The following is a 56,341-nucleotide window of genomic DNA, read 5'->3' as shown; positions in this document are numbered from 1 at the left end:
TCCAGCTACAGTGCCTGCCCCTCTGTTGGCAAACATAGCCTGGAAATTCTACATAAGTTCCATCCTTATCCTTTTTTTTTTTTTTTTTTTGGGAAAATTACAATTTACCCCCCAAAGTTGACGCGTTTTTCAATTCGAATACCAAAGTTTCAATTTTTGCAATTGACCCCCACAAAGTTTCAATTTTTTTCAATTCGACCAATATTATTCCAAAATTCCCATATTGCCCTTGATTTATTTTATTTTATTTTTTATGAAAAATAAATAAATTTGGGGGTGCAAAAATGGCCAGATAGCCAAAGGGGTGGCTAAAGCCACCCCCAATTTTTTTATAAAAAAATAAAAATTAAAAATTAGGGACAATATGGGAAGTTTTGGATACAATTGGTCAAATTGCAAAAATTTGGAACTTTGGGGGGGGGGGGGGGGGAAATTGTAAAATTGAAACTTTGGTATTCGAATTGAAAAACGCTGTCAACTTTGGGTGGGTAAACTGTAATTTTCCCTTTTTTTTATTTTGTTTTTGGTCCTGCAATTCATGTTCAACAGTAAATCTTAATTCCACCTATTTAATTAAATAAGTTAAATCCCTCCGCTATAACCCACTAATTACATGTTGGATTTGTGTTGGGTCCACTGTTGTATAAAAAATTGCTAGCCATAAATGTAGCATGTCGGATTCGGTGCGTGTTAAGACATGAATATAAGACTATACAGGTTAATTACAACCGAATTTATTTAATTAAGCGGGTTAGATCTTACAACCTTAACCAACTATAATTTATGTTAAGTTCATATCGAGTTTATGGGTCATATAAAAAATTGACAACCATAATAAGTACATCTTAGGAAATCATTGTTTGAAAAAACTCAAATTTCCTTGTATTGAAAAACTCAAAAGGATTGATCACATCTGTTACCTTAGATAAGGATTTCACTCTATTCCCCTCCATTTGGTCAGCAAGCACAACTCCATAAGACATTAGATTTATTCTCATTTTTCAAGTTGTCCACACACTTTTCTTTCTTAAATTTTTTAATAACAGTTGGGATTTTTCCCAGTGTAAAGAGCCCTTGAATCAACACTTGATTATTATTATTTTTTCATATATTTAAAGGTTCATCTAATTATAAGTACACATCAAAAGAAATTGGTTATGTATTATATATGATATGCAGATACAGAAAATTGAGCTTGAAATCAAAAAGAAATTGGTAGGTCCACTTTCCCAACTTCCATTTACAGATTAATGGCCCATGGTGTAGTGTTATTGGGACACATAACACATTGATTTTAATAACCTATTGAGACCCAAACCTATATTCTCGGGAGTGTACTCTATATGGCCCATCAAATTATTATTATTATTATTATTATCATTATTTGAAATGGTTCATCTAATTATTTAATCCTGTTAATTTATGGGCAAATTCAATTTTTTTTTTTTTTTTCTGTTTAATAATCCTACTAGAAAATGAACAAGTTTTAAGAAACAAAAGTAACGATTTATAGAGAAAATGAAAAATCAATCATATAAGTCTATAATAAAAACAATTGTCAATGGTCAATATTGAAAGTGTGAGAATTATTCTAATCTTTTTTGGCCTTTTGGGCAAGTCTTAAAAGTCCGTTTGGGATTGCGTTTGAGGGTTCTAAAAATGCTTTTAACACTTAAAAAACCCGTTTAAAGAAAAAAAAAAAAAAAAAAAAAGTATTCGTTTGGTAAACAAATTTAAAAGTGCTATTAAATCAATTTTCAATTAAGGAGTTAGATGGGCTACATTTAATTTTTATACAATCAAATCACTTTTGAATACTTTAAACTTGAAGTTTATGCACTCTTTTAGTCAACACAATTAATTCCAATATTTCCCAATACTAGCATTATGAATATATTAACTGTTTGGGTGACAAACATTTAATAGATTCAAGATTTATCCCTACCTTAGTACAATATAAATTTAATTTGTAGAGTCATTTTGAATTATTTGATTTCTTAGATCTTGAATTTTAGTAAAAAAATTTTGTAGAGAACATCATTAATTAAAAAATAAAAACCCCAAAAATATTTTTTAACAGATTTTGAAGGATTAGGGAACAATCGCCCCTTCAGTGATCCAATCTTATCCTTACATATAGAGTTTCTTATCGTTATATAATTTTTTTTTTAAAAAAAAAAAAATGTCTCATACCTCTTTTATTTATTTATTTTTTTCTTTGTGAGTTTATAATTTTGAAAATTAAAAATATGAGTTAAATCATGTAATAAATAAGTAATTTTATCCATTTTTTTGGGTCAAGTTTTTACTGTATTTGTTGTATATTAAGAAAGTCATGTTTGAAACATTAAGAAAGTCATGTTATTTACGGCACGTATGCCTGTAAATAAATAAAAATACAAAAAATAAAATAAAGGTTTAGAGTTTAGACTATCTTCACGTATATATTAATTAAATTATTATTCTGAAACCAAATTATTGGAATATGGAAAAATTAATTAATTAGCAGGTAATTAGCAAATGATTAGAAGAGAAAAGAAGAGGAGGAGGAGCGTACAGAGTTCTGTACAACTGGCCACGCGTTACAACCGCAATGGCACGCTACGCGGAGCACAGAATAAACAGAACCCCAACATCGTCTAGCTGGAGTTAAAAGCCAGGTGCCCAACCCTACCACCTACACTACACTCTCTCCGCTGTTAAAAACAAAAAGGGAAAATACTCCAAATCGCTCGCTCTTTCATTGCGCAGAGGCAGAGGTTCCCCACCCGTTGGATCTCACGACGCCCGGCTCTCTCTCTCTCTCTCTTTCTCTCTCTCTCTCTCTCTCTCTCTCTCTCTCTCTCTGTGGCTGTGTGTTTCTCTTTCTACTGAAGAGGCAATCAATTGAGCTACTGTTTCTTGGAGCATTGGATCGAGCTTGATTCATTTCTGTTTTGATTTTGTTTGGAGCATAAAATCATTCTTTTTGAAGAATGATTATGACGGCTCGGTGATCATGTAGTAGGGGAATGTTTTAATTTTCGTGTATGATTCGATAATGGCGTCGATCCGCCGGACTTTATCGCCGTATCACGACCGGCAGTACCAGAATGGCGGGGGTCCGTACTCGCCGAAGCTCTTCTCGAGCCCAAGGCACCCCTCGCAGTTGCCGGAGATTGCCGCCCGAGTCCGGGGATTCCTCGGATATCCGCCGCGGAAAGGTCAGCTCGGCCGGCGAAGAGCGTTCATCTGCAGGTGCTTGTTGTTCTTCTTCTTAGGGTTTCTGCTAGGTCTAGCGCCGTTCAACCACCACGTCAATGACGGCGACGACGAAGACATTCGCGGTCGCCGCGACAACTTCTCCTTCGAGATCAAGCCCCCTCTCGTCAACGCGCACCAGAAAACGACGCTGAACGACGTCGTCTCGGCCGACGAAAAGAGCGAAGCCCTAGTCGACGCGGTGAGCTTAGGCCTGAGGTTCGATTTGGTGCCGAGGAAGCAGCTGATCGTGGTGACGCCGACGTACGGCCGGCCGCTCCAGGCGTACTTCCTGAACCGGCTGGGTCACGTGCTGCGACTCGTGCCGCCGCCGCTGCTGTGGATCGTGGTGGAGACGAACCCGGCGTCGATGGAGACCGCAGAGATACTGAGGAAGACCGGAGTGATGTACAGGCACTTGGTGTGCGCTCGCAACTCCACCAATGTGAAGGACAGGGGCGTCCATCAGAGGAACACGGCGTTAGAGCACATTGAGCGCCACAGGCTCGACGGCGTCGTTTATTTTGCCGACGATGATAACATATATTCGCTTGAGTTGTTCCAGAGCTTGAGAGAAATCAGGTTGGTTTCGCTCCCATTTTTAGCTATGTTTTCCATTTCCACAATCTATCTTTGGGTACTCTTAATAATTTGATTATAATATGGCCGATTTTGTTCTTTTTATTGTTGGGAATTAGCTGGAGGATCACATATTTTCTTACCTTATTCAGAATTGCCTTGAAAGCTTGGACATATATAAATTTTGCTTGTGGATTAGAGCTGCTGCCTATTGTGTATGACAGAATGTGTTTGTGATGGGATTAGATATAGAGGAGTTAAGTGGTTGCTTTGAAGAAAAATCGTTATGGGCTTCATTTTTTATTGTTCTTTCGAGTAATTCAAACGTGTTGTGAGCTCCTTTTCTCACACAGGCCACAATATTTATCCAGACTCCCGCAAACACATCGTTAAAGTGGTTTAGGCTCTTGCGTACATGAATTAACAAAAAATGAAGGAAAATGATTTATTTGATTTGTTGTTTTCACATCACTCGTATTAATTATGACATAAATCTTTCAGCCTTAAAGTTGTGTGATTGTAATACTCTAATGGTGTAAACATTAATAAGGTTCAGTGTTTTCAATTGTATTTGACTTATTTGGGTACATTGAATGCTCCAAACACCATCTCCTTTCTTCTTTCCTTCTATTTCGGTACATTGAATGGTTTCCTCTACACAATCTCTCCGTTCTTATTTCCTGCTATTTGGTTGCATTGAATGTTTTCCCTCCACACCCTCTCTGTATCTAGTGATAGTAAATTTTCAGTAGACGAGGCAACAGACACCACCCCCCCCCCCCCACACACACACACACACAAACACACAAACACACACCAAAAGGGAAACCCAAAAAAAAAAGAATAAAAGAAATAAGAATCAAAAAGGGAAGAAGAAAGATTGAACATAATCACTTTTAACTACTATTTCTGAAGGAAAATGAGGATAACCATACTTATTGAGTTAATTCTGTCTCTTTGTGAAGCTGCTGATATTGGTTTCTATAAATTCATTGTGACTACGGTGTCAAAGAAATATATAAATGTTAAAACTGTGTCATTAAGAATGAATTGCATCATAACCTACTTCCCTTCTCTTGCAAAATCATGATATTGGTCTGCTTGCGTTGTAGCCGGTTTGGTACTTGGCCAATTGCTATGCTTGCACAAAGCAAAAACAAGGCCATATTGGAGGGTCCAGTCTGCAATGGGAGTCGAGTAATTGGATGGCACACAAATGAGAAAAGTAAGAGACTTCGGAGGTTTCATGTTGATATGTCAGGATTTGCGTTCAACAGTACAATCTTGTGGGATCCCAAGCGATGGAGACGTCCCACTTCGGTTCCAATTCGACAATTAGACATAGTGAAGGAGGGTTTCCAGGTATACATCAACAGCTGCTTCTTCCTGATATTCTTTGCAATATTGTTTTGAAGTTTCCAATTCTAGAAAATACTTGTGCAATATTATACTTTGTGGACTTACTTAACGTATTTTTACAGGAGACCACATTTATAGAGCAAGTGGTGGAAGATGAAAGTCAAATGGAAGGTATACCGCCTGGTTGTTCAAGGATAATGAACTGGCACCTTCATTTGGAAGCTCATCATTTTGTTTATCCCAGAGGCTGGCTGCTTCAGAAAAACCTCGATGTTGTCCTCCCAATTAAGTGAATCAAACTTCAATGCTGCAATTTCGATGCCTTGAGAGGTGAGATTTTAATTGTTTCCTTCTTCTTTCGACATTTTTTTTTTTTTAAAGTAATTGACCCCAAGAAAAGGGGGACTTGTTCTTTTGGATGAATAAGAAGTTTCATTCAAACAACTGAAAGTACATGAAAGCCTGCTTTAGCCGTACAGAACACAATCAGCTTAATGCTGCACACTAGCGGTTGGGGGGGCACTTCAACTAACTAGAACAAAACCTTTATAAGAAACATCAAATACAGAAAAGGGAATCCTCCAAATACTACAAAACACTCGTTTTGAATAAAGTTTTTGAAATTTTTGGTTATTAAGGCAATGACATTTGTAAGAGCTTCTTCATTTAATTTAACACTTGCTTTCTTTCATGACAGCATTTCCCTATTTCATGTTGGTGGTCCATTTTATCCCTGAATGGATCTTTGCTTCAATTTGCCACCATCAGCATTAAGCAGCACTTACTTTTGCTGTGCTGGGAAAAGCAAAGCAATAGAAGATTTTATAAATTTTGTTTTTGTAGAAATTTTCCTGCATGATATTCTTTAACAGAAACGAAAATTCCGTTTTTGTTGTAGAGTTTTGGTACATGGTTTTTTGAGGTTTCAGCCAAAACGGAAGATGTCGGTGCTGTGGGGGTAAGCCTTGTTATGGATCCCTACTTTGTATGTGATATAGGAATTGTATCAAAAATCAAGGGAGGCGAGGCCAACTTGATCATCATTGTACTTCTCTCATTTTTCCTTGAAAATTATCTGCATGTGCAATTGGTCTTGCAAAAGAGAGACTATTTCCTACGGCTGACATTGTCCACTTATCCATTCTTTGGTATGGTAAGAGATAACTATAATATTATGTTACAAGCATTTCACCATGTTGTGCAGAATTAACTCTTGAATCAATTATTAATTTTTTTTAAAAAAAAAAAAATTAAGGATTGGTTGGTGTCAGCATTAATATTGTGTGATGCTTTTAGGATAAAAATGTAGTTTTAAATAAATAAATAAAAAATCAAGGATTGGTGGTTGGTATTGCACGTCAGCATTGTTGGACACTTGAGATAGCATTACTCTATAACGAAGGCAGAAGAGTAATGCTAAATATTACATTTTTTATTTTCACTAAGTATTTCATTAAATATTAAATGGTAAATACTACCTGTTGGGTGGCAACAGGAGGATAGGCAAGAAGTAGAAAGACTAGAACTGGATTTGAACAGGTTATAAATTTTTAAATATGATAATTTAAAAAATTCTAAATAACCCTACAGATTTGGGCATTTATTAATAAGCTCCGTGAGTTTTTAACTATCAATTAAATCCCTGAGATTTGAAGTGCTATCAAGCAAGGGTTTTTTCGTCCACATTCCGTCAAATTTTAACAGCATATTTGTTAAATTCCAAGCTTTTGTCTCACTCTTTACGATTAATAAGTTACAGTGGGATGTGGTTAATTTCAAACAAAATTGTATAAGAATTAAAAGCCCCTAAGAAATGACATTTATAATCGTTTAAATAACTTAGAAATAATCTATAATATATTTTAAACAACATTATGCTTAAAATATAAATTAAGATTGTTTGAAAATCATATTCATTTAGGCTCTATTTTTTTAGCCCTAATATATTTTTCGTAAAACATGGAAAATATTTGAATATTAATAATCACTTTTCTAATGCGAACCAAGCATTGAAAAATGTTTTCAACAAAACATTTCAGGATACCAGTTTTTTTTTTTGAAAAAAAAAAAAAAATTCAGTAGTTTTTAAGGCGAATAAATGAAGCCTTAGTAGATGGTGGTGGTGCAACTGTTATGGTGGCTTATTTTCTCACCTCTACAATACTAGAAGCCTTCCAGAAACACAAAAGGGTGAGGCAGCAGGATATCTATTGAAACCTGCCCCAGATAGGGTAGAAGATGAAGATGAAGATGAAAATGAAAATATGAAAGATTGTACACAAGAAATGGAGGAAAATTATAAAAGATTACAACCTATATAACACAAAGGGGCCTGTGACAGCTTCAACTGTATTCGCTGCAGCTACTCAACAAAACATGGTACTTAAAATGCCGAGACGATGCAGAAAATCTTTTAAAAAAAATGAAAATTTGAAAGAATGAAACTACAAAAGAAATCGGAAGATGGAAACATATATGAAACAATGACAACTATGGTACATTCCTCAGGGCGGTCGCAGGAGGTAGGATTCTTTTGGCGATTGCGATCCCGATCCCACATTACCGGACCAGTCTAGTTTCATCTTGGTTCACGTCAGTAGTCAAATATCCAAGTGATCGGCCACTCTATGAGCAACAAATTTGTTTCCAAAACTGGAACCAGTGGTACCAATGTCTTGACTGGTCTAAACACATAGGGTCAATTTGCAAAACTTCAGGCTCTCTACTTGTTTCACGTTGGAGTTGCTCCTTGAACTGAAGAACTTGTGCTGTCAGCAGAGTGCAAAGATGATGAGACATGAGGTAGTTGCAAATTCGTTTCGTTTGCAAGACCAAGAACTGCTAGTGTCGATCTGCCGAAATGCAAACCCGGTAGGTTAACCAAAAATACAAAACTAAAATTCAAATAAATTATTTATTAAAGAAAATATATCAGACAAAGGTGAATACCTGATTTATTGACGTAGTAACATTACAGCTAAATAGGGAACCAAATAAATATTCTAGAAAGTATTATCGTTACAAGAAAACCATGGGTGCCATGACTATTTCTATTTAGTTTCCATATTCCAGAACTTCAGCAGCTGAAGAAAAGCTTGATGATATGTAGACAATCTGAGCAATTTAGTTTATGGATTTAATTTCCATGTCACACCAATTGACATGACGTATCTATAGTATCTAACACTTCAGTATTTTTTTAAATGGCTGACATGGGAGGCCACTTAAAACATAGAATGTCAGCCGGTGTGACGTGGGTGTGAAAAGAGTAGCCATTCCTCTTTGCTAGTATTATGCCCACCCTCAGAGAGCCCGTGATTTAAAAGCTTAATATTAGTATTAATGTTGCTGCCGGAAGAATTTTGAACCATATCTTCCATATGATTAATGCATTTAACGTTATGATCAATTTCGCACATATTCTGACAGCTCAAACATCAGGAGATCATTATCAGATGTGTACTAGATGGAAAAATCATGTACAAACAGAAACAATAATATAAGTGACTACTTTCGATCTATAAGAACATCTTTTCTGATTCAAAAGGTCGAACAAATTGTACGTGCAGGTAGACGTTTGAAAGCACTTCAGTTTAATTTATTTAGGCTTTCCCAAACGTACTAACTAATTACACTTCTAGACCAAATCTCAACCTAAGGTTGGAATTCTAGATTTTAACTTTCTGCAGTTGATTTGAGTGATGAACTTCATGAATATCCAAATGTCACCTAATAACCAAATTTCACTCTATGCCGAAGTTTGAAAGGTTGAATGAGTTTCAATTCAATTGAGAATGATTCAGAAAAATTCTTTCCAAAAATGTAAAGACAGTCCTTATGACACCTCAAATAAATTAAACAAAAAAAGAAACATGATAAATATCTAAAATTCATTTATATACTGTGAATATACAGCCTTGTCAAAGAACTAAAAGTTGCAGTAGTGCGTAGGAAAGGCATCCAAAAAGATCCAAGAAAATCGTACCTAGGTACTGAGGTTCTAACACTTGGCTGCCTTGCATAGGAAGCAAGGGGACCTCTAAGTTTAGAGTGTTTATTCAGAGAGCTTTCAAGTTGTGGTGCTGGCAACTGCAAGGAACACAGAGGGAAAAAAAAAAAAAACTTTAAAGTGAAAAGGTATTAAAGCCAAGAAGAACTCTTTACACTTTATAATATATATTATATGATACCTGTAACAGCACATCAAAAGAATGTGGCTGCGTCTGAGACACACATTTCAAAAATCCTACCCACAGCTTAGGCATTCTCCACACCTGCACTCAAAAAGTATGTATAAACATCAGCTGTAGCACAATTATGCTAATAATCAGTATGAGCTGATAAAACACAGAGCACACATGGTCAAATTTTTTTATTTCTATGCTTCAGAAAACCCTAATTCTATGTTGAGTAAGCATACCTGTCTGTTCACAAGTTTGGAAAGAATCTCCATCACGAAATCAACCTAAATAGAGCAAACATGATGGTTACAAATTATTCTTCGTTTAAGTTGTATCTACCAGAGACAAATAACACATTCACATTCAATGAGATACTTCATGTCGTCGAAAGTAACAAATTGTCAAATACCATAATTATTGAAAAAAGTAAAAACAAAAAGAGAAAGGGAAAATCCCATTTAGCAAAACCATCTAGATTTGCATACTGTATGTGACCAAGTAGAAACTTTTTTGATATGTAAAAGAAAGAAGCAGAAAATCATTCCTCACAAAAAAAATTTCAAAAAAATAACCAGACCATCCTCATTAGTCATTGCAATGAAGTGAAAATTTCACATATAGTCCATATTTGCACATTGTAAACAAAATATATATGATTTCAACATAGACATTACCATAGTTACAAAGATATGAACATAGCATATAGAAGGAAAAAATCTTACCAGTGTAGGAAAAGCATCAATTGCCTGAATCACTGTTCTCATGAAGAGTAGAGGTAGAGGAGTTTCATCAACCTGAAAAAACAACAATTACTACTAACAAAGAATTGGAGATGATAATATTCTAGATCATATATGATATTCACATACCATCTGGTTCAATGCCTTTGCCAAGACCTGCTGCGTGAAAACTGTCCGTTGCTCAAAACAGGCTGAACAAGCATCTGTTATCTGATAACATGAAACAGAAGCATAAAAAACAAAAACATTGATGCATTGCACAGCACATGAAAAGGACAACCACTTAATACCTGTAAAAAACAATCTACATGTGGCATGATCACTAGCATATGTGATACATAGTGCATCATGCAACTGGAATTTAATGATTAACATCAATCAGAAATCCTACGAGCTAATTCGAAACATTTTGCAGAGATCCACTCCAGAAGAGTTAAACCAGATATCCTGGATTGGGCTGCATTTTGAGCAGGGCAAAAGAGTGTCTGAACCTACCTTACCCAACCAATGGTGAGACTGGACCAGAGTTTTCAGGCACTCTCAAATTGACGTATAGTTGAAGTGTTGCGCACTTACAAAACAAAGGTCAATAAAACAACTTGGGGATATTCATCCAGATAATGCTAGTTAACAGAAAACATTTTTCAGGTCAAAGACTGATGAGTGGCCACAGTAAAAGAAAAAGATTAAACTAATAAGCACTAGTAGGAGATTAATTCGATTGAATTTGGTGGCACCAAAAGGACCAAAAGAAAAGTTGATACCAAAATATAGGTAGTGAGATAAGATTTGAGTGCAAACAGTATTCAGATATTCGGGTGGTATAACCCTAAAAGGACTAAACAGTAAAAAAAGGAATTACAAAGTCACCTTTAAGTGATGGGATTGGGGATTGTACAATTTAGTAAGTGTTAGTTCATGCCATTAATTTTCATTTACGATAAATTATGTAATCCAATAGACATTGCAAAGAAAGTAATTTTCAAACTAAACTTACATCCCAGACAAACCTCAACTTATGCTGAATTAGGGTTTCAGCTATTCTTGCTAGGGTAGTGAGGTTGGAATGTGAGTGACCCACTTAAACTCTAGGATCAAGCTAGGTGCCATACTCACCCTATTATGTCATCCCAAATTTATACTGCTTTCACATTTATATACAAGCGCAAACAACTTTACAATATTAAAAGACTACAACCACTCTATTGGGTGAAATTTGGGCAAAGAACTCCTATTTGTGAAAGAAGGGGCAGAAGGAAGAAGCATGCAGCAGGCAGGGTGAGCATAATATGAATATGCAGTTCATATGTTATCTTGATGAATAAAAACTAAGGCTTGCTTGATGAATAAAAACAATTACTAAAAAATATAGAAGACATGCCTTCTTAAGTGCAAGGCCATCTTTCTCAGGAACAATGTGATGGATGGCGACCAACACTTCCACAGGTGTTAAAGCTGGACCCATATGAGCTGAACCCTGGCATGAACAGATTTGAACTCTCAATGTTTGTTGACTTGAGGTACGGGAGGGTAAATTAACATTAATATTTTCTTTTAATAGCATTACAAATCAATATTTTTGCTAAAAGCAAACGCTAAGATACTTTCAAAATAGATAGAATGCAACTTTTTTCTTTCTTTCTTTCTTTTTTCCCTTTTTTTTTTTTTTTTTGTCAGAAGAAATGAGAAAGAAATGAAGCACAATCTAATAATTTCAATTCTTGACTGAACTTCTGCTTTAACAAGTGCATCAGAGCAGAAATTAGTAGCTTTAGAAGCATGACCGATCAACAAAAGCAAATTTTTTTTTTTTTTTGATAAGTAACGAAAGCAAATTATTCATAACATCTTGATATACATTTGGTAGTTCTTCAAGAACAATCTAAAGTTAAGGAGCCTTTACTTTAACCCAGCCACAACTAGAATCAACAGAACTCTTCTTTTTCCTCTCCTTCCCTACCTCCCTCTCTCTTCAAGAATAATCTAAGGTTAAAGAGCCTTGACATTAGCCCAGACACAACTAGAATCAACAGAAGTCTTATTCTCTATTAGAATGATAAAATAACGATGGAATGTGGAATCAATTCTTTTCCCTCTCTATTAAACTGATAAAATAACATAGGAATGTGGAAGGATAAAAGATTTCAAATGAGAAATGTAGGGGTACTAAATCTTTTACTAACAGATGCTTACAAAACTAATGTGCAACTTATTCATTGATACTCGTTACATTTCTATTAATTAATTGTTTTGTTTTTCTCCAATAAATGAGCTACATATCAGTTTAGTAAACCTCTAATAGTAAAAGATTTAGTACCTCTAACATTTCTCATTTCAAATATGTGAAGATCCCACTCCTACAAACAAACCTACATGGCGGGGAGTCCATTGATAAGTAGAAAATAAGAGTGCCCTCATTATGTTACAATTATGAATTATACTTAAAACATTTTTTTTTTTTTTAAATAAGATACAATAAGATATGGCAGAGTTTGTAAAATCACAGATAGAGCATTCACATTTACCTGTAGTATGTGAGCAAGCGCCATCTGGAACTTTTCTAATGGAAGGTCAACAAGCCGAGGGAAAATAGGTAACACCTGCTAGCACAGAATGATTAAAGTTCACACACACAAGAAAACATCTGTCAAGTAAAACAACACATCAGAGTTGATAATGCAACTACTTTTTTGCAATTGGGGAAATACTACTTCTGAGAAAATATTTAAGGAGTGGATGGAAACACTAAAATCACACAAACATGCCAAATTCTCAAGAATGAAAATCATCTTGAAGACGTATTTTTTCCCCACCATAAATGTAAGAATGAGCCTTATCTTCAATATGATCTCGATCTGAGTCTATTTTGAGGACGCCTTTAGGTTCATCTCAAAAGGCTAATGCAGTGTGGAATAATATCATTGAAAGAAAGGAGACGAAGTTACAGGATGAAGAAAGAATGAGCCTTGTATTCAACATGATCTTGATCTGAGTCTATTTTGAGGATGCCTTTAGTTCATCTCAACAGGCTAATGCAGTGTGGAATAATATCATTGAAAGAATGGAAAGAAAGTTACAGGATGAAGAAAAAAATACCTATCTAAGGAGGGAAGGCTCACTCTTATTAAAAGTACATTACCAAGTTAACCTATATATTTCCTCTCTGTGTTCAATACACCTACTCATTAAGCTAAAAATGGAAAGGTATAACATGATTTTGTGGGAGAAATTGCTGAACCATTTAACTTGCATTTGGAGTGTAGTGTGCTCTCCTATCAAATGCGGAGGCTTGAGAGTCAGAAAGTTGAGAACTTCCATTCATGCCTTGCTGGAAAGTGGTTGTGAAGATAGGTACGTGAAAGAGAGCACATATGACCACGCCTTATTGGGTTGAGATACGGAAAGTTTAATAGTCAATGGACATCAGCCTTGGTGAAAAGACCATATGGATGTATTCTATGCAAGAGCACTAGGAATGAGTGGAAGCGGTTTTATGGTTTCATTACGATTGTGGTGGGGGATGGCAAAAGGTAAGCTTTGGCATGATAATTTGTGCGAGGAACCCTTAAGGATTTACTTCCTGATTTGTTCTGTACTCCTGATGAAAAATAAGTGTTGGTAGAGTCTTATCCAGTTTTTTTCAGGGAAGAGGTGGATCAAACAAGGAGCCCTAGATTTATGCGTGCATTTCATGATAGGGAATCAGAATTGGATGCATTCTTTGTGTTTCTTTATGCTAAAATTCTGTAAGGTAGATGGTAAGATAAGATGGTGCAGAGACTGAATAGAAATGGTAATCTACACTTTGTTTTATGGAAGTCTAAGAGAATCTTCTGGTGTACCCCCCTTTGGAAAAGTGGTGTGCAAAGGCAGTACGAAAGATAGCTTTTTTCTTTTCATGGACTGCCTTCTATGGTACAACTCTGATAATCTTATCAAAAGAAACATTATTATTATGGATTGCTCCTGCATGTGTAAATCAAGTGGGAAGTCAGTAGATTATTTGTTACTTCACTGTCCTGTTGCGAAGGGTTTGTGGTTGATTGTCTTTTCTCTCTTTAGAGTTCATTGGATGATAAGCAAATAAAAGGGTGGTAGATATGCTTCATTGTTTGAGTGGAAAATGTGGCCGTCACAATGTCTGGAATGCTGTCATACTTTGTTGATGTGGATCAGTTATTGTGACAGAAAAGTGCAGATATCTTCAAACACGCTGAAACCATTATTTTATGATTGTTAATTAACTGGATGACTACTTTGAGTAGTCTTCTTTTTCTTTTTTCTCTTTTAAGGATTTTCTTGATTTGTTAGAACTTTAGATTATTCTAAAGCAAATTTCTATTATACAGCCTGTATACTTGAGGTTTCCCTTTTGTCTTAATAACATTTATTCACTTATATAAAAAGAAAAAGGATATAATTTCACTAGTCAATTTGGATTTGAGTTCAGCTTAAGTCTTTCGCATCCAACTAGGTCTGGTTTATTTTAAAGGTACTCCAAATTCTACACTTTTTGAAGAAGGAAAAAGGAAATTAATGAACTAGATAATGACACACCAAGAGTACAGCAAGACTTAGCAGTCATATAAAGAGTAAAGACAGCAAAAAGAAGAAAAATTGAAACAAACCTCATTTTTGGAAAGTGATGACAACATTGGAATAAGAATTGTGACATCCTGCAAAGAACAATAGGCTACATGAGAACCAAAATGGCAAAAATAATATTTTGTTAAGAAACAGAAAAAAATTTAGTCACAAGAAGAACCTTTAATTTAGTTTCATATAAATGTTTAACAGTGGCTAGCAGATCAGAAGAAGGCGTTGTATCTTGAGTCAATATTTCCAACACCTTGCCAGAAAACAAAACCACCATCAGCATCATTCATGTACAGGATATCTGAGAATAAAAAAGTTTCAACGTTGAAACAGATAACTGTGACAAAAAAATGGAGAAGAACCTACCAGTGTCAAAAGATTTTCACTTCCTTGGGGTGGATCAGATATTATATGGAGCAATTCAGAACAAGATGACCCTAGGGACCTTACAAGAATGGGGATATGACGATGAAAAGCCTGATCATCCAAATAGGTTACAGAGAAACAGTTAGACAGTGTATATATAGTAATCATGTATATCACATTTATGTTGTCAAACTTGTCAAACAATGCCTTGTTTAATGGTAATGACAAAAGAGCTTAGTTACATTACAGAGCATCTGGCCAATCAGGCAAGACTGCTCCAAATTTTCACAGCATATAGATGATCAAGTATAAATATTTCCATAAAAATGGTATTCATTAATCCGTCCCCCAACAAACAAATTATGTGAAAACAGATGGAAAGGACAAACTTGCAGAGATGCTATTCAGTTTAACAAGTTTACAACTAACATCAAGGAACTAATAGCATCCAACAGTTGGACAAACAAAAGGATTGGATTTAATATTCTTAGCACTTGGTTTTTTTGATAAGTAATATTCTTAGCACTTGGTATGATGACATAAACTAAATTGAAGGCCTAGAGCTTCACCCAAGACCATTTCCACACACATGCCCAGATACAAACATTTCAATCATGCAGAAATATAGCATTAATCTATAATTATCTGCTCATTTTGAGTTGGTTTACTTGGAGACCCAATTTAGACCAACCTGACTGGAAAAGGTCAGCCCAACAAAACTAGTCTGGAAGTTTTCCACAATTGGGTTAATTTTACTGGGTCATTAATTTGAACCAACTCAAGTTGCACCCAACCTATTTTCGATAGAGTTCTTTTTTTTTTCCTTTCTTTTCTTTCCCTTATTTTCCTGTTGATTGGCTCCCGCAACTTTTTTCGAGATAGTAGAGGCTATTACTGCAGAACTTTTCAGGAATAACATGTGAGGTTGCTACCCAGGCAACACATAATGCAGTACGTCAACTTTCATGGATTAGGTAGATGGCTCATATATGAAAGGACATGCTAACCTAACAACTACACAACGAAGAACATTGCAACCAACAAAAAATACCTGCTTTAGAGATTTTGGGGCTTGGCAGTAATTATTAAATACAAGTTGAAGAAGACTGGGTTTCTGCTTGGAAAGAAAACCCTTGTCAGTATTTCCCAAGAGATCAAGTGTTCAGAGCATATCTTCTAGTCATCAGTTATGGAGAAAACATAGGCAAACCTTTGTACATAAAGCAAAAAACAAAGAAATGAGTCGTTGAGCTTCAGCTAATGACATAGAAGTGTTCCGCACTAATGATTGTGCACTCCTACTGAACTCATTCTCAGAAGTCCTGGGCTCTGAAACCTGAGAACCACTAGTGGATGTTTCCTGGCTTTCAACCTGAAAAGAAATCCACATAGGATAAAAAATAAATAAAAAATCAATGGGTAAAACCATATGAAAGAATGCCCCTTTTTCTCATCCCCAGAATTTGTCGGAACCTCAAAAGGCAAACTGATTTTGGCTAAAGGTCAAATTTCTTTCTTGGGACCTAGAATTATATCAACCCCACAATCCACTCATTAGGTTCCAAGTACCTTAACAAGATTGATGGTGGAAATTTTCACATCAGTCAACCCTTCAGAGTTTAAACACATCATGTACCAGGAGGAAACAAGTAAAGTAAAAAATAATATATAATAAGGGGAAGGTATTGAAAGAATAACTGCTTGATACCTCCCCTTGGACTCTATGCTCGGTGGACAGAGACTGTGAAAGTTCTATATCTGGAATATGCTGATCTACAGCAGCCACCAACATATTTGTTGCATATTGCTCAATAGTTTCGGATATGTAGCTAAGCTGATAGAGTTTGTTTGCCACCTATCCAACACCAAAAAAAAAAAAAAAAGGAAAACCGACACATTATTAGCACATAGAAAACATCAAATAGGATTTTTGCATCTCCAAAGAAAGACAACTTCTTCATTTCAACTGACTCAAGGAGGTTATATGGTGCAAAGTTAAAATACCAGCCGGATTGCTCTGGCTCGGATCTCATCTTGAGGATGAACAGCACACTGCCAGATGAAAATAAATACCTTAGTAGAATGAATATATACACATAAAATCCATATTCACAAACAAAATACAAAATACAAAAAACAGATGCACACCCCAGCAATGGGACACTCTGTCGCATTTATTTTTCTTGGCCAAAATACCAGGACACTGGTAAAACTCTATATTTGTGATCCTCAAGAGCAACAGTATGGAAAAATTTTGATATCTTACCGTTTTGGGAAAAAGGGAAGGGTAAAAACACATTTTGTTTCTAATATTACAAAACAAGTCCATTATATGTGCATCATGTTGTTCAGCAAGACCATTGCACTGAATACATATTCAACACAATTCATGAGTAACATTTTTTATAAGTAAAAGCAATTTAGTAAAATGCATAAGAGGCGCAGCTCAAGTACACAGAAAGTACACAAGAGAAAACACCTAGCTAGCTAGCTAGCTAGCTAGCAGAAGAAAGAAGATCAAGAAAACATGAAAGTTAGAAATATTCAAGTCAAAAGCAGCTGCAAAGTTGAAAGCTTACACAAATAGGTTGGATGAATAGATTCTTCATAACCGGTGATAAACGGTCTTTAATATTTAACACAATCCACACGGAACATAAAAAGCAAAAATAAACATCATTTCCTTCACTTTCAATTTCTTTTAACTTTTGCCCCCCACAAAAAAAAAAAAGAGAAGGTAATGCTTAGAGAGAGAGAGAGAGATAGAGAGAGAGAAATCTAACCATATCTGAATACAAGTCAAAATTTTCTCTCTTTTTTTTTTTTGGCTATATAATGGCAAGGAACAATACAAAAGAATGAAACGAAGTGAGAGGCCGCAGTTTAAGGATAAGAGATGAGTCGACCACACTGGCTTGACAGGGAAAAGCAAAACAAATTAGGATTTAGCTGAAAAAGAAGCAACACTATGGATATCATCACCCTCAACCTCAATGAAGGCAGAAGTTAATCCATGCCTTTCGTACTATCCTCTCCAGACCTCACCAGCAGGCTAGGGGGCACATTCAAGTATTGTTGCATCTTCTATGCCAATACCAAGGAAAACTCATTTGACACACTATTTTCACCTGGTCAGTATTTCAGATGATAGATTCAGATCCATTACTTATTGATACTGGAAAGTGAACATCACAACATCCAACACTTTAAGCTGTGCATAGAATCTTAGATCAGTAATCATGGTATGATTTAAAAAGCTTGATTCATTAATCAGCTAAGGCAAAGTTCTAGAGCATTTTGGAGATGCTAATTAATTTGCAATTTGACAGTCTGGCCAAAAAAAAAAAAAATTGAATCTATCAAACAATCAAGATTGTCACATGGTCCTGAAGAATGGTTTTAAAACTAAATAATAACTTCTGCTATATATATCCTACACTTAAAAGAGAAAAATAAAATCTTTTTCCTGAAAGTCTCAGCATCCAAATAATATCTATATGTACAGGAGAACTCCTGACTGCAGACAAACATTATACACGGTACCATAACCGCAAATTAAATGCTTTGAGATGTTTACTCAGGAAAAAATAAAATGCTATGAGACGCTTATGTCAAGTTACCTTCAAAGCTATATCCAAGCAGGCTCGCCGATTAAGTGGGCGTCCCAAAATCAAAATCCAGACAGCACCAAGGCCCTGAGTAACACGCTCAACATCACGTACATCTTTCCCAAGGTGATCAGTAATATCAGCATAGCAGAGTTCATATAATAGTTTCAAGGCTGAGTCAGGCAAAAGTGGGACTTCACCAAAAAGTCTACTAAAAGACTTGTCTGAAGCTGGAAAAGAGTCCAGCAAAGATTTGGCCTTCATTAAAAAAGGATAAAATATATCTCATTGGCATGCAAATGGAAATGAACAACAGGATATTGAAAATTAGGTGATGAAAATAACGTTGAACCAGCTAAAAAGGTGCCTACCACTGCCAAGAGGAGCTTTTCATAAACAACAGCAGCAACCGAAGAGTTCTCCGCAGAATCCAAGATGATGAGAGTGTGCAGATGATACAAGACATGTAATACAAGCTCATGCCCCTGGAAACCAGTTCTCTAATATTAAATTTGTTTGAAAAATTAACCACTTAACAGACAAACATAAAGTTCAAACCATTAAAAATATACTCAGATTTTCCACTTAACCATTAAATTGACACCAAGAGCTCATGTGAACTAGAAAAACAAACTCAGCACTATACCCATAGGTCTGAACATTAAAAGTAGATGAAATGGAACAAAGCAACATGAATAGCACCAATAACTCTGGGTGCATCAAACACAAGCCATGCATTAGATAAGCAAACTTGAAAAGATGCAGTCAAGCCATGGATAATAGTACTTGCCAAGCACCTTGCAACAGAGCCATGGTAAGTACCTAATGGACCCACATATTATAAACCAAAGGTTGAGAACATATGAAGGCCCATGCAATCATCCAGCTAATATGAAGGCCTAGGTGGCAGAGAACCAAAACTACCAAATCGTTTCTTAGTCAGTCTACAAGTTTGGCTTCATCACCAGTAAACCACCTAACTTGTTAGGAATGTCAGCGAATTAATTGACCAGCAACTGCACCATATGCAAACTATTATGGAAATATATGCCACTGAATCACACGCTATAACATGCCCAATTTAAAAACATAAAGGGTCTGCAAAAGGCAGTCGTAAAAATTAGACCAGTCTAGAGATGATTTAGGGGAACAATTTGCAACACCAACTTTAAGGTATAATTGACCAACCAAACTAAATGCATTTTGTGGAATACCGAAAGGGGTAAGAGGGAAACATAAGGGAGCTGCTGCTCAGAGAGCAGTGCCATTATGTTTGATTTGGTGCATTGATCGAGCATGAGTGTAGCTTCAAGGGGTACGTATATTTAGAGATCCCTCTTCTCCCGGTTATTCATTAATCCAAAGTTTGACTCTTCACTTTATTTTCTCAAGTTCATTGATATCCTTAATCTGAGACGTTAATTTCTGTTTCTTTTTCTTTTGGGAGGGGTCTTGTATAATGCACATATGCTTGGGCGTTGGCATTTCTCTTTTTTCTTTTTCTTTTTTTCCCCATATACATGTTCATTGAAGCATTGCTATTAACTTTAGGAATAAGAAGAATTTCAAACAAAATGAACTGGATAGATAACATTTTTCTGGCCCATAAATAGCAGCAATCATACTAAACAACAATTACTCACAGACAAACCTCAGAGTCAGAACAGTCATCCAGGCAAAACAAAAAGAGAACCTGCAAGCTTAAAAATGGAGATACCTTTTGCCATTGATATTGCATGACAACATGATTTTTCAGCATTGTAACAACATCGTCATCGGTACCTATCTGTGAAAAAAAATATTACAGATTACAATTGTGTATTGAACATCAAATGAACGAAACATTAAACTATAATATAAAATAAAAAGCTTCATATATTGTTTACTCATTCAATAGAGTGTTTTACTACAATACTTATCAAAAAAAAAAAAAGGAGTGTTTTACTGCATGCTGAACAATGCTTTGACAGAGCATTTCAAGTGCAGTTGACTAAGCAAATGTCAGTTGGAACCAAAGAATCATAGAGGCATAAGACATGCTGGTTTAGCAAGCAATGTCCAGAACCACTTTTATCTTGATCAAACTTCCAATCAACACACAAAATTTACCAACTCAGCGAGCTAGTCTCTTCAACTGACATTTTCACCATTGATTACACTCTGGAATCCTGGACTTGAGTAACTTTCAATTTCATTAGTTCCCAATATTACTTGCTACAATAAGAAGGTTGTTTACAACTCAATGGAGCTTGTTTACAACTTATGTCTCCAGTAGATGATGGAACTTTTCAGTTTTTAGAAGGTTCTCAATGTCTAGTATACTCATTACCAAGAGAAAGTGCATAGAGCTACACCAAACACAAAGTATGTATGCCTGTGTTGTTAGTGTGTGTCCTGTGTATAGAGCACATTAATTTTAGACATAATTCTTCCAGATATTCAATGACATTCTCAGGTACCAATGATGAACACAAGCTGTGGCATTTATAGAGTACATCCCACTGCTTGATTGGTTTACAAATTTGGAACAAAAAAGTTAACTATTTGCATTAGAACAGTCAAAAAAGTTACCTACCTGAGCAACCAATCGAGCAAGTAATGCCATACACATGTGGCTACACTCAGTCCCACATGAATGCTTGTATGATTCAATAATTTGTTCAATCGCCAAATTTCTCACACTTCTTTCTTGTTCTTGGGTCAGCTCTACATATGATGGAAGCAGAGGTAAATCCTGACAGGTATCTTCAGATGCAGATGCGTTTGAAACAGTTGGAGAATTCTGATCAGATTCTAGAAAAGACAATTTATCAGCCCCATTTGCCACTACAACATCCGACAACTTCAATGCAACCGAGTCCTCATCAACTTTGTTAACAGGGGAAGGTGCAGGATCTGAAGGAGTATCCTCTGTGATTGGGTCAATTTCCTCGGTTTTATCCAGAACCTCCTTGTTGGGAGTTAGCTGATCAGTGCCAGAAACCAATGGACTTCCCAAAATCTTATCTTCACTTTTGATCTTGGGCATGAGAGATGTAGAAGGATTTTCAAGACTGGTTGTAACAGGAAGTGAAATAGGTTTACTCATAGAAATACTAGGGTCCAACTCAGATTGCACAGCTCCAATGTCCTCCACAACAGGAATAGAAGGTGCCCCAACTGGGGCTACTACACGCCGTGGATCCAGCCGACGGGGATCCTGGAAACGTTACAAGGAGTTCATTTTAAGGTATCTAAAAATTTTTAATTTGTAAGGGATTAAAACAAATTCAACAGTTGCAATAGACACAAACATGAATAACAACTAAAAGCTGGTGAAGTTTACCCTGCGCAGATCACGTTTAGAATCAGCAGGGAGATTATTGATCGGAGGTGTATCAGACAATGATGAACTAGTTGCATTAGTTGAAGAAAGAGGTGCTTGTGCACTGACATCCGGAGATTCCTCAAAATTGGTTGGAGCAGAGATTGAAACAACCTGGGCTGGGCTAGTTACAGAACCTATTTGCCGGGTTACTGGCGAGTTCCCAAGCCTTGTTAAAGGTGGAAGCGTCTTAGGCAAGTGCTTCATATTTGTTATGACAATATCAGCCAGCAGGTCAGGATGGATTTTTGAAATAAGGATTTCAAGTGATTCAGCACCTCTTTCACCTTCAGCAAGCAAAGCACCTATCATGGCAATCATTTGTTCCACAGGAGTCAATTGACCATGCAGTACGGGAGATACTCCATTAAGAAGAGAAGAATCCTGCCCAGCATCATTTACTTGAACTGGCAAAGCCAACTGGTCAGAACCATAACGGATCCGCTTGGAACCCACCTCATGACCATTAGCTAGCTCTTCATTATCGAAAGGCAAAGACCTTTTTTTTAACAGATCACTTGATACAGGCAGCTGGCTTGATAATTGATCATCCTAACGAGAAATATAAAAATCAGTCAGTAGATTGCCAATAAATAACAAATTGCTACAATGTTATATACAGTTGCTCTGTAATTACCTTGCCCAAGCGAGCATCACGTGAAGCACGCTCACTATTTTTAATTATTTTATCAACTTGCCTGATAACCTGATCAGCAGCATCCCCAGCATTCATAGCCCGGAGGGCCCTAAGCAATCTATCTCTCGACTGAAAATGAAATAGAAGACCAAACTTGTCAGGCAAGACCAGGTGAACAACAGCAAAATTTTGGGGCTTTTGCATTTAATCATATCAGAAATTATGGGCCTCACCATTTCTTTCCTTTACTAGCATGCCACGTCTACAAAGAGCACAAGAAACATAACTTTCTTTCTTTTTCCCATTTTTGATCTTCTTGCTACTAAACAAATACTTATTATCTATTAAGATGAAAATGAAAAGATCCACCCACTAAATAAAAGTCCAGACACACAAAAAAAGCCTAGGGAACTTTTGGAGTCAAATTTAAGTATGGTATATTCTGCTCTACTGTCCGCATATTGATAGGAAATGTTCTACTAGTAGAAATAGAAGGGCCAATCTAAAATTTCACATCACTACAAGATACATCATAAGTGTTCCAGTAGCTAAGAAAGAATTGAACTGAAAATTTGAAAGCCACATTTAGCAACAGAAGCTACTTCAATATTCCTACAAACAGTAACAAGAAATAAAGTTTATTTCTAAAAGCATCAGCGACTCCAAATTGTAAATTTACAATAACTCAGTTAATTTAAAGCTCAACCATCAACAATGAATAGGAACAGAAAATCCATAGTTAAAGAACTTGTGCAAAGGGAACTAAAAGAAGAATGAAAAATGTAAAAATTACTTACCTCTATGATGGCTGGATAAGTACACCTCAGGAATCCCAAAAATGCAGTTCTTAAGGAATACTGGATACTGGCAGCATGACATCCTTTGACCGTCTCAAAGTTTAGATCAAAATCAAGCAGAGCAGAAAAAACTGTACTATAGTGGACTGGCCTCTTCCTTGCTATGGCTGCAAGACTGGGAAAACAAACAGAGTTTCAGATTTATATACAAATTAAATAAAAGAAATAAAAATGCATCCAATACCAATAGTGGCAAGGAAGAAAAGTGCAACCAAGATTTCAAGCAAAACTAAGGCCAACGGCTAAATGATAACACAAACTACAGCAAGAGAAAAAAAACAACTATATATAGACACATTTTCAGATTCAAGCACCATGAGATGAAGCACGTGTGCACCAGTTGAACAACAAAAATAAGGGCCAAGTGGCAACACAAACAATAAAGGAATCAACAAAATATATTCAGATCCAAGCTCCCTGAGATGAAAAATCAATTTTCGATACACATAAAATCAATGTGTGTGCTCATGCACATTTGCAAACTGACACTTGACAATATGAAGTAACACAACCTGCAGGAATCCACCAAAGTAAAAATGAAGTGTCACCTCAATACTACAGAATGACTATCAAAAGATCAGCTACCTCAAGTTCACCTATCAGAGAGTTTTAAGAACCTCTAGAATGGTTTTAAATAGAATTTGATTCAAATACATAATTCACTTAATTTGTATGTCAGGTATTCTGCAAACTCTGGGCTTCTGACTTGTGACAGCCAAAAGTTCCACACATTACAACTTCTTCAAGCAAACATCTCATGGTACATTCAATTGTGTAAGCTATTCAGCAAGGCGACATGGATAAGAATGTCCAACAAGGCAACCTCAAGACGAGATGAACTGTGAGACGAGTTGCATAACATGTAAGGGTACCGGAAATGGGAAAATAAGCTATATTAAGAGTGCCCTTGTTACAACACCTAATAAGGCATCCCAATGACTTTAAAAGTCATTTAATGCTTTTTAGGATCAGATGCTAACTCCTATCTCACTGCCCAAGTTTTACGGAAAAAAATAATCAATGGCAATTGAAAAGGCCATGTATGCCGAAAATTGAAAAAGAGATAATGCACTAATGTCCATGTAAGAGGTATACATTTCATAGAGAAAAAATAGCAAACTAATTTCAACAGCAGCAAGGTTGCTCTAGTGAAGTCCAAATGGTAGATAATTGAGTTCTAATAGAATTTAAGGCTAGATAATGAACTAGAAATCATGAAACAAAACAAGCACCAATGGTGCACCTTCTTGCTTTTTACACCTCGAATCAGGAGTAGTACACTCAAACTACTTTCTAACTTTTCTTTATTGTAACTTGCGGGGGGGGAAAAAAAGCAAAAGAGGCCAAACACTTATTTTATGGTTTGATTATGCTTTCTAGCCAGCAAAATTATTATTCCTTTTACTTATCAAAAAAAAATTATGCTTTTCTCTTGTTTTGCCTTATTAGTAATGACTTTTTCTGTCCAGTCAACCTAGTATACACCTAAAATGTCTAAAAAGTGGTTATATTTTGTTTATTTTGTTCTCTTCTTCAATATCTTAAATTTTATAAAAACCCAAAGGCTCAAGTGTTATGACATGAGCTTCATGCATCACCTTGCACGAGTAAAATGCATTATACTAAAATCATACTTGAAATACACATACAAAATTGGGTCAACACAATTGTTTGTAAGACCCCAAAACCAAAACAAATGCAAACTGCAGATAATAAAAAAAAAAAAAAAAAAAAAAAGGTCGTCAAGAAAGTCACAATACTCAAGCAGGGTACAAACGAAATCACATAATTCCATGCAAACCAAAGTAAAAAACTTATTTCATTGGAAAAGAATACTTGAGTTAAAAAGTTGTACAGCCCTTCATGAACAAAGGCGAACTAAAAGAGTGACAACCCCACCACACAACCCTCAACAACCAATCTTTAGGTTCATTTCCAATCATAAGGAAGGAAATCATGGTATTGTATAATATGGATCTCCACAGACATTGGTGAGTTCCTTTACCACATTGCCATCTCAACCACTATCCTAAAAGCCATACTTTTCATCACAAAGAACAATGCAACTACACAGGAAATCTCCACAACAATTCACCAATCAAAGCTTTGTTCAACAAGGCCACACTTACCAACCAAAGATTAAGCACAATTTATGATAACACATGTAGGGTAGCTGTAATTTGATTTGTGATCAAAAGTTCTTTAAGTTACATGCCACAGAAGGCTTATTTCTCATCTAGAAGGCAACTCTTCATTAGGTACAATAAGAATTTAGCAATTTTATTTAATCTCTTCCTCCACCTTGGTGAAGGTCTCTTACAGACAAATTAAGTTATGTCAAAAAGCATACAAGATACTCATTTAAAGTTCCAATGCGTTATAAAACCATAGGCAAGCATCTCTATAAATAGAATAAGAAACCATTGAGAGACTGAAGTAATACACAGCAACTACGGATCACTTAATTAGTTCTTAAATTTTCAGGAAAAAAATTAAGAGCCATTAGGTATTGATTGAGTATAACAGATTATTTCACCAATATTTACAGAACAAGGGGAAAAAATGAAAGAAACGAGATGATTACTTCACATAGAGCTTGAAATGGCCATAAGTATATCGAATAAAATAATATTCGCAGTTTCAACTTAAAAAGATGAGCTTATCATCGCCATCATCATTCTCATAGTGACTCCCACCACCACCACCATCACCTTCGACTTGACACTATCATTGACACACATGGCCACCACCACCTCCACCGGTAACTTTGAATTCTCATCCCCAACACCACCAACTTTTCAACATGACTCCATATTCAATATCAATAATTCAAAAGGGAAAGAATTTCCATAATACAGCCAATTTCCAAAGTTTTAAACTAATAGATCCAGTTCTCCAAATAAGGCATCTATTAGAGCTTCAAAAGATCCATTCCGATTCCTGCACCGAACACAGTCTACCTTAAAAGGTCAAATCGCTGCTTAGTGCATTAGGTATTCTACACAAGTCATTAATTCATGTACAAGCCACCATGATCTCTATAGGACGTGGTTGGGAAGAATTTCCTCAATATTGGGCACAGAGAAACCGGGAAAATAGCAGTGGTTACATAGATGATTCTCAATCAACAAGGGAAAATGTAATATGTGTTTATGACCCTATAGGTCAAAAAGTATCTTGTGTGGCTACTTTACCACAAAGGGGAGTAATGGAATACATGATTGAGGAGCTAATCATACACTAAAATTATACCCTAAGTAGTCTCCAGCCACATGCTGAATGTATTCATAACCATAAATTGCTAACTATTCCAATGGCATCAACCAAGATATTATGTAAATTTGTATTTCTTGAGAGTTATTTAGAAGACATGATTGTGTCCTCATAGAGCCATGCCACCAATCACACATTTGTCGCCCAACAAGAACCAACAAACCACTCCAAGTAATATCTTCAAAACTAACTGAATCTTTTTTTTTTATTAGTAAAGTTAAGTAACTGAATCTCAAAGAGCTGAGAGTACAAATTTCAATTTGTTCCTACATGTGAGAACTGAATGAGCAATCTACAACTGTTCCCTCATCAAAATATGGCTACTCGGGAAGGCCCAGCCCTTAATGCTACAATGATTCAGTTACAAAGCACGCTTTTGGTGCAAGGTTAGTCTAGCCTACAACACATTTTTCCCCCACAAATATGGAAAATAGAAATGACCATTGCTAATCTAAACTAAGCAACATAATGTTTGAGTAAGCCTTCATAAAGTCACAACAAGCAAGATTAGTTAAGTTGCTGACATAGAAAAGACGGCATTGACCGATGAGTAAAGTAACCCCATATCCATGTAGTGCACCAAATAAGAACAAAATAAAATATGGTAACCAGTGCAGCGAATTCATTTATAATATTGACATGAAACTATGCCACAGCTAAGGGAACTGGCGTTGCATCATAACTATGGCAAGGACATAGTTATGCATCTAATTCATTGCAAGTTACCAGTGTTGCATCCATGAACAAGACCAACTCAACTTTGAATCCACTGTTTAGCTGACACATTCCTGAAGAATATCTCCCCTATTCTAGGGCTCACCGCAAGTTCACAACACCAGCAGTCTCCAATACTTCCTGGCTCTTCAACTTCTTGTAACTGCACAAAACTGTTGTTACGTTCCATTTCATCAAAATTAGGGATCCTTGATGAAGCACCACAGACTATACTTTAGCATAGAGTGCTCTATAAAATCTTTCCACATTGTCATCAGAAGGATTGATCACTTCTGAGTCTATGATCCTTTAACCATAACAACTTCAACACTATCTTCATTAAAATCACTACAAGGCTCACTCAAACTACTGAGATGAGTATGACCTTCCTATAAATTGGCCCATCTTCTACAACCATGTGAGTAGAAATGGAAATTAAAGATGAATCGACTATTGCTAATCTAGGCTAATCAACAGAATGTTTATCTGCAAATGGAAATAGGCCTATTGTTTATAAATTAAAAATGAGTTAGAGAAAATGTGTTTTCTGGATGATGTCAAGATGTGTCAGCAGATGTAGCTCATCTAGTGGGCAAAACTGACACTACTGCTACATAGAATATTATGAGGCCATGTATTATTACTAGCAAGAAAGAACAATATGAGTACCACAAATTGACAAGAATACATCTTTAATCAACTTAGATTTTTATCTTAATTTTATCTGAAAGCAACAAAAAAAAAAAAAAACAAAACAAAACAAATATGGAGAATAGACAATGAACAGGTGCACTGCACCCATATTCCAAACAGAATGCCCTCATTTTCAGTTAAAGAATAAAGTATTAACCAAATATGCTTCCATTTCCAAACAAGACTATCTCCCAGCAAGACTCCATTGCCAATGCCCATTCACTGTTATATATTTTTTTATAAGTAATTCAATCTCAATAAAAGCACAAAGAGGCACAACCCTATTATAAAAATAAGTATAGAAGAGAAATCCCTTATTATAGAGGAACCAGGAACAAAAATTCCAAGAACTCATAAGAACTGGCAATGGGCAAACTATTGAACGCTGCTATCCATGTGTAGAGTAATTGGAGCAACATATTTCTCAACTCTAACATTCAAGCCTCTCTTCAACGCTCCTTGCATTATGATCTCTCTAAATACACTACATTAGACACAAAGGACCCAACCTCTAAACTTCCAGAGCATTTCGATTTTCCATTTCCCTTCTAAACATAACCCAAACAACTAGAAAAGTGAATTCTATAATACTCTTGTAATTGCACAATGAAGATGAAGGTAATCAATAGACTCCCCACTTTTCTTGCACATACAGTACTAATCTACCACAATGACATTCCTCTTCCTCAAGTTAACAAAAGTCAAGATTTTTCCTAAAACCGCCGTCCACAAAGAATGCTACTCTCGACGGAGCCTTAACTTTTCAAATACTCTTCCAAGGAAAAGAAGAACTTACATGTATGATAACACATCATAGCAAGACTTCACATCAAACTTTTTCCTTTTACAAGGAATCCAGCAAATTTTGTCCTCATTTCCTAGCCTTACATGAGAATACAACCCCTCACAGAAATAAGAAACCACTTCTACCTCCCAATCATGCACGAGCCTAGTAAATAATACTAAATAAATCTGGATAAGAAATCTTCAAAGGTTGTTCCCTGCACCATAAATCATGCCAAAATGATCTTCCATCACCCCAGCCTATAGGAATTATCTTTGATTTAGACAAATTAATATTCAGCCCTGAATCCGCTTCAAAACATAAGAAGAGACTGCAAACGACGAAGATGATCACCAATAACCTCACAAAAGATCAAAGTATCATCTACAAACAATAAATACGACACTATAAACTCTTCATTATTCCTCAACCCCACCAAAAATCTCAATAAGAGTCTCATGTCTACTGTAGTAGACATCATACTACTCAATACCTCCATAACAACCACAAACAATAATGGAGACAATGGATCCCCATGTCTTAATCCACGTAAGATGCTAAAAACCCAAAAGGAGAACCATTAATGGGAATGGAACACCGCACCGTAAAAATACAATGTGCTATCCAATCTCGCCATCTCTCCCCAAAGCCACATCTCTTCAACAAATATAATAGAAACTCCCAATTAACATAATCATATGACTTCTCCAAAACCAATTTACACAACACTCCGGGTTCCCCAAATTTGATCTGACTATCCAAACATTCATTAGCCACCATAACAAAATCTAGAATTTGTCCACCTCTAATAAATGCATTATGTGAATTTAAAACAATCTTCCCCAGCACTGATTTTCAAACAGTTCGCCAAGACTTTAGAAAACATTTTGTACACACTACCCACTAAACTAATAGAACAGAAATCCTTAATCTCCACCCCAGCTTTCTTAGGGATGAGGGACACAAAAGTAGATTAAAGCTCTTCTCAAACTTCCCTTGGCAATGAAACTCCTTAAAAACCTCCATGATGTCTTATGTCAATATCTCCCAACACTTCTGGAAAAAAGCCATAGAAAATCTGTCAGGTCCCCGGGCCTTATCACCATTGAACTCTCGTACCACTCCCAACACTTCACTCTCCTCAAAGTCTCTTTCCAACCAAGTTCTCTCCTCTGCATCAATAGATAAGAATGATAGTCCGTCCAATTTTGGTCACCAAATACTGTTCAAAATACAATTTTTTGTAGAAATGCAAGAAAATTTCCCTTTATTTCTAAAGAATCAAAAGACATAGTCCCGTAAACAGCTAAGGAGTCCACCAAGTTGTTTCTACGCATGTTTGCCACTTGATGGAAGAATTTGGTACTTTTATCGCCCTCTCTCAACCAAAGTGCCCTTGACTTCTACATCCAACTTACTTCTTCAAGAAGGATCATGCTCTCCAACTCTCTAGAAATATCATCCTGCTTTAACCTTTCATCTTCAATTAAAGATCTTCCTTTTTCAATCATATCCAACTCACGAATACCATCCACCATCTCCTTCTTCCGCTAACCCTGAAAATGATAGGACACCCACCATGATTTCACCTGCTCCACAAAACCTTCTGACTTCAGCCACATAGTCTTAAACTTAAAATACCTACTACCCCTGCTCACACCATCATCCAACATCAAAGGAAAGTGATCCAACAGAAGTCTAGGAAAACGTCTTTGAAATACATTCAAAAAATGTTCTTCCCAATCCAGAGATAGAAAGAACCTATCAACTCTAGACCATGCCCAAAAATCACGATTATTAGAGCAAGTAAAATTTCCCCTTACCAGTGGAATGTCCAAGAGGCCCTGAACAAAAAATGAAATCCAAAAAATCCAACATCGGTTGGGATCGCCTGATCTTTCACAACAATACCGGACTACATTAAAATCACCTTTAATACACTACCATACCTCCCACCAACTCAATCCAAAGACATTTTCTTTCACGTCATCATTAGGACCATACACCTGCAAATGCCCATCCAAAATTCCCAATAATACTTTTAAAAGAACACACTACCACAAAACTTCTCACACACACTTCAACCTTCTCTACCACCTGCCTATTCCACATTAACAAAATACCTCTTGAGGCCCCTCTCGAACCCAAATATGAGCAGTCCACATGTTGACATCGCCACAAACTATGAATCACCTCCCTATAAATAAACTCCATTTTCGTCTCTTATAAACAAACGATATTTGCCTTCCAATCTTTGAAAAGACCTCTAATCCTCAACCTTTCTCCTTTTCATTCAGGCCCATGAGACAATCTTGGGAATAAACCCATCCCCTTCCCTTTCACTCTATTTGAGTGACCTCCCTTAATATCATAATTTTCTGAACACACCAATCTCGTAAATTCACGGTTACCTCTATTACCTGACTTCAAACTCAAATCCAAAACACTACCCACGCCATTTTGGTTTCAACTAGCTTCAATCGCAGCGAACAAAGCCAACAACTGATCCTCAAAACCTTCACATGAAAGCCCCACAACATGACAAAAACTTTTTAACCTCTCAAAGTGTAACTTAATAAGTATTATAAAGAAACTTTAGATGATGATAATAGCTAATGACCATGACACAACGACAGCAACAACAAAAATACAAACTGTGAATAAAAAAAAAACACACACACACACAACTATTGCTTGGCATGATAAACAAATAAACAGAGAAATTAGCCAACCAAATTTAATAAAAATGAGAAAGCTTAGAAGCACCAAGCAAGACCTGATTCGCAAAAGACATCTAAGTGAAAGAAGTACAGCTAAAAGGTAATCTACAAGTATATTTTCAATCCAACCACGATGAAATTATTTCTCACTGGTACATAACCAAACCAACCAGGCCTTCTAGCAATCTTATGATCTCTTTAGCAATTGAGAATTCAAATATCCATTCTATGCACATAGAACAACTCAAGACCATATTAACTCCAACCAAGACAAAGCATCACCACAAAAGTACAACCATTCACTTTCAAACTCATCATGGCTTTACAAATACTTCTAAAATGTAGTTTGGAAGTGAAGGGTTGTACCTTCAAACTTGCCATAGCTTTACCGGCACTTTTCAGCAGGTATATGTGGGCAGTGTTAAAGTTCCAAAATTTCAATCACATTTTTACCATTTCAAACATCCTCAAAAAAGACATTGATATCCATAATTAAACAATTCATATTTGTTCAAAATTTATAAGAACTTGATATTTTAAATGTTTAAAATGTTCTCACAGTCCTCAATCATTTCCGAAATTTTTTTTTTTTTTAGTGATAACAATCTATACCATTATTTAAAGCTGCAAATCAAGCACATGCACATGATCCATGCAAAACATCCATGATCCATCTATAGAAACTTATAAAAGAAAGGGTCAATAGCTGCAGATCATCAAACAAAACACACTAAATTCCATCTCATCTTATAAAACTTAGTGCATGATTCAAAACATGATTCAAAACATGATTCCAATCACGAATCCTGTGCATCACATTTTTTCTTGCTATTTTCAGTTTCTTATCTCTCTTTTTATGATTAAATATCAGTGGCTTCCATTCAAACAACAAGCATAGGCTGTGTATCAAAATGAATTTTTCTTAAAAAACAATATTGAGAATAAGGCTTGGTTAACGAGAAGATATCATTGAGAAACGGCTATGACAGTGATAATCATGATAATAAATTTTGATGTAAAAGAAAACAGAACAGTTATGTAACTACTTTTGTCAAAGAAGAAATTCCAACCTAAGTTATGATTTCATACAGATACCAATATTGAGCCTTCACACATCAGGCATTTGACTATGTGAAAGAACTAATGAGAGCCAATCCAAGTGAATGAACAACTTCTACAAATAATTCTGGAATCGCTTGCCTCTAAATTTGCTGAAATGCATAATCCTTATGGAAATGAATCTGGATCAAAACCATTGGATGAATAAGTCTTATTGTTACTTCAGTGTCTTTCATTCTGCAGATATCAACTGCTTGTTATATGGCCTTAAAAGGCTGCTATTTAAAATTGTTTCAGAGATGATGAGAAGATTCCATCAAGGCCAAGTTGACGGCATACACGATGCAATCTAATTCCAAGGAACCAGGATTGTATCACCTATCTGGCAAATAAATGAAATAGGAGATGACAACTCATTTTATTTTGACCTAATAACCAAACAGGTTAAGTGTCATTTTCTTTTTTTTTTTATTATTAGCAAGTTACAAACACACCAATGTGTCTTAGAAAAAAAAACCTCACGCTTCACCTCATTCTTAATAGGAAAAGTGCTATTTGAGCCTAGCTCATTGGCCAAACAGGTGTAGTGTCATTACTGCTTATTGTTTTAAAAAATGCATGTGTTATTTGTAAACCATATAATTAATCAAGTATTGTGATCAAAATAAAAGGTGAGATAGAAAATTGGGAAACATAACAAAGAAAAAGAGCTAAAATTGGGGTCATCCCCAAATAAAAAGAAATTTTGATTATTAGAGGTATTAAGTGTGCATCAAATGTAATAAGATAATCAATACATTTTCAAATAGCTCACACATTGTCAGCTGTATGCAAATACAGCGTTAAAACTCAAACAATGTTAAAGTAAATGGTCTTTCTAACAGTTTACAAAGCATAAACTGCGTCGCTTGACCACCATATTCCCTCAGCACACGAGAAGACCATTTTTATCCATGAGTTATCCATTCCTATCACTGCCAATGATGCTCCACTGTACCCAAACAATGTGCAGTCTAACATTGTCTAGCCCTGTAACTCCCATAATCTGAACCACCAATGCAGCAGTATCCAATGCCATTTAACTCCTCATAAGAGAGCTGGTCAGCATGCTGCATGCTGCATGCTGCAATAATATCACAAACAAGCAGTTGAACTTGCCCTACAACCTGTTTCCAAGCTTCAGTTATCCCTCCATAATTTTCAAGATAGTAAAAATGCGGCAAAATGAAGTCTACCACCTATATGTTAAAGTTTAAGGTCTTCACTACTCTGAAGATATTTAATGGTATAAGTAATTGTAAAGACATGATGACATCATGTAAAAATGAAATAAAATATTTATGCTGCACAGAGTACTAGAACTGCTAGAGACAAGCTACCTTTCTGCTTGGGAGGAAGAAGGAAAATTAACTACCAAGGGTATTATACATCATGGACTTGAAATAAATAAAGGGGAATAAAACACGCAATGGGGCTGCAAATAAGCTTCTGAGTCCATTGAAAGAAAAGAAAAATAAGGGGATATCCAATTATATCAAGTTCAATCTAAGAAACATCATCATGCTAAGCAATTACACATATATTGCTTCATGAGGCAACACTTCCATCTTATATCCATATTTGGCATATATTGGAACAAATACTGTGTGCATGTGTGAAGCATTGAAATTTAATAATGATAAATCAATATATGCATATCCATGTCCCCATGAACCTGCCTTTAGGCATACCAATATATACTTTCATGCTGTATATTCATAACACTGGCACAGATATATCAATAGACACAAATATTTACTTATGCATCAAACACTCAATGTCCAGAATGGAATCAGCATATTAGTATCTCATTAAAATCTTTTAAATGATTTTACGAGTTTGGCATTACATATGCAGAAGAGCCATTTGGAATTTCTAGGCGCATGTGCATGTGCACATGTGAGTGTGGGAGTGTGTGTTTCTCTGTGTGTGTGTGTGTGTGTGTGTGCATGTGTGTGCGTGTGTGAGAGAGAGAGAGAGAGGGAGAGAGCTATTAAAAATGCTTCATGGTTCTGTGATTCCCTTGTGTTTTTTATGGCTTTCTACTCATTCCTCTCTTCTCTATTGAAAGTTACATACTATGTATGAAAACTTTTGTGGTGCAAATTGATGGTTGGTCATCGTTGTTATGTCTCTCAACTTTCCAGAATTTATAAGACTACATAGAATGCTATATCAATTGCTACCGACAAGAGCTTCTCCCATGGACTAGAAAACCACACCATTCAAACAACACCCCTTGCATCTTTCAAGGAAAGATCCACATCAAAAGCCCTCCAATAACCAAACAGGAGCCATTCAGGTTCATTGAAAAGAAACAATCAACATGAAACCTAAGAGTTCCACAAGCTAGCACCTACAGCGAGGATAACTGACCATATAAACAGAAGCTCATTCAACTTAATCCAAAAGAAAACAATCGCAACAGAGTTCCAAATGCTAGAAACCACACTCAAGATAACTGATGGTTACCTTCCCCCAAAACAATAAAGGAACCTATTCCTAAGTTGTTGATAGTTGGAAAGATTGTATTTAATAGTTTATTAAAGCAGTCAGACGACTTTAAATATCATATTTGTTCTGACATATATCCTATACTGACTCATTAGTTAAACAAATGCCACAATACAACAGATTCTCTGGGCACAGTTAGATTTAACATGTACGAAATCCATTAGACAATATATGAGAAACCATTTATATGACCATGGTTCATTTGAATGGAATCTACCCATATCACAACCTGCTTAGTTGTCAACATCTTTTTTCTTTAACAAGATTCACACCACACACCATGACAAATAAAAAATATATATAAAACATAACAAAACAAAACGAAACAAAAAAGAACCAGATGTATTCAAAGGAAATGTTTGGGCCTGTAGGAGTGTCATGAGAAAATGGAAGATTACACAAAAATGCAAAAATAAAAGTGAGATAACATTTTGAGTACCATCATGAAATCTCACCAGTTAATAACAGTTATTGTCAATGAACCAGGGAGGCCATTGGTCAAAGGCAACAAATTTAGTAGATTGGCAAGAGTTCTGTTTGCTTCTGACAAAAGCATAACTGGGTCCAGAACAGGGTGACCACCAACCAGCCACGACATATTAAAAGCCCGCCTATTTGCTGTTGTAAAGAACCAAATCAATATCCAAACAAAATAATGGCTGAATAAGTCAAAACTCAAATTCCTGAAAGAAAACTGGCCAAGGATTCAGAAGATAAAGTAAAACGCAACCATATGAAACCTAAACCACATCATTCTCAGTAAAACAATTAAAACCTTGAAAGTCAATATGCATTACCTTCTGTGACAGGCTTTTCCAACTCATCAGTGTCAGACGTAAAAAGTAAAACATACGTTTCCAAAAATTTCAAAGCCAGCAACTTTGTCCCGACAGAGCCAGGCTACAACATCAAGTTAATACTATTTTCAGGTTAGATAAATGTTGCAAATATTTAACAGCTACAAAATATAATTTATTTAGAACACAACACTTTTTTTTTTTTTGATAAGTAATTTAGAACACAACACTTAGTTCTTATGGAAAAACAAAATGCATTGATCTCACCGACAGTATCATAAATGATGCAGAAAGAAAATGGAAATGCAAGTGGAAGTGGAATCGCAAGTAAATTTTGAGCCAAAAATTTCTACTGAAACCATTAAACTTCGGCCACGACCTAAACAGTCAAATATCACCTTTCTGATAAGAGACATTAAGCAAATATAGCAACAAATTTGTAATGATCACATAAAATGCATTTTTGAAATCCAACAGGAACACGAAAACTTTATAATATGAATGCAGTAACACTTCTAGTAACAATTATTAACTGTAATGTGTAGCAAAAGAAGACGTGATCAAAAAAAATGTGTAGCAAAAGAAGATAAAGCTAAAGAAGAGACACGTGGACCCCCATCTATTTAGCAACCCCACCCAGCACACGCACCTACCCTGCACATCTTGTCCAGGCCACAGCCTCAACAACCACCAGACCAATTTAGTGCACCGCTTAATGAATATAAGCACTGCCACTTAAAGTACATGAAGCTCTTTTACTAAAAAAACAACCAACAAATTTCCTTAATAGAGCACCACAGTTCATGTCATGATCTGCCACTACACAACAAATATTGCATCAGTTGTCCCCAATCATAAATTAAACTGAATAACCGTAACAGCAAAGAAAACACCTAAAATATGCCAATCTCTTGAAGAAGCTACAAAAGTGTTCACTTTGCTGAGCTTTTTACACTACCGTTTAACCATTCAGAAGATGTTGTTTGTCTAACCCTGTATTGAATTTATGCAATTTATAATGGAGATATTAACTTTCTTATTGCTAAGTATTGCATCATCAATGTAAGATATACCATGATAAGTTTATGCTGTAACTAGGGAAAAACATAAAAGATAAGCTTTAGAAACTTATTTGCATTTATTGTAGAAGCTAAAGGGACGAGTCAACATGATCTACACACCTCCAATGCAATGGCAAAGACCGCGTCTTTGAACTTAACCATCCACGTCCAAAGCTCTTCAAGCCACCTCTCAACTTTACCACGCCGGAGAAACTACAATTTTCCAGAATGAGCATGAGTAGTTGAATTGGGATAAGTAGGAGAAAGAAAAGGGAATCCAACTGGGAAATGCGTGTGCTTTACCTGCAATGCCAACTCCTCCATAACACGGCAAAAGAAATTCGTGCCACTAACAATACATTGCTTCGCAACAATGGAGTCGCCATCTCTTACAAGTGCCACTAACACAGACAAAAGCACCGAAGAAAGTTCCATTGCTTTCAACCCAACCTCTTCAACCACCCTATCAATCACATCAAATAAGATAAAACCAGAGAGAGAACGAAGGGAAAAGCGATAGAATATAGAGTTTTGGAACTCACTCCACGAGCAGTTTGCGGACGAGGCTTTCGGGAGAGGACTGGAGCTCGACCAAGTAAGGGAAAAGCTCGGCTGCCAAGGACGGCTCTACGGACAATAGAATGTCTCTCGCCTGCTTCAAAGAAGACATCTTAACCGCCAAGTCGCCGTGGTTGTTGGCGGCGGCGAGGAGAGCGAGCGCCTGGTCTCTGGGAGCTCCGGCCATGCCTTACCACCCAAGAATTCACGGTGATTGTCCAGTTAGGGTTATAATTTTGGTTGATTAGGGTTTTGAAATGGGAGGGAGGGAGATAGAAAAATCGAATCAGTAATTCAGCGATGTGCTTCTCAATTGGGGACCGACTTTATATGATCGCCTCACGTATGTGGATGTAATCGTCACAGGTTGGAAATTAGAAAAAAAAAATCGTCACAGGTTGGAGTTGGATTCTAACATGCACGAATTCCTGATTAGGGTTCAGTTGAAAACGAAGGAACGGTGCCGGTTTGTCTTAAAATCTAGGCCGTTCCTTCGGTTTATCTTTTAATAAGTCATAAACTCCTAATTTATCAGTCCACGACTCCACAATTGACAGTGATGCTGGGTACTTAAATTACTTTGATATGATAAATTGAAAAATATTTTTTTATTTAAGGTATATATTTAAAAAGTATTTTTGTGTTTTAAACTATTTATTAATAATTTTAAAAAATTTATAATTTTTATTTTAAAATAAAAGGTTAATAAAAGAGTCAACCCATATCATTTTTTTTTTTTTTTGTTAAATAAGAAGAAATCTACCTAAATTTGAATCCATTTAAACATTTGAATATGTAGAATAGAATAGGTGTTCCATTAAGAAAATGAAAAGCTATTACGAGGAACCGAAAATGGTGGAATATTTGTCATTGTCTTTTCTAGCAACATTTTAATGACTGACATAATAAATACTACATAAATTGGTACATCATAACTTATAATAAAAGTTGTAATCCTTAACTAACAAGGCTCTAAATTGATACCAAACAATTAGGAGTGTTCAAACGGTTATAACCGTCGGTTATTGGTTATAACCACAACCGATTTGGGCCGCGCGGCTATAACCACTTTTTTTTTTAATAGGCTTTTGGGCTTTTTAAGTGTTTTGGGCCTTCAATTTGCTTCTTCTTTTTTTTTTTTTTTTTAAGGGTTTAAAGCCAAAATGTTCCAAAAAAGATGAAAAAAAAAAAACATGGCCAAATAAATTATAGCCTAAAAACATGGCTAAAAAAAACATAGCCCAAATCCATTAATCCAAATTCAAATGAAAAAATTAAAAAGACAAATCCCAAATCTCAATACATATTACAAAATACAAACTAAATGGAAGCAAATCAAATATAAATATAATAAATATTTAATATATATTTATATTATTATATATAAATAAAGGCGGTTATCGATTATAACTGTCTTTCCCTACCCCTAAAACCGTTAACCACAACCGCCCTAATCGATTAGTGGTTTGTGGTTATAATCGGTTATTGGTTGGAGGGTCAGTTCTTGAACACCCCTACAAACAATGTTATATGTAGTTAAATAAATGAACAAAAAAAATGTTAATATTTATATATTATTTATATATGTAGTTAAATAAATGAACAAAAAATGTTAATATTTATATATTATATATGATATAAAGTTTAGTAATTTTAGGACTATTCCAATGTTGTATTAAATAAACAAATAAAAATTAAAAAAAAATCTAAAAATTATGATTTTAAAAATAGCAATTCTTATTCGTGTTGTATAAGACTCGGGCCTCCAAAAGGAATGTTATGGGCTTATGAGCTATGGGTGTACAAGCAGTTGCAATTATTCTCGATCTTATAACTGCAACCACAACTTATTTAGGCGATTATTTGTTTTTAAATAACCACCGACCATAACGGTAAGGTTGGTTAAAATGTTAATAAACTCAAATATTAAAATGACCAAATTAATCTGAAAAAAAAAAAAAAAAAAACATTTTTCCTATTATCAAAGGTCAAACATGTACCCATTTGGCAAAACTCACTTTTTTTCTCTTATTTTTATTTTAGAAAAGAAGCTAAACTTATTTATTCACATTACCAAACAACTTTCTATATTTTTTTTTTTCTCACAAAAATTTTGAAACTTTAGTTCACCTTTACATTATATCAATTAATTCTTACTTTTTTTCTTTTTTGGGAAAACTTCACTTTGGCCCCCTGAACTTCCACTCGATTTTACAAACCCTTCCTAAACTTCTAAATCTTTCATTTTGAACCCCTGAACTTTCAATTACTCTCAATGTAGACCCCTCCGTCATATTTTAAAAGTTACATGACGTTTATACTCCTGACTTTTGTATAAAATTTCAACTTTCAAAACGTTTTTTTTATTTTTTTAAAAAATGAAAATCAAAGACATTTTGTGTAGCGCCGCAAAATTTTCAAAGTTATTTAAATAGATTATTTTGATAATGATGTTATTTTAATATCAATTTTAGTCATTGATTTTAATTATTGGGAAAATTATGGTGTTACAGATAATGGTAATTGGTGAAATAATAAGATAGTAAATAGTATAAAGAATTGTATTGGTAGGTAGAATAATAAGAGAATGTAGAGTAGTTAATGGTAGGTATAATAGTATTGGTATAGTAAAAGGAGTGTAGAATTGTAAATGGAATGTAGAATAATCAATGGTAGGTATAATAGTGTTAGTAGGTGGAATAGTAAAATGAGGGTAGAATTGTAAATGGAAGGTATAATAGTATTTGGTTTTTCTTATAAATAGAGTTCTTCCCTTTTACAAATTTCACCACTCATCTCCCTTCTCTTCCACATATTCTTCCTTCTTCTGATTTCTACTCGGTCTTTCTTCTTTCTGAGAGTGTTTACACAGAGTAGAGAGAGAAAGGGCAAGACAAAGCATTGTAAGAAAGAAAGAACACGAGAGAGAACGGACTTGAGAAATTAGTTTCAAAAGATATACTAGTGGTGTTAGTCAGATTGGAGCAACTAGATCCTTCAGACCATTTTTAGCTTCAGTCTAAAGGTAAGAAAATTCACTACCCCTTATAAAATTACTTCATGTCATGCTATTTATTCATTATTGTATCAAACTGTAAATGATTATTTTATTTACCTGTCATAAAGATATGTTGCATGCATGAAGGATTTCTAAAAGAATTATTTAGAAAGTTTCTATTTCTTTAAACGCTTTTTAAGTACAACAAGTTTATATTAGAAAAGTTTCCATTTTGAGAAAAGAAAGTTGAGAAATGATGATGATTATAAGAAATAAGAATGATGATAAACCCTCCTACATGTTGCCCTAAAATGCATCAAAAAAAGTACAAAGAAATGTACAAGAAATGAGTTAAATGTTTATGAAATGAGAGCACATGTATGAAGGAGAGTATTTTTTGCCCCAAGATAAGTAAGGATGAGAGAAGTTTGGTACCGATACTCGGATAAAGGCGAAACCACTGAAGGAGGCTATGCAAGAAGGTGCTATTCTATCAACATGACCGTTGAGTGCACCACGAAATAGTTAATTGATGGTCGGGCATGACTGAGGCCACAATTTAGTGTCATGGTCACAATGACCCGCAACCCTCGTACACAGGGGTAATAGTGTACATGAGCCATAATATGAGAAAATTATAATATAATTTAAACGACTATATACTATGATGATTTACAATGATGATTTATAATGATGCATTATGATGATGATTTATAACGATGATTTATTATTAGATGTAATAGTATGTATATGCTACGGGAGATACAACCGTACATACATATATTATTATGGCTGGATGTATATATATTTGTGAAAACATTTTTTTAAAACTGAGGACAAGGAGTAAAACTATTTATGGTTGTGGACTTTACTTGCTGGGCCCCTTTGGGCTCATTCAGTTTTATTTATTGTTTTCAGGTAGAAAGGACGCTGGAATAGGAGGCCGGAATGGGGGCGGGAATAATTATTAACTTTCAAAGTCTTTTCATATAAGTTATTGTAATAATATGATACTCCGCAACTAAAGTTTAATGTTTTCTAATTTCGCTTATAATAAAATCTCTTGAAGAATGTTCTATATATTTATCGTATCCTTTAAAATCAAGTACTCTGATAGACCTTATAGATCTTTGAAAAAACTTTTGTTGTAAAAGAAGAAAAGTGGCAAACTCAACCTTAACGGGCTGGGGATATTACATTTTGGTATTTTTGTGTATTTTTAACGGCTAAAATTAACGAAAAAATTATAATTAAGAGTAATTGAAAGTTCAGGGGTCCAAAATGAGATATTTAAAAGTTTAGAGGGGTTTGTAAAATTGGGTGGAAGTTAAGGGGATCAAAGTAAAGTTTCCCCTTTTTTTTTTTCTTTTTAGCTTTATAAAAAGTGTAGGCACCCCAAAGCATATATGAAGTACACAAAAAGGACACAAAAACAGGAAAAAAAATTAAAATTAAAATAAAAGAAAAGAAAAATATTCATAAAAAACCCCAACAACACCTGAATACCCTCACACCCAAAACCCAAAAGGACACTCAACACTACCGCACGTGAGCCTTGCCTTTCCGTCGCCAAATGGACGCTATTGCATCACCGTAGTTAACGAAACTTTCTATATTTGACATCTCCCTCTTGCCTTTAGTCTTAGGCCGCACAACCTTTACTTCCTGCATAAAGTCCTCTTTAACGGCTTCCAGCAAAGCCAAGGTTGTAACCTCATCTTCATCACAATCTAACACCCAATCGAGGGGGTTGGGAGAAAATACATCCAAACGGCAAGGGGAATTTTCATACTCCCCATCCCAAACCTCGTCTCCCTAATCCTACACAACAATCTCCCTGAACAACCCAAGAAACCTACCAACCCCTTCTATGATTGGATCAAGCAAGTCAACTGACATCGACTAAAGTGTATGAGGAGATACCATCCAAATCTTCATCGACTCCATCTTCCGTAACAACTAAAGACAATGAAGTCGCAACTAACACTTCAGGTGAGGGAAGAGAAGTGTGCCTTGCGGGACTCGGACCAAGGAATCCTCGTCATTATCAGCCTTCCCCTTCTTACTTTTATCTATAACAAAAATAAAATCAAACTTCTTGTATTTTATTACCAAACAATTTTCTTTATTTTCTTTTTTTTTTTTTCCACAAAATTCAAAATTATTTTCACCAATGTATTACAGCACTCCTTGTAACCTCACTAAAACCTTTTTTTTTTTGGTTATTTTGGTGAGGCAATTTAACCAAAATGACTTAAATGTCCATTTTTCAGCCTCACTACTTTAACAAAAAAAAAAAGTAATGAGGTGAACAGTACTCACCAAATCTAAAAATTACTATTTACTTACCTATTGATTAATAACTTATTTCTTTCTCTTCATTTTTGCTTTTCGTTTCTCTCTTTTCCTTTAATAGTTTTAAAAAAATAAACAAATCTTTGAAAATGAATATTTAAATGGAATGGTAAAAGTAGATTGTTAAAATAGTGAGGGTAGGGTGCTCTAAAAAAATGAATTGTCAAAATAACCAAAAGTAACCAAAAGTGTACTTTTAGTACTTTTGGTTACTTTGGTGAGTAAAATTTGGTGAGACTAGTAGAAATGCTCTTACTATTTTAGAAAGGATAAAAATTTTCTCCAAACCAATATGAAGGAAATATCCTTCAACCCATGTAAAATAGTGCAAAGTGTGAAAAATGATCATCTCCATTTCAAAATCCCTCAATTTCCTCAATTTAGTGCATTTTAAAGGGAACATGATCATCTCCAGTCCATAGATATCTAGTTCATGACTATAATTTATTCTCAAAAATTCTATGGCTATAAATAAGACACATATTCCAAAAATAAAAATAATAGTAAAATATTATTTTAAATTAAAAAAATGAAAAAATAAATTAATAATAAAATAATAAAAAAGAAGGGGGTGGCTGGCCACCATAAATAATTCCCCATTTGGTAGAGCCAAGTGCCAAATTTCAATGGTTGGCCAGTAATGGAATTCACTCTCATGAAGTCACTCGGGTGGTCAGTTTCACCCCAGCTTCAGAGGTGGTTTAGGCTCTTGGGGTGGTTCAACACCTCTTGTAGCATCGGGTGGCCGAACCGCACCTTATAGGCCATGGTGGAGCCTGCCACCCTCTCAAGTGTGCCATTGGGGTGGCTTGACCCAAAATGGGCGTGGCCGACTACCCCCTATGGTGGCCAGCCACCCCCTTCTTTTTTTATTAATTTGTTTTTAATTTAAAATAATACTTTATTATTATTTTTATTAGTGGGATATGTGGCCATATGATTTCTAAGAAAAATCCTAACCATGAACTATATATTCTCCAGTCCATTATAGACTAGAAAGGATCATATTCCATTTTGAAGGGTATTGCATTTAATGCACTACCATCATTAAAACTTTTTAACCTCATTAATTGCACTTTACTAACTTAGACAACATTTAATGTGTCTCACATTTGGCATTATTTTATATGGGTCGGATGGTATTTCCTCGAGATTGATTTGGAGAAAATTTTTGTAGTTTTATAAAATAAAATAAAAAATAAAAATAGTTTGCCAAATGATTAATGTTCCTGACACTTCACACTATTTTACATGAGTTAGAGAATATTTCATCCGGACTGATTTGAAGGAAATTTCTGTCATCTTAGAAAATAAAATAAAAAATAAAATAGTATGCCAAACACAACTTTTGGGAAACCCAACTTGGCCGAGCACTCGCCATTTGCCAATCTCGCATGACTGTTAATATATTTCCGACATATATATTTTTTTTTCCCGGGACCAAAAAACTATCCTTTAACGGGCGCAGAGAAGAGTAGAACGATTCGTAGAGATTTGAGCAAAATCAAATCTAGGGTTAGAGAAAGAAATGGAGGGTTGGGACCCGAACACGAAGTCGACGCTGACCCAAATCCCTCTGCTGACGACGAAGGCTGGGCCGAGGGATGGCGCAGCGTGGATGCAGAGGTTGAAGGAGGAGTACAAGGCGCTGATCGCCTACACGCAGATGAACAAGTCCAAGGACAACGACTGGTTCCGGATCTCCGCCGCCAATCCCGAGGGCACGCGCTGGACCGGCAAGTGCTGGTACGTCCACAACCTCCTCAAATACGAGTTCGACCTCCAGTTCGATATCCCCGTCACCTACCCCTCCACCGCGCCCGAGCTCGAGCTCCCCCAACTCGACGGCAAGACCCAGAAGGTTGCCTTTTTTGTTTTCGGATTTTGCCCCCTCCTTTTCCTTTTTTTTTGTTTTTTTTTCGTTAATTAATTAAATTAATTGGTTCTGATTTTTTGTTGGTGTTTTGTTTCAGATGTATAGAGGGGGGAAGATATGCTTGACCGTGCATTTCAAGCCGCTTTGGGCAAAAAACTGGTACTACTTTATTATTTACTTTTTATTCCAAATTTAATTTCAATTGTTCTTTTCTAAATTCTTCAATTACTTTATATGTTTAGATTTATTATTTTTAGAATATTGATCGAATAAGCCTTTCTTTGTTTCCAAGTATGATAAACAACCGCAGCCAAACTAAGTTTGCATAAACTCTGTTTCAAGTTACCTCCCGTCAATTCCTTGCCCCCCCAAATGCAATGATTGCTTCCCAGTTGCAGCTGGGGAGATGATCTCTGTCTTCCAAGCAACTCCTGAAAAATCTGCAGATCACATCTCCCGTATACCCCGAGCTCGGCAACTTCACCCCAGTTGAAAGACTATCACAGACCACTAACCAAGCTATGAATGCCTGCCGAGGAGTAACCATGGCATGCCATATCTCCAATTAACACTTGGCACCTTCAGTCTAATAGCATTCCAAGTCTCAATGCAAGTTTAAGTATTTTTCTTCGAAACAGTCCAAATAGGTTGATCACCCTCCCCGATACTCACATCAGGAAGCATGCTCCAATTTTTCACTAGATCTTCAGATCTAGCAGCCACCCAGTACTAGGTTTTATCCCTTAGAACATAGGATAATTTTCCACCCACAGTACTTCCCGAACCATAGACACTTCTATGACCAAATTTTTCATAAAGCACACCTTCCGGATGTCACCAATCAAACTACATATGTATGCACTTCCCATCTCCAACCTTTTACCGTATGAAGTTCCTTGCCAAATCACAGAGCTATAGGAGTTTTTGCCAGCACCAAGAGCATTCCTGAGAGAGTTTTACCTGCCGTAAACTTCTCCCTCTTAACAGATACATTTTCCACCCATGCTACCCACAAAGAACCAGCCCTAGCAAAAAGATTCCATGTGTGTCGCAACATGGAGGCTTTATTCCAATCATCCACCCTTTTAAGACCGAGACCTCCTTCCTTGTTAGGAACACGGATTTGATTCCAAGCTACCTTTGCCTCAGCTTTAATATTATTATTTCCAGACCACAAATAATGGTTAAACTTCTGTTCCAACAGCATGATAATCTTCTTGGGGAGGACAAAAATGCTTGCCCAATATACCTGAAGAATATACAATACTTATTAGAATATTGATCAACTCATTAAACTCATCGTTTCCTATCTAAACGAACTTATAATTTCATGATGTCAGACCATGTGGTCCTAATACTTCCCAAATCCAATCAAAGTTAAATATATCACGAGTTGTATCCACTTTCAGTCGTTAATGGAGGTTTAGGCATATACATGAGGAAGAGTATTAGAATATTGGTTGAGTGGTTGAATTCATCATTTTCTATCTACGTAGGGGACAACCGGTAATTTATCAAGTATCTGGGGAAGAAGGCTTTTAGAACTAATACATTTTCATTTAATATAAATTTCCCAAACATTAGTATTTTAAGAATAATATTGTTAAGGGTTTTGTTCCTGGAAATTTGCTTCCCAATTTTTAAAATGGAGGTTTGTATTTCAATTTGGAGCAGAAGGGAATTGTATATTAACATGATGGTTGGTTTATTACCTAAATGTGGCAGTGGTTTTCATTAGGAATCTTTTTTCTTAATCTACTCTGTATTTGATAGTGGACTTGTAGACTGATAGATTTGTTGATCTTGCCTTTTGTTTTGCAGTCCTAGGTTTGGTATAGCACATGCACTCTGCTTAGGACTTGCGCCATGGCTTGCTGCAGAGGTTCCCATTCTTGTGGATTCTGGTATGATTAAGCACAAAGATGATGCAACCTCTTCAAGTGAAACTTAGTTATTTTGCCCTATGTTGAGATTGTAGAACTAAACATCGATATCAAGGAAAATAACGGTTGAGGCATAAAAGTGCCTTTAACAGGTGTACAATTTATTACCCTTCTATAACAATCTATTATATTAGATCAGATACATACTCTCAAAATTTCTTGCATTGAGCTCTTGGTTTAAAAAGGCATATGCATTATTACTTTCTGTCAACATTGTTTTTACTTTCTGGTTACATTACAACCTACAATGTTCAATTAGGCACAGTGATCTCTACCTTACTCTGCATTACATCTTTAGTATCCTTTTCGATACATTTAATAAAACTTGACTATTATAAAAAAAAAAGTATCCTTTTGATACATTGTTTGTAGCTGTAAATTGGATGAAATTTGGATCTTTATGGGTTCAGATTTCAAATTTTGCATTCTAAAGTTTATCCAGCGTTTGTGTTTTTCCTTCTTCTTTACCTTTAATCCTTTGCTACAATTCGACCCATTTGTTACTTTTGTAGAGCTCTTGCACATCCTCAAGCATTCCATGCATATAACCCGTGCTTTCTGGCTTGTGTACCTGCATTTTAAATTATTCCCACCTAGCCAAAGTTTCCAAGATTGGAGATGGGTGTCTTGTAGACTCTTCCTGTCAAGGGGCTCTTGTAGATTATGGTAGTAGGCCAATCTTGTAGTGTTTAAATGCTGACGAACAATTGGAGTTTAATTGAAAACTAACATATTTGTTTTGCTTGGTTTTATACTTTAGTTTTAGTCATGTGCATACATATTATGCTATGCAGTGGCAGCAGTATAATGGGATACATGATAGGGAAAGAAGAGAAATCATATTCAATCAGCAAGTATGATATACTAATAGATTCCAAAACAGGATACAGAATATAAACGGACTTAAGACTTGTTAGTGCTTGTGTGAAGAAAAATATTTGGGGTACTACATTGTTTGTTATAATCTCGCCAATTCATATTTTATGAAAATGAGTACCATGTGAACTACTGCATTAGTTTGTAAATATGGCAAGTGTTATCACGTGACGGTTTATATTTTTTGTGACTAATATGATAAGTGACACAAACTGTCACATTAATTTATAAAATTGATGCGCTGATACATGATACAAATATTGATGTGCTCCTCAAGTGTGCTGAGAAAACAAACTAATGTGTACAATTATCCCAAAGTTCCATATTGGGTAGCATGTTCAAAAACAATGGGCTGACATGGAGGTAACTCAATCGGCTGGAATTATACCTAATGAAGCGGAAGTTACTAGTTCGAATCTTCCTCCCCTCTCTTGTGCGGACATGTCAAAATAAAATGAAATAAAATAAAATAACAATTTCATATAAATCTACATGGCCGTGGGGACCCATGGAAGTCATGGCCATGGAGGTTTCCACAACCATGGAGTGTATGAGCCACCGCTATAGCCATGTGGCATCCATGAAAATCCCTTTTCGTGGCCATGGGAGCTGCCATGGAGGGACCGTCATGGCTGTGGGGATTCCATCGAAGTCCCTTAATGGTCAAGGAGGCATGGACTCCGTCAGTGGAGGTATTGGTGTGGTCTATGTGGAGAGTTTTGTTTTGTTTTTTTGTTAAAAAAATCTGTATATTATTGACATTTCTTTTGCAAGTATTTTAGAAATATTCAGTTAGAAAAATTTGATTTAACATGAATTGAAGAATCTATTTCTAAATTCTTCATTCATAAGGATACATTCGAAAAATAAGATAACATTTTAATAATGATTGAAAGCATTTGTCCGAATTTGATATTGTTTAATCTCTTCACAAGGTGAGGCAGTTTCCACCTTTACCATACATGCATCTACTGCATGTCTTGGACCTACACTTTCAAGCTTCTAAAAGCATTGCGTTTCCTTCCAGTTGTTCATTAATATAGGCCGCTCCGGTCAATATGAATGTGTGTTTTAGCTCCCTCGGCATGTAGTGCATGATAATCACTATCATGTCAAGCATTTCATGAAAGTAGGCCTCATCGTCGAATGAATCACTATCGGTATCCTAAGATATATTGGACTCAAAGTTGCATCCACCCAGGAACGGAGCCAAAAACTATTAAGAGTATAGATCAGGAGTCAAAAATTTGATGCTAGGGGCCAGTTGGCTAATTTTTTTTTTTTTTACCTTAAAATTTTGTTGTTGTTAGGAATTGAAGGGGGGCCATGGCCAATACCAATCCCCCCCTTCCCTCCGGCCCTGCGTCCACCTACAAACCATATATTGAATAGCGTTTAATCATTCAATAAACAATAGATTTGACGCTTACTTTTGAAAGTTCATTGATCCAGGGGAAAGAAGTTCTCTTTTATCTTTCCATGAGTAGACTAACAGGAATGCAAAGAGTTTAATTAAAATAAATATATGACATATTACATCATTGTAAATGCCATAGTTCGAGTAATTAATCCAAAAGGTAAGGAAAATGAAACACTACTCTGGTTTATCGAGAAACAATTCTCAAGCAGGCTTTGAAACTTCTTGAGGGCCAATGTTGTATAATGGCAAAAGTGAATGGTAGCAGATGCATCGGCCTACTTTTGACGAGAAATCGAAGCCGGAGCACTCTGTCTACTTTTCTGGAGCAGCATTGGTTCCGTCAATAAAGCCAAGCAGTTGCTAAACACTAATTGGAATCCAAAGGAACATACATTGTTCGCGTTCAATCTTCCTTACACATCAACACGCAAAACCAGCTTCTACAAAACCGACATATATTGATTTCTTTTAAATTTATGATTGATTTTTGTGCATATAGCTAGAGCCACAGCATTAAGTACCCAGATTCTGAAAGATCCATCATGATTTTTCCGTTACTTTATGATTAATCCTATCACTGTTAGCTATTCTAGACATTAAATCTCAATGTCTTTGGCCAATAACACTGCAAGCAACAATATTATTAACAAATTGTATAACCCTATCAAAGGGAGACAAAGTTGTGATGATTTAATAACATTGTCAAAGAGCATTCAGTTTAAACTCCAAGATCAGAGAAACATTCCAACTTGGATCAAAAGATCAATCACAATTATGGAAGCTAAATGGCAGAAAATGTAAAAGTAAACAAACATATAAATAAATCACTAAGCAAGAGAGAAAGAGAGAGATTTCCAGACCTCCACTCGCCTTCTTCGTAGGGAGGGTAGTCAATGTCTTCTTTCCTAATGCAATTGAACATTAGAGCCGCAAAAGACGCAAATATGCCTACAAAATCATGCACAGAGACAGAGAGAGAGAGAGAGAGAGTACCAGGGGGTAGATTAGGTAATTGACGAAGGAGACCTTGCCGGAGCTGCAGACGACGGCGTCCCCCCAGAACCGCCAGCTGGAGAAACTGAGGAATGTTGTATAGGTTCGCTATTGATAAAATTAAGACTTATGATTCCACATATATATCCTCTTCCTTTACTTATCAAAACATGTATATCCTCTTCCTCACCAGTAATCCTCACAGTTGCACACTCCATCTCTGAAATGATGAAATCGACTTGCATCTCTAACGGTTATCTCTCTCTTTGTTATGAGAGTCATATATTTTATGGCAGTATGGCAGTCTACACAAACCCGCAAATTCTTAGTAATTAGAATGGGTTTGCCAGGGCTCAGACAAAGAATTCCAAAAGCAATGGCAAGTTTCTCACTGTGATAAAGGAGAATCCTTTCCTTCTCCTCCTCTTCAACATCTTGGAGAACAAAACTAGATTCAGCACAATATCCCAACCTTTTCATCTCCACTAGCAATTCCTCTAACTTCCTGTTTATCCATGCTGATTGTGGGTGAGATCGATCTCCACCAACAAATGCATGAATAACCCCATTTATCTCAATCCAACTGCATCCTGGGCTTTTCTTAAATCCTCTGTCCCTCTGCATGATTCTAACATCTGCTGCGTCATCCCATCTTCCAGCAGCACTGTATATATTAGATAAAAGGACAAAATTTCCAGTACCTTCATGCCCTATGCCCTGGATCTTCTTTGATACTTCTTCCCCAAGTTCAATATTTTTGTGGATTCTACATCCAGCAAGCAGGGTACCCCATGCATGAACATTAGGCTTCAATGGCATTGTTTGAATGAAATTGTGTGCCTCCTCCAACAGTCCAGCCCGACAGAGAAGATCAGTCATGCATACATAATGGTCAATCCTTGGAATGATGTTGAAATCTGAACTCATGGCATTAAACCAGTGTTTCCCTTCTGTGACATGTCCTGAATGGCTGCAAGCAGATAAGAGACTAATGAAAGTCACATCATCTGGCTTTAAACCCGTTTCTAGAAAGTTCTCGAACAGTCCAAGTGCTTCAGCACCAAGCCCATGGATACCATAACCAACTATCATTGCATTCCATGAGATAATATCCCGCGTATCCATCCTATCAAAAACTCGCCTAGCAATACTGATCTTCCCACATTTTGAGTACATATCTATAAGCGCATTGCAGACAGAGGTCTCAGTCACAAAGCCACGAACAAGCGAGTAACCATGGCCGCAGGCCCCGTGTTGGAGAGCAGCCAAATGTGAACAAGCTGGCAGGACGCATAACATTGTTGCCACATCTGCCTGGACCGCAGACAATTGCATCCGGTGAAAAACGAGTAAAGCCTCTTCTGCATAACCATTCTGCATGCATCCGGACATTATAGCACTATAAGAAACTGTATCTTTGAAAACCATTTGATCAAAGAACCTGAGGGCATCATCTATAACCCCACACTTTGCATACATTGAAAGTAAGGTATTACCTACCATTGTGTCTAACTCTAACCCTGATTTGATTGCATAACAATGTAATCGTCTCCCTCTGCCGAAATCAATTAGCCTTGCGCAAGCTCGAAGTATGACTGCAAGAGTTACTGGTGTTGTATTTATCGTAGTTTTGAGCACCATCTCATCATATAATGCCAATGCTTCTATCATATAATCACATACATGATACGCTCCAATCATAGCACTCCAACAAACCTCATTCCTGACACCCATCATGTCGAATACTCTTCTCGCATAAGATATGCAGAGACATTTACCATACATATCCAAAAGCCCGGTTCCAAGCACCACATCATTACAAAAATTTCTCCTTACAGAGTAGGCATGCATAGCTTTCCCTTGGCTCAAAGCATTTGCTTGCCCAACCGTTGGAAGAACAGCTACTATAGTTGAAGAGTTTGGAGTTGTTCCCGCTTTCTGCATTTCGACTACCAACCGTATTGTGTCATCATAAAGTCCATGAAGCGAGAACCCAGCAATCATAGCATTCCATGCTACAACATCTCTATGCGGCATACTATAGAACACTTTTTGTGCTTCACCTAAATCTCCGGACTTAGCATACACGTCAATCAATGCAGTGCAAACAAAAACGTCGGAGTCAAGCCCAAGTCCTTTGGCAAGATCATGTACCTCTCTACCGACTTCTATAGCTTGCAGACCAGAACAAGCTTTGAGAACAAACGGGAATGTGAATTTGGTCGGTCTAACACCTAGTTCAAGCATCCGATAGTACAAACAGATAGCTTCTTCAAACGGTCCATGCCACGCATAAGCTCTTATCATAAGGTTCCATAGTATAACAGTTGGAGTAGAAATTTTATCGAACACGCGGCGTGCAACTTTGACTTCATCACATGCAATATACAGATGGGCAAGTTTTTCGAACACAGCAGAACCTGTTATATGGGTGTTGTTCTTGACAAGATGTTGATGGATTTTCTTGCCCTGGGAGAGCGATTTCGATCGAATACAAGCTTCGAGAAGGCCTCTATAGTACTCGGCTGTGGTTTGAAAGACATCTTCTTGAGTAATGGATTTGTCAGTGACAGATTTGAGAGTATTGCTTTGCGCATGGGAATTGCTCAACAATCCTCGACTATTGCTAAATCTGCAGAGACGTCTTGCTCCCCATTTCATGTAGAAAATTTGCTCCATCATATAATTTCACTTATTAAAATATGATCTCCCCAGAAGATTGGAATTAAAATTTGAGTTTTTTTTTTATTTTTATTTTCTATCTTTTTTGCAGGAAGTTCCGCAGACTAGCCCTACGGCTACTGCCGATGATCTTGCTTCAGCAGCAGTTAATCCGGAACCCAGTGGGTCCAATGATGTATTGGTACGAGTAGCCATTGACAAGCTGAAGGAAACGAAGAAAAGTGATGATGAACCAAAGAGCATGCCTCTTGACGGACAAGCAAGAGAAGATTCCATACAAAAATCCAACCCTGGACGTAGAAACAGAGAGAGAAGGAGAGGGAAAGCCGACAGGGAAAGGGTCAGAGAGAGGGAGGACAGATCAAAGGGCCGGGATCGGGATTCTCACCGGGAACGGGATCGAGAGGAAGAGGAAAGGATATAAAGGTATTTTAAAACCATTTTATTCGTCAACTTTTTTTTTTTTCTTTTCCTAATTCTTTTATTCGTCAACTTGTTAATTTTTATTTTATTTATGGGATGTATCTTTGATTTTCTAATATGGTACGATCTTTTCCTCATAATTGTTAGATTTTCTAATGATATAATCTTTTTCATTAATGTTTATTTTATTTATGGATGTATCTTTGATTTTCTAATATGGTATGATTGTTTTTCTCATAATTCTTAGATTTTCTACTGATATAATATTTTTCTTGTTAATGTAAGAGGGCCTAGGCAACGGATTCGATTTTGCAAGAATAATTTGCGTTTGACATTGCCATTTAAAAAATACTTAATTTAAAATAAGAAAGCAATTTGTAAGCTATGAGGTGCTTATTTGAAAAGACGAGAATTTAAACCAAAATCGGGATTTCGCATAACAAATATTTGATAAAAAAAAATATTTTTTAACGTGTTTTATTAAACGCCTTTGTAATTTTAAAAAGTAAGAATTTCAAAAATACAATTTTAAAAAACGTAATTTTTATAATCGTATTTATTAAAACCGCAATCCTAAACATACCCATTGTCTGTCTGGCTTAGCTCAATCATAATAACACTAGTACAATTTAATGCAATTAATACTAATTAGGTTTGAAAATTTTCATTGCACATGAGAATTACCTTGAGATCGCTGAACCACCACCGCTTAGAGTACCTCTTTAATATGCATAAACTTGCCTCAAGGCATGCTAGTTGTATATTTTACATATATGCAACTCTTTTAAATTAGGGTCGATAAATTTGTTTTCCCTGCAACCTATTAAATTGATATGTGTTTAAACTATATGTGATTTTTACATGCATTTTAAAAAATTTCTAACTCAAATTAAAAAAAAAAAAAAAAAAAAAATTTATCCACTCAAGTACTAAAGCTTAAGGGAGCAATAGGAGGTTAAAATGTAAAAAATCTTAAGAAATAAACATATCTTAATAGACATTCCCACTTTTATATTGACCTTGCATAATATTTTGCACATTATTGACCTTATAATTGAAGCCAACTAATTGGTGTCCCACAATATATAAAGTTGAGCAAAGCGTAAATTAGATGATGAGTGCATTCTTTCTTCACATACATATTCTGAAAAAGGTAAGAGATGTCAAATAAGAACCTTCTTTTTGTACTTTATCTGAGTATAGGGGAGATCTTGAGGAGCCATAGGGCAAAGGTGAAAGAGATAAAAGTGTAGGGGAGGAAAAAAAGTTAACCCAAAGTAGATTGATTAGTGGTCATTTGCTGAGTAATTATTATGTAAAAAGTTGGGTTATAAAGAAAAAGAAAGTTCCTGTTAAAAACATAAAATAAATAAATAATAAATAAATAAAAAAGAAAGAAGAAAAAGAAAAAGAAAGTTCATTGATTGAATGAAAGAGTGTCACGCCATGGCTTATCTAAAAAGTTCATGTCCCTAATTAACCCTAATGCTCCCCTTCTCCATCACGTTTTTTTTTTTTTTTTCATGTTAATTAATTATGTTTATTACAAAAGAAGCCATACAATTTGTAAATAAAGACCATTAATTTATGGTAATTTATTTGTTTATGCCACAAGATAAGAAATGGTAAAGCCACCCTACATTATGCTTTGGTTTAAAGTTGTGAATGTTGCTCCAAAACATCTATCCACAACTTTATCATGGGACCAAGGCGGCGGCTGGCGGAAGAGGAGGGTTTGTGTAACAACCTAGCTAGGAAAAACGTTAGTTATATCTTTGTTATTACTTATAAATGATTAGTTAATTTGGAGTTTTTGAAAAAATATTTATTAAGCTTAGTCTCACCTAATAAAAGATAAATGTAGGACTTAACATTCATGAGTGTTTTTATAACTATACACTCTGTTTGAGCTACTTATACTCAATACATTAAGCTTCACTGCTTTATGCAGACTTCACTTAGGAAAATAAGGTCCAACCTGTTTAATTTTAATTTACATATTTTTTTTATCATAGTTTAAGGCTCCGTTTATTTCAACGGAAAATATTTTCTTTCTAGCTTTTGGGTTTAGTACAATTGAAAATCATGGTCAAACCAAAAACATTTTTGGTTGACCATGAATTTTATATATGAAGTTATGAAATCGCCAATAGTGTATGTTCTAAGACATTTCAAGTGTCATTTAATTAACCACTTCATTGAACACATCTAGGCATCTATACTTGGACGTATATTTCTTGTTGATGCATTTTTTGGTCCAAGGATTTGCAGTCTAGTAATTTTTCTCCATGCATGGTTGAGTTATGAGAGGACTTCCTGTATGACAATGGTGTTCTAGTAAAACAAGGGCAAAGTCAGAGGGTCTCCGGTTGGAGTCAAAGACTCTCCGATATTTAAGTTAGCATCTTATATGTGGATAAAAAATATAATAGTGATTTTCCTCTACTATCTATGAATTAGTGTGTGTTGAGTGAGATATACAAGGGAGAGAGAAGGGTTAGAGAGAGAGAGAGAGAGAGATAGAGAGAGTGATGAGTCTCTGGGAGAGAGAGAGACGTGAATAATGTCTAGAGAGGGAGGCATGAGTCTCCTGGAGTCCCTTAGAGAAGGATTCGTCGGGGAGGAAGAAGAACCTCTTCTGCTTCCTCTTGTCTCCTTTTATTCCTATGCGCAAAAAATAGTATACACACGTATCACATGGTGAGTGGATGATAGCATATTGTAAATAAATGTAAAGCAATGGGTTCACTCAGGGAGATTTTCTCCCCAACATTTCTCATGCTTTTTCAAGGAAGAATAACATGGTGCATTGTGATCGATAGATTTGATAAAACAAACAGATATTCATTTATAATATATATATAGTAAAGAATCATCTCTCAAAAAAACCCTTGTTCAATATATATATATGTTAATGTTAGTGATGGGACCCAATCTTCACATTGACCTATAAAATGTTGTTGATGAAAATAAGAGAGTCAATATATTTAATTAAGTGGAGATGAAAGCAAGGGTTAGTGGTGCATTTTTGTTGAT

The 56,341-nt window shown here is 35.8% G+C and overlaps 4 protein-coding genes across 5 annotated transcripts; 2 read left to right on the top strand and 2 right to left on the bottom strand.

Annotated features, from left to right (window-relative positions):
• Window positions 1-2,680: 2,680 nt before the first annotated feature.
• Window positions 2,681-6,252, top strand: LOC132185324 (probable beta-1,4-xylosyltransferase IRX9H). 2 transcript variants are annotated; one of them, XM_059599113.1, is made up of 4 exons: window positions 2,681-3,822; window positions 4,932-5,181; window positions 5,301-5,508; window positions 6,077-6,252. In XM_059599113.1, exons 1-3 carry the CDS (start codon window positions 3,041-3,043, stop codon window positions 5,469-5,471), a joined length of 1,203 nt encoding a protein of 400 aa, XP_059455096.1. In that variant the 5' UTR covers window positions 2,681-3,040; the 3' UTR covers window positions 5,472-5,508; window positions 6,077-6,252. The 2 variants fall into 2 exon arrangements, with proteins under 2 accessions (XP_059455096.1, XP_059455094.1); XM_059599111.1 differs by having other exon boundaries at window positions 5,876-6,252.
• A 1,158-nt stretch (window positions 6,253-7,410) lies between these two features.
• On the bottom strand, window positions 7,411-38,197 carry LOC132183605 (uncharacterized). The gene is made up of 27 exons (XM_059596959.1): window positions 37,724-38,197; window positions 37,485-37,644; window positions 37,302-37,394; window positions 36,121-36,223; window positions 35,779-35,941; window positions 23,468-23,642; window positions 22,671-22,799; window positions 21,995-22,585; window positions 21,245-21,868; window positions 20,387-20,455; window positions 19,041-19,154; window positions 18,682-18,927; window positions 17,066-17,113; window positions 16,770-16,916; window positions 16,272-16,433; window positions 16,113-16,175; window positions 15,062-15,172; window positions 14,865-14,948; window positions 14,728-14,775; window positions 12,625-12,699; window positions 11,481-11,576; window positions 10,229-10,309; window positions 10,082-10,153; window positions 9,599-9,643; window positions 9,369-9,452; window positions 9,164-9,267; window positions 7,411-8,030 (listed from the first exon to the last, which is right to left on the bottom strand). The coding sequence occupies exons 1-27, from the start codon at window positions 37,924-37,926 to the stop codon at window positions 7,910-7,912; spliced, it is 4,011 nt and encodes a 1,336-aa protein (XP_059452942.1). The 5' UTR covers window positions 37,927-38,197; the 3' UTR covers window positions 7,411-7,909.
• Window positions 38,198-44,495: 6,298 nt separating this feature from the next.
• On the top strand, window positions 44,496-47,049 carry LOC132184489 (ubiquitin-fold modifier-conjugating enzyme 1). The gene is made up of 3 exons (XM_059598139.1): window positions 44,496-44,953; window positions 45,066-45,127; window positions 46,790-47,049. The coding sequence occupies exons 1-3, from the start codon at window positions 44,621-44,623 to the stop codon at window positions 46,917-46,919; spliced, it is 525 nt and encodes a 174-aa protein (XP_059454122.1). The 5' UTR covers window positions 44,496-44,620; the 3' UTR covers window positions 46,920-47,049.
• Window positions 47,050-49,285: 2,236 nt separating this feature from the next.
• LOC132184438 (pentatricopeptide repeat-containing protein At3g16610) lies at window positions 49,286-53,264 on the bottom strand. Its single transcript, XM_059598076.1, has 3 exons — window positions 50,201-53,264; window positions 50,068-50,112; window positions 49,286-49,647 (listed from the first exon to the last, which is right to left on the bottom strand). The coding sequence occupies exon 1, from the start codon at window positions 52,880-52,882 to the stop codon at window positions 50,387-50,389; it is 2,496 nt and encodes an 831-aa protein (XP_059454059.1). The 5' UTR covers window positions 52,883-53,264; the 3' UTR covers window positions 49,286-49,647; window positions 50,068-50,112; window positions 50,201-50,386.
• Window positions 53,265-56,341: the final 3,077 nt, after the last annotated feature.

The sequence above is a fragment of the Corylus avellana genome, chromosome ca6, assembly GCF_901000735.1.
Source record: "Corylus avellana chromosome ca6, CavTom2PMs-1.0".
NCBI lineage: Eukaryota > Viridiplantae > Streptophyta > Magnoliopsida > Fagales > Betulaceae > Corylus > Corylus avellana.
Note: the sequence above shows the minus strand (reverse complement) of the source record. Positions and strands in the feature narration are given on the sequence as shown.

Coding starts and splice junctions, on each gene's coding strand:
- LOC132184438 (XM_059598076.1), bottom strand. CDS start 52,882: ATGATGGAGCAAATTTTCTACATGAAATGGGGAGCAAGACGTCTCTGC.
- LOC132185324 (XM_059599113.1), top strand. CDS start 3,041: ATGGCGTCGATCCGCCGGACTTTATCGCCGTATCACGACCGGCAGTAC. Junction 3,823..4,931: donor CAGAGCTTGAGAGAAATCAG/GTTGGTTTCGCT, acceptor CTTGCGTTGTAG/CCGGTTTGGTACTTGGCCAA. Junction 5,182..5,300: donor TAGTGAAGGAGGGTTTCCAG/GTATACATCAAC, acceptor GTATTTTTACAG/GAGACCACATTTATAGAGCA.
- LOC132184489 (XM_059598139.1), top strand. CDS start 44,621: ATGGAGGGTTGGGACCCGAACACGAAGTCGACGCTGACCCAAATCCCT. Junction 44,954..45,065: donor TCGACGGCAAGACCCAGAAG/GTTGCCTTTTTT, acceptor GTTTTGTTTCAG/ATGTATAGAGGGGGGAAGAT. Junction 45,128..46,789: donor CCGCTTTGGGCAAAAAACTG/GTACTACTTTAT, acceptor TTTGTTTTGCAG/TCCTAGGTTTGGTATAGCAC.
- LOC132183605 (XM_059596959.1), bottom strand. CDS start 37,926: ATGGCCGGAGCTCCCAGAGACCAGGCGCTCGCTCTCCTCGCCGCCGCC. Junction 37,395..37,484: donor TGGAGGAGTTGGCATTGCAG/GTAAAGCACACG, acceptor GGAAAATTGTAG/TTTCTCCGGCGTGGTAAAGT. Junction 10,154..10,228: donor CAAAGGCATTGAACCAGATG/GTATGTGAATAT, acceptor TTGTTTTTTCAG/GTTGATGAAACTCCTCTACC.